We start from the raw sequence: 72,089 nt of genomic DNA on the forward strand, positions 1-72,089 counted from the left end.
TGAACATTCTTTTATACGTTTGCATCTCTGACCATCCAAAATACTAGTGTACAATTTTAGTTCTTGGTTTAACATTGAAAAATTTGAATGTAAATGGCAAAGGCAAAGATTTCAAGCTTAGGATCAATAATAGGACCATCTTGAAATTGTAACCATGAAACAAAACAAGTTACATAAGAAAACAAGTTACACCACATAGAGTTACATCACAATGTCAAGTAACATCACAACACAAGTTACATCAACCACATCCACATCATCACAATCCAAGTACATACAATTACCATGATAACAATTCTAAATTTCCTATTCAATGAAGATATTTCATCACTCAACTGCATAGTTGCATAATTGTTGTTTCCATCATCCAAAACATCGTTATAATCAACTTCACCATTGTAACTAGCACATTTCTTTAATTCACTAATCTCCAACTTTAATTTTTTGTTATTTCACTTCAACTCATTAATAATTGTCTTACTTCTTTGTGATGGTTCTGGATCATGCCATAAGAAAAAGACACATCCTCTTTCCTGAATTTAAAAACAACTTAATCATCACACAATAATTTAAAAACTCACAACATCGTGTTAAGATAGCGAAAACTTACTCTATATTTTGGACATGAAAAAAATCGCCTTCCTGGATTTGATTCGGTCCATGATGTCTGGAGAATAGCTCGTAATCCACAATAACATAATATGTGGGGAGCTTCACATTGCTCGTCATTCATACGCCGTCGAGCGGAAGATGATGATGATGAAGAACCAACTGCCATGAATTTTCTCTAATTATACCTGAACAACACCAATATGCGAAAAGACATAAAATCATGTAAAACCTACTCCATAGACCATAAAGTTATAAATGCTAGAGATATTCAACCTAATTAGATCAAATTAGGTCCCAAGAAACACTTACAAACAAATCGACATATTATACATATTAGTTCTCTCACAATTCAAGAACAGCAAAGAAATTTCACATGTAACAGATTTACATAGTATTATGCCAAACATAATAAAACTAAAATATAGAGTTTATCAATTGCATTAAACTAAAATCAATTGCATAGAGCATTCTCAAACATATTTATCATATGTAACATAAACAAATTTACAACACAAATTATGCCAACAAAATCTCTACAGAAGCAAAATAACACTTCTGTATTTAATGTCACAGAAGCAAAATACACAGAAATTTAAGTCAAACAATCACAGAAACAATAATTTAAATCTCTACAATTAATATAAATTTTTGATTAACACCACAAATATCACAGAAGCAAAATAACAGAAACAATACAAATGTCAAACAATCTACCGCAGGAAGCAGGACAGATTTTTATCAAATTCATAGGTATGTTTAACAGAAATACACAGAAATGTTTAAAATCCCAAACGATTTTGCTTCGGTAAGGTTGATGTATCAAATTCAAATATTGATTGAAATTATAAAAGTATAGCGAATACTTGAACAAATTATACTTGAACAAATTATATTAAGTTTGGAGAATTTTAGGGCAACCTGAGAGGATGTTGCGGTGGGGAGGAGAGTCACGAGTTGTAGCGAGAGAGCTCGACGCGGAGGGAGGCGTTGTGTCGCGGCGAAGGAGCTGCTCGTCGTGAGAGAGGGAGTCGTCGCGGCGAAGGTGGTGCTCGTCGCGAGAGAGGGAGGCGCCGCGGCGAAGGAGGTGGTGCTCGTCGCGAGAGAGGGAGGCGCCGCGGAGAAAGAGCTGTAGCTCGACGAGAGAGGGAGGCGGCGAGAGTGAGGGAGGAGCTTCGGCGGAGAAGGGTGAGCAACGGGAAACCCTAGATCGCGGGAGGAGAGGAACGAGTTTTCTCACCAAGCCATTTTAACGACTTATTTGACGCAGGCGTCCAGGTCAGCGGCGCCGCATCGTTCCGCACCAAACATTCCGTAGGAGATCACTTCTGTATATATATATATATATATATATATATAAAATATATTTATGCTTAAATTTTCATCTCATACGGTGGACTGAAATTTCCTAGGAAAATGCTTAACTTGTATGACATATTGTTATTGAATTAATATTGTTGCTTTACCACGTAACAAACTTAATTAGAATAAAAATGATATATTTATTGTGATCAATATCATGTCTAATAATTTGTCTCCGAATAATGACGCACAATGGCGGATTTCTCAATGGATAATCAAGAAATTTAAGATTTAAATACAGTGCGATGAATTGCACAGAATTTTTTCCTCCGAAGTTATTTAAAATTTATAAGAAATAATTATCCATGAAGAAAGATTGACAACGAAATTACTCTAAATAAAATAAATATAAAAAAATAAAACAGAGGTTGCGTAACGAACCCGCCGTGTTTTCCTACGGGAGCGAAGTTAGTTTAAATTTATAAGAAATAATTATTCTTAATAAAAAAGATTGACAATGAAATTACTCTAAATAAAATAAATATAAAAAAAAATAAAACAGAGGTTGCGTAATGAACGCGCATAGATGGCAATTAGTGGAGGTTAGATCTACTAACAATGAGATCAGGGGATGCTTGATGCATAGACTGCAGTAGTTCTATGTCTCATGTATATTCCTTAATTCACCACAAGTCCGCTCCTTTCTTATCTGCCTACCTAAAATTTCCAACAAGAAACAGGTAAGAATAATGGCCGGAGGAGGCTTCCTGTCTTCCAAGTTCACCACGATGGTAGCCAAGCTGCATAGCTTGGCCTCATCGTCAACGCCATCTTCTTCTTCGTCGCCACACAACAATATTGAACAAGAGATGAGGAAGTTGAGAAAGACGATGAGAAGAATCCAAGCCAAACTTGCTGACTCAGAGGAGGAGAATCAGGTAAAAAGTCACTCGGAGAAGCTTTGGCTTAGCGAGCTCAAAGATGTTGCCTGTGAGGCGGAAGACGTAGTAGAAGAGTACGAGTACGAGGTGATGCGTTCCAGACAACTGCATGAGAGCAACAGTGGGGCACATGAGGTAAGCGATTCTGAAGAGTGATTACTTTTGTAAACACCTCAATTACTTTTGTGATTACTTTTTTGATTTTGTCATTATTTTCAGTTCCATTTTATATGTTGCAAACTGGATGATAACTAGATCCTGTGTGTGAATCTTTTGGAATTCATACTGTAATCTATAATTTCGATGTTTAGATTCATGATTATAAACCCAACAGGATGAACTAGCAAATAAAGCTGCCGAGATAAGGAAAAGCTTTGACGAGATCACCAAAGAGTGGAAACTCCTAACGTTGCCTAAGAACTCTGGAAAGAGAAAGAGAATAGTTGGGAATCGAGAAACAGGCTCTTTAGTGGTTGAATCAGATGTTCTTGGAAGAGAAGAGGAAAAGGATATGCTGGTTAAATGGCTCCTGTCAGAGGATGATACATCAGTGAATAAAGTTTCTGTAATTGCTGTAATTGGGATGGGGGGACTAGGCAAAACAACACTGGCTCAGCTTGTCTATAATGATCAAAGAGTGAAAAGCCATTTTGATTTAACAGGATGGATCTGTGTATCTGAAAATTTTCATGTTGTTAGTTTGACAGAGAAGATCCTGCAATCATTTGCCAAAGTGAAAGTTCATGAAGAACTAGATGAGCTGCAACATACACTACAAGAGAATTTTCCGGGGAAAGGGAAAGTTTCTGAAAAACTTGATGTGCTCCAACATGCACTCCAAGATAATCTGCAGGGGAAAAAGTTTTTGTTGATATTAGATGATGTTTGGAATGAAGAATTCACTCTCTGGGATGAATTAAGAAAGCCCTTAGTCTCAGCTCAAGTGGGTAAAGTTATAGTGACTACTAGGAATCAACCAGTTGCTAAAATTATGGAGACAAGAAGTCCTCTCGACTTGAATTGCTTACCATTTGATGTATGCTGGCAATTGTTCAAGGGAGTCACTTTGGGTGGAGCAGATAAGAGCCTACAACCACATCTTGAATACCTTGGTAGGAAGATAGTAGACAAGTGCAAAGGCTTACCTAGGCTGTGAAGGTGCTTGGAGGTGCTCTCAGAAACAAAGAAGATATAGATTCATGGGAGGAGATACTAGAGAATGAGATGTGGGAATCAGAAGAAACAAATAATGGAGTTTTACCTGCTCTTAAAATATCATATGATTGCATGCCGATCCAACTTAAAAGATGCTTCCAATACCTGTCCTTATTTCCCAAAGACTCAAGTTTACATTCAAGAGATATATGCCTATTATGGATGTCACAAGGTCTTCTTCCTCTTGGTGGAGATAAGAGAGCAGAGGAGATGGGCAGCAATTATATAAAGAGATTGGCTGAGAGATCAATGCTAAATCTTGATGGAGAATATTTTTCGATGCATGATCTTGTTCACAATCTTGCGCAATATATAGCTCAGGATGAATACCTCTATGTGATGGATAACAAATTCGACATAAAGAAATTACAAAAGATTCGACACTTGTCGGTGAGCATAGAAGATCCTCATCTACTAAAACATCTGGATTCTGGAGACAGTAAAAGATCTTCAACAACTAAAACTCATGCGGACACTTTTTATTAGAGTCCTTGACGATGTTTCTATTACAAGCCAAGACACAACTTTTGGAGTCCTTGACGATCTTTTCCAAAAATTGAAATATATACGGGCACTCCATTTAAGCCAGATTTGCATCACAAGGCTACCGGATTCATTGGGCAACATCAAACTACTTCGTTACCTTTCTATAAAAGATCATGAAATACAGAGTCTTCCGGAGTTCGTATGCAGCCTTTATAACTTACAAACTCTGGATCTGACAGATACAAATATTTCTGTACTCCCAAGTCAGATTGGAAATTTGATAAACCTACGTCATCTTTTGGTTCCTTTACCAAGGTCAGTTCTTTTACCAAGGCAGTTTCGAAATTTGATAAACCCACACCCACATTATCTTTCGCTTCCTTCCCAATTAGCCTTTCTTCCACCTGGAATTGGAAAGTTGACCAACTTGCAGACACTGACTCACTTCAACGTCAGTGATGAAAAAGAGCATTGCGACATAGGAGAATTGAATAGTTTGATGAAACTTGGAGGGCATATCCTCATTTATCTTTCAACACATGAGGACAGATTTTCAAACTCAAAACCGCCTCTGAAGACAAAAAAGTTTCTTGATTCTTTGGACTTACATTGGGGTAAGGATGGTTTTGACAGTTTGACAGATAGAAATCAGGCAGAGTGGCAGCTTAAGTACCTCGAACCGCATGTCAATCTCAAGACCCTTAAAATAACCCACTATCCGGGTGTCAGATTTGTTGGATGGGTGGGCGCTTCATCCTTCACTAAGTTGACCCATTTGGTTCTACAAAATTGTTGTTACAAGTGCAATAAACTTCCACCGCTGGGTCAACTTCCTTCTCTGGAAGAGCTTGTGATATCTAGTATGAATGGCATTCGACATGTGGGACGTGAATTTTGCTCCATGTTAATGGCATCTCCATCTTCTTCCCAAAACAAAATTGCATTTCCCTCTCTAAAACGCTTGGTATTTGACAGTATGGAAAATTGGGAATCGTGGGATGGAGTGGAGATTGGAGATTTCCCCGTTCTCCATTTTATCGAAATTTCTAAATGTTCAAAGCTGATCAAGTTTCCTCTTATGTATTATGTGAAAGAAATGAGAATACGTGGCTGTGGTGCACTCGATGTTCCAATTTTGCATTCAGTGACAAATTTACACATTGATGTCAGAACTCAGGAACGTGAGTGGATGTCCAAGTGCCACTTTCCAACTCTCAGACACTTGACACTAAATAGCAAAGTGCAAATTGTTCATCTGTCACAGAAACGACTACCTTCACTCAAGATTTTAAAGATTGGATCATCTATAGAATTGTGGGTTGTTATGGGGTTAAAAAATCTCACATCCTTGAATTCTTTAATTATAGAAGATTGCCCTAATCTTAAGTTCAAGAAGTTACCAGCCACCCTCCAACAACAACAAGTGAAGCTCGACAGGTGTCCTTTATTTGAGAAAGAGTTCAAAGAACAACAGCATATGCCCATCTTGGTATGAAAAACATACGCTCTCTCTCTCTTTTCAATACGCAAATACTTATTTTGGTAAATCATAAAGTTATTCACATGTATCATTGTCTTTCATTTTGTGTGTCGATGATGTCAAGGGAGAGGAAGAGGAAGAGGAAGAGGAATTAAAGCTTCTGGAGCTACGACTTGGGAATTATGGAGAAGAGAAAGGAGAAGGAATTAAAGCTTCTGGAGTCACGACTTTGGAATGATGTAGAGGATGACAACAGCAATGATGATAACATGCATAACTGATTCTTAACATGGAGAAAGGATTCTAATAGTGAGGATCCATCTGTTTATTTTTAATCATTTTTATTTTAATTGAAATATATGATATAATTTTTTTACATTACAGATTCCTCATAATTTTTCGCTTAGTTTTGAAAAGTTTCTATATAAATGTTGATAATATTTTTTCAACATTGTTAAAGCATCAATTTCATTTTTTTTAAATATGAAAAATATATTTGTTGATATATCTTATTAAGAATTTTGATCCTTTTATAATTGATTTTGATGAAGTCTAAAATTAAATTACATTAATATCTTTTTTTTCTTTACATTGAAAATAATTTTAAAGTTTTTTAGTAATTTTCTCTGATTATTATATATAAAAAATATATACTGATATAGTTTTCTTTAGTTTTACATCTTAGGATTGATAACACCCGCGAACGGAGAAATTTTTATGACGACATTAGAAAGCATAATTTTCTCGATTTTTGGCTAAGATATATAAAGTGTGATATTAAATTATTATTTTATGGAAGAGAGTTCGTTACAGTAGCTTCTACTGGGGTTCTCAAGTGTCGCCCTTAAGTTGCACTACTGCATGGGCCTTGTGCACCCTTACCAAATCTAATTTGCGAGCTTGGGGGTACTAATTTACATGTGTTCATGCATTATATTACACATGCAATGCGCATCTACGATGGCTAGTATATATATAGATGATAGGATCTGTACACTTTTACGTGGGCGACGTTCGACATGGGCACCTAACGTGACCAAAATCTAAATTTTTTAATCCCTAGCTTTTTTCATCTGCATGCAACAATTCTTCTCCATTCTTTTATGACAAAAGGTGAATAAGCTCATCCCCGCCAGCCCGCCCCAGGACTAATACGGAGGAGATAAATCACGGTGACTGAGGAGACCATCTTTTCTCTCATATTATTATTTTTTTTATGAAGATCTTTTCTCTCTTTTTTTAAAAAAAATGATTAATCAGGCTGGGTAACGTCGAGCCTGGGGTGATCGGCCCGGTCCCACGGAAGTTTTCCACTGGCCACCAGTGACGACCATCACAGAAGCCCGACATCCTTTGATTACGCCCCTCATTTGGAGGAAAAATTCTTACAAATACGTCGTAGTTCTTTTCTCTCTTCTTTGCTGCAAAAAGGTTGGAACCGCCAACCCAGCGGCCCCCTCAACCCGGCCCCACAAGTATGAGAGGGAGTAAATCAAGGTGAATACGGGGCCGGCTATGACATGGTGGCTTTTCTCTCTTCTTTGATTGCATGCAAGGTGGTGTTGATTTCTATAAACCAACACCAAGTGATGTTGGTTTGTAGAAACCAACACCAAGTGTTCCACCAAGGCTAGTACTAGTGTTGGTTTGTAAAAATCAATACCAAGGTGACCCTAAGCCCTAGAAACTAGCACTATTTGGTGTTGATTTTTACAAAGGTGCACTAAGGTAGTACTGGTTTGTAGAAATCAATATCAAGGTAGTGCTAATTTCTACAGACTAATACCAAGGTAGTATTGGATTGTAAAAATCAGTACCACCTTGGTGCTGGTTTTGACAAACCAGCATCATCTTACATGCAATCAAAGGAGAGAAAAGATAGTTGTTGCTTTAAGATGAGAGAGAGATGAAAAAAAAATTAGATTTTGGCTATGTCAGATCGTCTACGGATGTTGTCCACCGTCATTCACACAAAGGTGTGTAGGGTATATATATATATATATAATTCAATAATGACGTGACACTCTATCAAGAATAAGTTAAAGTCAAAGAGACTGGTCGATGTGGAAGGTAAAGCCAAGCATGGTTCCTAAGGCGGGCCGAGTGGATTAGTGCATTGCTGAGCGGACTTGGGCCGAGTAGACCTGGGCTGAGAGGACCCGTGCATTGCCGAGCAAAACTGGGCCAAGCGAACCAGTGCATGGCAGGGCGAACCAAAGCATGGTCGAGCGGACCAGCGCATTGCCGAGCAAAACTGGGCCTGGCAGACTAGTGCATGGTAGGGCAAACCAGAGCTTGGCCGAGCGGATCCTGCGGGAGCTGAGCATTGTATCTTTTTGGGATTTTGTGTCATTGACACAAAGCGGGTAAATCTTACTTTAGAAGCTTCCAAGCGGTCACATCAGAGAATGGCATGGCCGCTTAAGGAATAGTGTCAGGGAGGGACACTTTATGAGCTGTCCTTTCATAGAACATCTGGGGAAATGCACCTGTGCTTCAAGATACGTGCATAGGCATTACAGTGGCACTATATAAACGAGGTTCCCATCTGTTGGAGGAGGTATGCGCAACCTATTTCTTACACACGCTCTTGATACAGTTTTTTCACTGTTCTTTGCCACCTTGTCGGAAAACTGACTTGAACGTCAGAGGATCAACGTCGGGAACCCCTTCCCGACTCGGCACTGACGTTCCTTGTGGTTACAGGATGTGTGAGAATCTTCATCGAGTCAACTAGACGAGCAAAGAGTCTTCACCGAGTCAATCAATGTCTCGTCACCAGCTTACCATCTCCTCAATTTTTGAACAAGATTAACTTAAAATGTCCATTACAATATTTAAATTTAATTATCTTTTATTCATTTTAGTTAAATTATTTTCTCATTAAATATCATTCAAAATATTAAATAATTATAAATACAAACATAAATAAAGAGATTATAGAGGAGTCTTGCTCTAAGTTATTATAAGCAAACCCAATAATTTTTAAATGACTATAGACGTATTATGTCAAATTAAAACCTTAAACATTTGATAAGAAAATGTAGTACGTATATTCACTATTTTATATTGATTGAGTGAGACTTAATGTCTGATGTAAAAATATATAACGGTCGTTTATTTATCCATGTCTTATATAGTTTACCATGTCTAACATAATCAATGGTGATAAGATTTTGAATGATTGCTTCAACAGATGTTGAGGTTAATTTTTAGTAGGTGTAAAATATTTTATTGGATGTTTTTTCTTTCTAAAGAGTCATTGTATTAGAGTAAAATGCCCTTTTAATTTACTTGCATGTATAAATTATAAATAGATTGCATCTCATTGACTCAAAACTCATTTAATCTAAACTTGATCCTAATCTATTTATAGTAAGCAATTTAAAATCTTCGAATCACACAAACATTTTAATTGAGTTATCTAATTTATGTCTAATTTAATTAAATGGATTAGATGAGTTATAAATGGCTTATGTGACATAATCAAACAAAATTCCACTGTGTAGGTTCATTAAAAAATAAATATTTGTTAAATAACAAATATTTTAATTATTTTAATTATATTAAAATATAATAAAATTTATATTATTTTATATTGTAATAGATATATTATTACATGAAATATTTATAACTTATATATTAGATTATATTATTTTAATTTTACTAGATTAACTATTATAATAATAATTAAATATTAGTATATTTATAAATAAGATAGGTATAGATTGACTTGTATATGATTCAAACTTGTCTGGTTCAAACCAAAACCTTAAAAATGTATGTCAAATTGAGTTATGTAAACATGTACTCCAAATCCATACTTCAAAGGTTTAATTGCTATGGCTTTATGGACTAATACCTCAATTACTTTTTTGATTTTGCCGATGTTTTCAGTTTAATTTTATAGGCTGTAAATTAGATGACAACAAGATCATGTGTATGAATCTTTGGGAATTCATACTGTGATCTATAATTATGAGGTGTAGATTCATGATTATAAACCCAACAGGATGAACTAGCAAATAAAGCTGCGGAGATAAGGAAAAGGTTTGATCAGATCACCGAAGAGTGGAAACTCTTAACGTTGCCTAAGAACGCTGGAAAGAGAAAGAGAAGCCCCTCGTCCATAGATGAGAACCGAGAAACATGCTCTTTAGTGGTTGAATCAGATGTTCTTGGAAGAGTAGAGGAAAAAGATATGCTGGTTGAATGGCTGCTATCAAAGGATGATACAACAAGGAATGGAGTTTCAGTAATGGTTGTTATTGGGATGGGGGGACTGGGTAAAACAACACTCGCTCAGCATCCAAGAGTGAAAAGCTATTTCGATTTAAGAGGATGGGTCTATGTATCTGAAAATTTTCATGACGGAGAAGATCCTACAATCATTTACAAAAGTGAAAGTTCATGAAGAACTAGATTGGCGCCAACATACACTACAAGAGAAACTACAGGGGAAAAAGTTTTTGTTGATATTAGATGATGTTTAGAATGAAGAATTCACTCTCTGGGATGAATAAGAAAACCCTTAGAATCAGCTCAAGTGGGTAAAGTTATAGTGACCACTAGAAATCAACCAGTTGCTAGAATTATGGAGACAAGAAGTCCTCTCGACTTGAATTGCTTGCCATTTGGGGAGGAGCAGACAAGAGCCTACAACCACATCTTGAAGACCTTGGTAGGAAGATAGTAGACAAGTGCAAAGGCTAACCTTTGGCTGTGAAGGTACTAGGAGGTGCTATCAGAAACAAAGAAGATATAGATTCCTGGGAGGACATCTTAGAGAATGAGATGTGGGAATCAGAAGAAACAAATAATGGAGTTTTACCTGCTCTTAAAATATCATATGATTGCTTGCCGATCCAACTTAAAAGATGCTTCCTATACCTGTCCTTATTTCGCAAAGACAAACATTTACATTCAGAAGAAATACTGCAATTATGGATGTCCCAAGGTCTTCTTCCTCTTGATGGAGATATGAGAGCTGAGGGCATAGGCAGAAATTACATAAAAAGATTGTCTGAGAGGTCAATAATATATCTGGAACGGGGCAACTCTTTTTTTATGCATGATCTTGTTCACGATCTTGCACAATATATAGCTCAGGATGAATGCCGGTGTGATGGATAACAAATTCGACACAAAGAAATTACCAAAGATTCGACACTTGTCGGTGAGCATAGAAGATCCTCATCTACTCAAACATCTGGAAACAATAAAAGATCTTCAAGAACTAAAACTCATGCGGACACTTTTTATTAAAGTCCGAGGCAAATCACGAGGGCAACCTTCTATTACAAGACAAGACAAAGTTTTTGGAGTCCTTGACGATCTTTTCCAAAAACTGAAATACATAAGAGCACTCCATTTAAGCCAGATCGGCAACACAGAGTTACCGAATTCATTGGGCAACCTCAAACTACTTCGTTACCTTTCTATAAAAGATACTGATGTAGAGAGTTTCCCAGAGTCCGTATGCAACCTTTACAACTTACAAACTCTGGATATGCAATCCACAAATATTTTTGAACTCCCAAGGCAAATTGGAAACTTGATAAGTCTACGTCATCTTTTCCTTTCCGACAAAGTTGGCTTTCTTCCATTTGGAATTGGAAACTTGGCCAACTTGCAAACACTCACCCAATTCAACGTCAGAGCTAAAAAAGAGAATTGTGACATAGGAGAATTGAGTAGATTTATCGAACTGTTAGAAGTTGAATTAAACTTGTTGAATGCATGAACTATAGTAAATGTTTAATGTACATGTGGTAAAAGACGATTCGCTCGCCCCCAGCACCCCCCGTAAACCGTCCCTAGGCCAACACGGAGGAGATAAATCACGGGTGACTACTAGCCATTAGTGCAAACGGCCAAGACATGGGGGAGGTTATACTTGGTCACGCCGAGTTTCGACCCCAAGACCTCATGTGACAACACCCCATGTCTTAACCATCGCACCGCCCCGAGGGGACAAATGTTTAATGTACATGAACCAAGTGAAAGATGAATTTTATATTTCATTTACTTAGATAGAATAAATTCATGTATTTAATTAATGAAGTATGGTATAAGAGTTTCTATTAAGTAGTATAAATAGTCATGTAATGTAAAGTTGCAAGATAAATTATTTTTACGATACAAATCATGTTACTACAATTCCTCTACTCTTCTTAGAAAGCTATTTGAGAGTCTACCGTCTTCCAACAGAAACATGGAGCAACTATCTCCATTTATATTGAAAATCTGTGAAGAGATTTTCAAATTCAAAACCTCCTCTGAAGACAAAAAAAAAAAAAAAAAAATCTTAATTCTTTGAAGTTAAATTGGCATAAACAAATTGATTATTTTGACAGCTTCAAGGAAGATGAAAAAAGGCATATCAGCAATTTGCATACCTCCAACCACACGTCACCCTCAAGTCCCTTAAAATATATAATTATCTAGGTGTTGTCAAATTTGTTGAATGGGTGAGCGATTCATCTTTCACTAAGTTGATTTGTTTGAGTCTAGTAATTGTAAGAATTGCACTAAACTTCCACCGTTGGGTCAACTTCCTTCTCTGAAAGAGCTTGCTATAAGGCAGATGGATGGCATACAACATGTGGGATTTGAATTTTGCTCCATGCAAATACCATCTCCATCTTCTTCTCAGAACAAAATTTCATTTTTCATCTCTAAGACGGTTGGAATTTAGAAGAATACTAAATTGGGAAGCGTGGGATGGAGTGGAGATTGGTGATTTCCCCAATCTTCATTTTCTTGAAAATTTTCAATGGAATATGCTGATTAAGTTTCCTAGTGGTCATTTATGTCTTCTGTGAAAGAAATGAGATTAGATAGTTGTGGTGAACTTGATGTTCCAAATTTGCATTCACTGACAAATTTAAGCATTTATGTCACAACTCAGGAACATAGTGAGTGGATGTACAAGTGTTACTTTCCAACGCTTAACACTTGACATTTTATAGAAAACTGGAATCTGTTCATCTATTGAAGACTCGACAAGGTCTTCAAGAATAGATGCCTCTTGTGTATGTATGCTTGGTCGTTGGTAAAATCTCGAGTTGCTTGTCATAGTGTATGCTTCCTTGGTTGATGATCAGTCGCTCAGAAGAAAAGAGGTGGTCTTGCTAACACAATATCCAAAGTCCCATGGCTACCTTCAAAAAATACTGCCTTAATTGCAGTAATGTCGGACCAGTAAAACTCAATCTTGCTCTTCAAGCCACCTTCGAGAACTTCCCATACAAGTTTATGTTTGGCGAGGTAACATTTTGCTACTAAATCACCTTCATATCTAGACACACACTCCCATGTCCCAATCCTCAATAATGAGGCAGGAAAATTTGAAGCTTTGATTTTGCTCAATGAGCTCGAAGAAGCTGAGAAGTCTGATTGTTCACCAACTTCCGAGCCCTTCGAGCTAGTGAAGCATAAAGTTTTACCTGTCTTTGATGAGAAAGCATCATCTAAATCATATAAGCTAGAGACTGACTCTTCCTGGGGCGAAGACCCAACGGTCCAGGTTCCCCAAGCACATTGTTGTACAGAGCCTGCTCATACGAAGTGCTCACGTCCCTGGCCCTCTTGTGGAGACGTACGTGCTTCTCGTCCAAGGGTTCCTCCACTTCCAACTTCATTTCCGGAGGAGGGGGAGTCGAGTGCGGGGTGGAATCAGCTCGGCGCTTGCTATAATCCAAAGACCAAACCATTCCGCAGGAAGATATCCAAAGTAGAACCCTAGAACGCCTAGTTCCGCTGCTTCTCCGCAGCTTTTATGCTTCGATCGCGCAGAGATATTTCGTAGAAACATAGGTGGAGGGATCTGTTCGCGAGGAAGGAGGACCAAGACGTCCTTTGCTGTTAATTTTAACGTCGACGTCTTTTACTACCAATTTCGGCACCGACAACCCGGGGTTTCATTGCCGCTACTCTTTATTCTCGCGGGTCTCACCTTGGCCTTATTCCTAGTGGTTTTCGTAGTAAAAAAAAAGTCCAAGATGCCTTTGCTGTCAATTTAACGTCGACGTCTTTTACTACCAATTTTGACACCTACAACCCGGAGTTCCATTGCCGCTACTCTTCATTCTAGTGGCCATGCATGCATCTCTAGATGAAATTGATAAAGAAATAAATTGCACAAGAGTAGGAGACATCAAACCTATAATAGCATTGAGGAGAAGTTGATCCTGGCGGAGCCAGAGAATATGATCAGGATTCGCCTAAGGGAGCGTGGCATCTGTAGACATTATCTGCGTAGGGGGGCAAGGACGTGAGTCATTAATAAAACCCAGTAAGTCATATCCGAATAGAAGAGACGTGAACTGCAAGCGCCAGGCAGAATAATTGGAAGTGGTGAGTCTCAACGGTGCGTGAGCATTGACGTTGAGAACCACAAGAGAGACAGGAGAATCAGGTGATAATTGATTTATGAAGTGGGACCAGGTTCGTAAAAGCCAGAGAAAGTGGTTTTAGAATAATCCTTAATAACATCATTAATATGGCTTTTAGAATCACTTTGATCTTCTAAAACTGAGTACTAAGGATTAAAGTAAGGCGATTCTAATATAAAATCAGGTTGCTAACTAAGTATCTTCAAATGAGGATCACAACCGATCAATTTCTCAAAATTCTTGCTCGACAAGGTCTGGGGACATTGAAGTAGATGCCTCTTGTGTATGTATGCTTGGTCGTTGGTAAAATCTCGAGTTGCTTGCCATTGTGTATGCTTCCTTGGTTGAGGATCAGTCGCTTAGAAGAAAAGAGGTGGTCTTGCTAACACAATATCCAAAGTCCCATGGCTACCTTAAAAAAAAACTGCCTTAATTGCAGTAATGTCGGACCAGTAAAACTCAATCTTGCTCTTCAAGCCACCTTCGAGAACTTCTCATACAAGTTTATGTTTGGCGAGGTAACATTTTGCCACTAAATCACCTTCAAATCTAGACACACACTCCCATGTCCCAATCCTCAATAATGAGGAAGGAAAATTCAAAGCTTTGATTTTGCTCATTGAGCTCGAAGAAGCTGAGAAGTCTGATTGTTCACCAACTTCCGAGCCCTTCGAGCTAGTGAAGTATAAAGTTTTACCTGTCTTTGCCTGTGAAAGCATCATCTAAATCATATCAGCTAGAGACGGACTCTTCCTGGGGCGAAGACCCAACGATCCAGGTTCCCCAAGTACATTGTTGTACAGAGTCTGCTCATACGAAGTGCTCACTTCCCTCACCCTCTTGTGGAGACGAACGTGCTTCTCGTCCAATGGTTCCTCCACTTCCAACTTCATTGCCGGAGGAGGGGGAGCCGAGTGCGGGGTGGAATCAGCTCGGCGCTTGCTGGAATCCAAAGACCAAACCAATCCGCCGGAAGATATCCAAAGTAGGAACCCTAGAACGCCTAGTTCCGCTGCTTCTCCGCAGCTTTTATGCTTCGATTACGTAGAGATATTTCGTAGAAACAGAGGTGGAGGGATCTATTCCCGAGGAAGAAGGACCAAGACGCCCTTTGCTGTTAATTTTAACGTCGACGTCTTTTACTACCAATTTCGGCACGGACAACCCGGGGTTTCATTGCCGCTACTCTTTATTCTCGCGGCTCTCACCTTGGCCTTATTCCTAGCGGTTTTCATAGTAAAAAAAAATTCCAAGATGTCCTTTGCTGTTAATTTAACGTCGACGTCTTTTACTACCAATTTCGACACCTACAACCCGGGGTTCCATTGCCGCTACCCTTCATTCTAGTGGCCATGCATCTCTAGATGAAATTGATAAAGAAATAAATTGCACAAGAGTAGGAGACATTAAACCTATAATAGCAATGATGAGAAGTTAATCCTGGCGGAGCCATAGAATATGATCAGGATTCGCCTGAGGGAGCGTGGCATCTGTAGACATTATCTGCGTTGGATGGCAGGGTCGTGAGTCATTAATAAAACCCAGTAAGTCATATCCAAATAGAAGAGACGTGAACTGCAAGCGCCAGGCAGAATAATTGGAAGTGGTGGGTTTCAACGGTGCCTGAGCATTGACGTTGAGAACCACAAGAGAGACAGGAGAATCAGATGATAATTGATTTATGAAGGGGGACCAGGTTCGTAAAAGTCAGAGAAAGTGGTTTTAGAATGATCCTTAGTAACATCATTAATATGGCTTTTAGAATCACTTAGATTTTCTAAAACAGAGTACTAACGATTAAAGTAAGGCGATTCTAATATAATATCAGGTTGCTAACTAAGTATCTCTAAATGAGGATCACCTCCGATAAATTTCTTAAAATTCTTGCTCGACAAGGTCTTGGGACATTGAAGTAGATGCCTCTTGTGTATGTATGCTTGGTCGTTGGTAAAATCTTGAGTTGCTTGCCATTGTGTATGCTTCCTTGGTTGAGGATCAGTCGCTCAGAAGAAAAGAGGTGGTCTTGCTAACACAATATCCAAAGTCCCATGGCTACCTTCAAAAAATACTGCCATAATTGCAGTAATGTCGGACCAGTAAAACTCAATCTTGCTCTTCAAGCCACCTTCGAGAACTTCCCATACAAGTTTATGTTTGGCGAGGTAACATTTTGCCACCAAATCACCTTCATATCTAGACACACACTCGCATGTCCCAATCCTCAATAATGAGGAAGGAAAATTCAAAGCTTTGATTTTGCTCAATGAGCTCGAAGAAGCTGAGAAGTCTAATTGTTCACAAACTTCCAAGGCCTTCGAGCTAGTGAAGTATAAAGTTTTACCTGTCTTTGCCTGAGAAAGCATCATCTAAATCATATCAGCAAGAGACGGACTCTTCCTGGGGCGAAGACCCAACAGTCCAAGTTCCCCAAGCACATTGTTGTACAGAGCCTGCTCATATGAAGTGCTCACGTCCCTGACACTCTTGTGGAGACGTACGTGTATCTAGTCCAAGGGTTCCTCCACTTCCAACTTCATTGTCGGAGGAGGGGGAGCCGAGTGCGGGGTGGAATCAACTCGGCGCTTGCTGGAATCCAAAGACCAAACCATTCCGCCGGAAGATATCCAAAGTAGGAACCCTAGAACGCCTAGTTCCGCTGCTTCTCCGCAGCTTTTATGCTTCGATCGCGCAAAGATATTTCGTAGAAACATAGGTGGAGGGATCTGTTCGCGAGGAAGGAGGACCAAGACGTCCTTTGCTGTTAATTTTAACGTCGACGTCTTTTACTACCAATTTCGGCACCGACAACCCGGGGTTTCATTGCCGCTACTCTTTATTCTCGCGGCTAGCTCTCACCTTGGCCTTATTCCTAGCAGTTTTCATTGTCTAAAAAAAGTCCAAGATGTCCTTTGCTGTCAATTTAACGTCGAAGTCTTATACTACCAATTTCGACACCTACAACCAGGGGTTCCATTGCCGCTACTCTTCATTCTAGTGGTCATGCATCTCTAGATGAAATTGATAAAGAAATAAATTGCACAAGAGTAGGAGACATAAAATCTAAAATAGCATTGAGGAGAAGTTGATCCTGGCGGAGCCAAAGGATATGATCAGGATTCGCCTGAGGGAGCGTGACATCTGTAGACATTATCTGCGTAGGGGGGGGGGGCAGGGACGTGAGTCATTAAAAAAACCCATTAAGTCATATCGGAATAGAAGTCATGACGTGAACTGCAAGCGACAGGCAGAATAATTAGAAGTGGTGAGTTTCAACGGTGCCTGAGCATTGACGTTGAGAACCACAAGAGAGACAGGAGAATCAGATGATAATTGATTTATGAAGGGGGACCAGGTTCGGAAAGGCAGAGAAAGTGGTTTTAGAATCATCCTTAATAACATCATTAATATGGCTTTTAGAATCACTTTGATCTTCTAAAACTCAGTTCTAAGGATTAAAGTAAGGTGATTCTAATATAATATCAGGTTGCTAACTAAGTATCTTCAAATGAGGATCACAACCGATCAATTTCTCAAAATTCTTGCTCGACAAGGTCTGGGGGCATTGAAGTAGATGCCTCTTGTGTATGTATGTTTGGTCGTTGGTAAAATCTCGAGTTGCTTGCAATAGTGTATGCTTCTTTGGTTGAGGATCAGTCGCTCAGAAGAAAAGAGGTGATCTTGCTAACACAATATCCAAAGTCCCATGGCTACCTTCAAAAAATACTGCCTTAATTGCAGTATTGTCGGAGCAGTAAAACTCAATCTTGCTCTTGAAGCCACCTTCGAGAACTTCCCATACAAGTTTATGTTTGGCGAGGTAACATTTTGCCACTAAATCACCTTCATATCTAGACACACACTCGCATGTCCCAATCCTCAATAATGAGGAAGGAAAATTCAAAGCTTTGATTTTGCTCAATGAGCTCGAAGAAGCTGAGAAGTCTGATTGTTCACCAACTTCTGAGTCCTTCGAGCTAGTGAAGCATAAAGTTTTACCTATCTTTGCCTGAGAAAGCATCATCTAAATCACATCAGCTAGAGACGGACTCTTCTTGGGGCGAATACCCAACGGTCCAGGTTCCCCAAGCACATTGTTGTAAAGAGCCCGCTCATACGAAGTGCTCACGTCCCTAACCCTCTTGTGGAGACGTACGTGCTTCTCGTCCAAGAGTTCCTCCACTTCCAACTTCATTGCCGGAGGAGGGGGAGGCGAGTGCGGGGTGGAATCAGCTCGGCGCTTGCTGGAATCCAAAGACCAAAGCATTCCGCTGGAAGATATCCAAAGTAGGAACCCTAGAACGCCTAGTTCCGCTGCTTCTCGACAGCTTTTATGCTTCGATCGCGTAGAGATATTTTGTAGAAACATAGGTGGAGGGATCTGTTCACGAGGAAGGAGGACCAAGACGTCCTTTGCTGTTAATTTTAACGTCGACGTCTTTTACTACCAATTTCGGCACCGACAACCCGGGGTTTCATTGCCGCTACTCTTTATTCTCGCGGGTCTCACCTTGTCCTTATTCCTAGTGGTTTTCGTAGTAAAAAAAAAATCCAAGATGTCCTTTGCTGTCAATTTAACGTCGACGTCTTATACTACCAATTTCGACACCTACAACCCGGGGTTGCATTGCAGCTACTCTATATTCTAATGGCCATGCATCTCTAGATGAAATTGATAACGAAATAAATTGCACAAGAGTAGGAGACATCAAACCTATAATAGCATTGAGGAGAAGTTGATCCTGGCGGAGCCGACGAATATGATCAGGATTCGTCTTAGGGAGCGTGGCATCTGTAGACATTATCTGCGTAGGGTGGCAGGGACGTGAATCATTAATAAAACGCAGTAAATCATTTCCGAATAGAAGAGACGTGAACTGCAAGCGCCAAGCAGAATAATTGGAAGTGGTGAGTTTCAACGGTGCCTGAGCATTGACGTTGAGAACCACAAGAAAGACATGAGAATCAGATGATAATTGATTTATGAAGGGGGACCAGGTTCGTAAAAGCCAGAGAAAGTGGTTTTAGAATCATCCTTAGTAACATCATTAATATGGCTTTTAGAATCACTTAGATTTTCTAAAACAGAGTACTAACGATTAAAGTAAGGCGATTCTAATATAATATCAGGTTGCTAACTAAGTATCTCTAAATGAGGATCACCTCCGATAAATTTCTTAAAATTCTTGCTCGACAAGGTCTTGGGACATTGAAGTAGATGCCTCTTGTGTATGTATGCTTGGTCGTTGGTAAAATCTCGAGTTGCTTGCCATAGTGTATGCTTCCTTGGTTGAGGATCAGTCGCTCAGAAGAAAAGAGGTGGTCTTGCTAACACAATATCCAAAGTCCCATGGCTACCTTCAAAAAATACTGCCATAATTGCAGTAATGTCGGACCAGTAAAACTCAATCTTGCTCTTCAAGCCACCTTCGAGAACTTCCCATACAAGTTTTTGTTTGGCGAGGTAACATTTGGCCATTAAATCACCTTCATATCTAGACACACACTCGCATGTCCTAATCCTCAATAATGAGGAAGGAAAATTCAAAGCTTTGATTTTGCTCAATGAGCTCGAAGAAGCTGAGAAGTCTGATTGTTCACCAACTTCCGAGCCCTTCGAGCTAGTGAAGCATAAAGTTTTACCTGTCTTTCCCTGAGAAAGCATCATCTAAATCATATCAGCTAGAGACGGACTCTTCCTGGGGCAAATACCCAACGGTCCAGGTTCCCCAAGCACATTATTGTACAGAGCCTGCTCATACGAAGTGCTCACGTCCCTAACCCTCTTGTGGAGATGTACGTGCTTCTCGTCCAAGGGTTCCTCCACTTCCAACTTCATTGCCGGAGGAGGGGGAGCCGAGTGCGGGGTGGAATCAGCTCGGCGCTTGCTGGAATCCAAAGACCAAACCATTACGCCGGAAGATATCCAAAGTAGGAACCCTAGAATGCCTAGTTCCGCTGCTTCTCCGTAGCTTTTATGCTTCGATCACGCAGAGATATTTCGTAGAAACAGAGGTCGAGGGATCTGTTCGCGAGGAAGGAGGACCAAAACGTCCTTTGCTGTTAATTTTAACGTCGACGTCTTTTACTACCAATTTCGGCACCGACAACCCGGGGTTTCATTGCCGCTACTCTTTATTCTCGTGGTCCTCACCTTGGCCTTATTCCTAGAGGTTTTCGTTGTCTAAAAAAAGTCCAAGATGTCCATTGCTGTCAATTTAACGTCGACGTCTTTTACTACCAATTTCGACACCTACAACCCGGGGTTTCATTGCCGCTACTCTTCATTCTAGTGGCCATGCATCTCTAGATGAAATTGATAAAGAAATAAATTGCACAAGAGTAGGAGACATCAAACCTATAATAGCATTGAGGAGAAGTTGATCCTGGCGGAGCCAGAGAATATGATCAGGATTCGCATGAGGGAGCGTGGCAACTGTAGACATTGTCTGCGTAGGGTGGCAGGGACGTGAGTCATTATTAAAACCCTGTAAGTCATATCCGCATAGAAGAGACGTGAACTGCAAGCGCCAAGCAGAATAATTGGAAGTGGTGAGTTTCAACGGTGCCTGAGCATTGACGTTGAGAACCACAAGAGAGACAGGAGAATCAGATGATAATTGATTTATGAAGGGGGACCAGGTTCGTAAAAACCAGAGAAAGTAGTTTTAGAATAATCCTTAATAACATCATTAATATGGCTTTTAGAATCACTTTGATCTTCTAAAACTGAGTACTAAGGATTAAAGTACGGCGATTCTAATATAATATCAGGTTGCTAACTAAGTATCTTCAAATGAGGATCACAACCGATCAATTTCTCAAAATTCTTGCTCGACAAGGTCTGGGGACATTGAAGTAGATGCCTCTTGTGTATGTATGCTTGGTCGTTGGTAAAATCTCGAGTTGCTTGCATTAGTGTATGCTTCCTTGGTTGAGGATCAGTCGCTCAGAAGAAAAGAGGTGGTCTTGCTAACACAATATCCAAAGTTCCATGGCTACCTTCAAAAAATACTGCCTTAATTGCAGTAATGTCGGACCAGTAAAACTCAATCTTGCTCTTGAAGCCACCTTCGAGAACTTCCCATACAAGTTTATGTTTGGCGAGGTAACATTTTGCCACTAAATCACCTTCATATCTAGACACACACTCCCATGTCCCAATCCTCAATAATGAGGAAGGAAAATTCAAAGCTTTGATTTTGCTCAATGAGCTCGAAGAAGCTGAGAAGTCTGATTGTTCACCAACTTCCGAGCCCTTCGAGCTAGTGATGCATAAAGTTTACCTGTCTTTGATGAGAAAACATCATCTAAATCATATAAGCTTGAGACTGACTCTTCCTGGGGCGAAGACCCAACGGTCCAGGTTCCCCAAGCACATTGTTGTACAGAGCCTGCTCATACGAAGTGCTCACGTCCCTGGCCCTCTTGTGGAGACGTACGTTCTTCTCGTCCAAGGGTTCCTCCACTTCCAACTTCATTTCCGGAGAAGGGGGAGTCGAGTGCGGGGTGGAATCAGCTCGGCGCTTGCTAGAATCCAAAGACCAAACCATTCCGCAGGAAGATATCCAAAGTAGAACCCTAGAACGCCTAGTTCCGCTGCTTCTCCGCAGCTTTTATGCTTCGATCGCGCAGAGATATTTCGTAGAAACATAGGTGGAGGGATCTGTTCGCGAGGAAGGAGGACCAAGACGTCCTTTGCTGTTAATTTTAACGTCGACGTCTTTTACTACCAATTTCGGCACCGACTGTAAGACCGATGCGGCCGGCTAGAAGGGGGGGTTGAATAACCCTGAGTAAAACACAACCCTTTCTCGGACAATTATGCTAACACTTGAAAAAAAATAGATTAATCAGAAAATAAAGCATAAAAATGAGGCACCGGTTTTGACTTGGTTACAACCGAGGAGGTTGTTAATCCAAGGAAGATTGTTGCACTAAAAACTCCTTCAGGCGGAGAAGCCTCGTTTACAGCAGTGTAGGCACAAAAAGAAAGAAGCTAATCAAAGCAATGGAAGCACACAAGTGTTGTTACAATTTCTGAACTGATGAAAAGCTTCTGGACCAAGGCTATATTTATAGCCTTGGTCGGGGCGCCTGGAAAGGTTCCGGGCGCCCTGGGGGGGATAAATTTTATCCCCCAACGTTCAGATCGAGATAATTCTCGATCTGGTCAACATTACTGTTCCGGGCGCCCCGGATGGGTCCGGGCGCCCCGGTCAGTTCCGGGCGCCCCGGACCCCGAAAGTCAACATAGTTGACTTTTTCATCCGGGACCGCTTCTCTGGTTCAGTCCCGCTTCGGTCCGGTTCTTCCGCTCCGGATCCGCTCGTTTGGGTGATCTCTGCCTTCCGGAAAAGGGCTCACCCGAACCCAACTTCCGGTCTTCTCGAGCGTGCTTCCCTCCGGCTTCTCGTCCCTCGGAATTGCCGCGTGTTTCCTTCTCGTCCGCCAGCGTACTCATCCGCAGTCTTCGTCCCTCGGTCGTCGACCTTCTCGCTAGCTGCGTCTCTTGCTCCTCGAGCAATCTTCCGCTCCGGCTTTCGTCCCTCGGAACCACCGCGCTCTTCCTTCTCGTCCGCCGGTGTACTCTTCCGCAGCGCCTCGTCCCTCGGACGCACAGCGTGCCGTCCTTCTCGCTAGCTGCGTCTTCCACTCGAGTACCTGTGTTCCTAAGCTCCTGTACACTTAGACACAAGGTTAAATACACAGGACCTAACTTAACTTGTTGATCACACCAAAACAACCTTGGGGTTCCAACAATCTCCCCCTTTTTGGTGTGATGAACCCAAGTTAAGCTAGGGTTAAAATAGACATAAAATTGAATTAAGTAAATTAACTTAAATTACAATTTAAGTGTAAAAAGATAGAAAAAAAATTAAATTCTATCTACCTCCCCCTAGACTTATACTTTCCCTTCTCCCCCTTTGATCACAAAAAAAAAAATGGGGTTCCAAGAAAAATAATCTAAGGGTTAAAGACTTAGAAAAAATATTTCTAAAAAAAATCTAAGTTTTTAAGAAATTTAGAAAATTTTTCTAAGTAATTAAAGCTGAGATTTCTAGTTTCAAGAAAAAAAGTTCTTAACTTAGGAAAAAATAATTTTTGAGAGTATTTCTAAGAATAAAAAAAAAAAAATCTAAGTAGGTAAATTGAAATAAAATGTTTTGAATAACCTTTTTCAAGCACTAATTAATTCTTGTATTAATGCTTCATTAGTAAGTTAATTAAACATTTATTTCAATATTTTGGCTTCCAGGTCTTGGCGAGGCACTAGGCCTTCTTGGTTATTGGAGCAACAACCACTTCCTTAGACAAAGCCTCATAAAGAAATTCTTTATTTAATTTTCTCACTTAAAGCGCTAATTTTACTTTTAAAATTAATTTAAGCATGATTTAGGAACCCAATATAGGTTCCAACCTACTGGATTAACTAAAAAGTTTTTAGGGACATATTTTCTAGAGATATTTTTAATTTGTCCCTGGTGATATCTATAATACCAATTCAAATTATTGAACCTTCTAAAATTGGTTTTAGATGAGCAAGCAGAGTTTTTCAAATTTTCTACTTGAAAAATTAAATTTTGAATTTCTAATTTTAATTTTTCATTTTCTAAATTTGATTTATCTAGCATTTCTAACGGACAAGATGTAGCTAATATTGCTTTTAAATCTTTATTTTCATTTTCTAATTTGCAGCAATCTTTTGTTAAAATTTTAATGAATTTAAACATTTTATTAGGAGGAAGAGATCGTACCTCACTTACCTTGTCGATCTCGTTGTCGGTTTCTCCCCCTGAACTGCTGCTTTCTTCGGACGTGGCTCCCCCTTCATTGATGCTTTCGATGCTCATTTCGGAAGAGCTTGATTCGCAGTCGTCGTCTTGATGACTCGCCATTAACGCGAGCCCGGAGAACTCCTTGACTTCTGATTCTGACGACGTATCGTCCCACGTCGCTTTTAGGGCCTTGCGATTTTGGATAGGCTTCTTACCCTTGTCCTTCCCGTTGTTCTTCAGTTTAGGGCAATTGTCCTTGACGTGCCCTTCTTCATCGCAATGGTAGCAGCGGATGGTTCTTTTCTTTCTTCCCTGCGGATGGTTAGATTTCCTAGATTTACAAATATTTTTAAATCGTCTTACCATCATTACCATTTCCTCGTCGTCGAGAGAAGATTCTGACTCAGGTTCGTCTCTCGAAGCTTTAAGGGCGACATTATTCTTGGGCTCCTTCGGACCTGCACATCTTGACTCATGCACTTCAAAAGTTGAAAAGAATTCATCTAATGAAATTTTTTCTAGATTTTTTGAAATGTAAAAGGCATCTACTAGTGATGCCCATTTTGAGTTTCTAGGAAAGGAATTTAGGGCATACCTTAGCGAATCTCGGTTACTTACCTCTTCTCGGAGATTCGTAAGTCTGGTGATGAGTTCCTGAATCCTCGAGTGTAGATGTGCAATTGTTTCACCTTCTTCAAATCGGAGGTTTGTAAGCTGGTTACGAAGTAAATCCCGTCTTGCAAGTTTGGCTTCGGATGTTCCTTCGTGTAACTCAAGGAATTTATCCCAAAGCTCCTTTACCGAGTTGTAGGTACCGACTCGATTGACTTCTTGTGTTGGAAGTACACTTAGCAGATGAAATTCTGCTTTCTTGTTTGCCACGTGGTCAGCCTGCTCCTTCTTTGACCATTGATTTCTTGCTTTGCCCTCTGGTGCTTCATAGCCAAATTCCATTGTTAGTAATAAATCATAATCTGTTTCAAGAAATACCTCCATTCGCTTTTTCCAGCTAGCGAAGTCCCCTTCGAATTTTGGTGCGTGGATGTTGGATCCGGCCATCTTGTTGCTTCGTTCGGCGGTTAGTCCTCCTGAAGCGCCTCGGCTCTGATACCACTTGTAAGACCGATGCGGCCGGCTAGAAGGGGGGGTTGAATAGCCCTGAGTAAAACACAACCCTTTCTCGGACAATTAAGCTAACACTTGAAAAAAATAGATTAATCAGAAAATAAAGCATAAAAATGAGGCACCGGTTTTGACTTGGTTACAACCGGGGAGGTTGTTAATCCAAGGAAGATTGTTGCACTAAAAACTCCTTCAGGCGGAGAAGCCTCGTTTACAGCAGTGTAGGCACAAAAAGAAAGAAGCTAATCAAAGCAATGGAAGCACACAAGTGTTGTTACAATTTCTGAACTGATGAAAAGCTTCTGGACCAAGGCTATATTTATAGCCTTGGTCGGGGCGCCTGGAAAGGTTCCGGGCGCCCTGGGGGGATAAATTTTATCCCCCAACGTTCAGATCGAGATAATTCTCGATCTGGTCAACATTACTGTTCCGGGCGCCCCGGACCCCGAAAGTCAACACAGTTGACTTTTTCATCCGGGACCGCTTCTCTGGTTCAGTCCCGCTTCGGTCCGGTTCTTCCGCTCCGGATCCGCTCGTTTGGGTGATCTCTGCCTTCCGGAAAAGGGCTCACCCGAACCCAACTTCCGGTCTTCTCGAGCGTGCTTCCCTCCGGCTTCTCGTCCCTCGGAATTGCCGCGTGTTTCCTTCTCGTCCGCCAGCGTACTCATCCGCAGTCTTCGTCCCTCGGTCGTCGACCTTCTCGCTAGCTGCGTCTCTTGCTCCCCGAGCAATCTTCCGCTCCGGCTTTCGTCCCTCGGAACTACCGCGCGCTTCCTTCTCGTCCGCCGGTGTACTCTTCCGCAGCGCCTCGTCCCTCGGACGCACAGCGTGCCGTCCTTCTCGCTAGCTGCGTCTTCCACTCGAGTACCTGTGTTCCTAAGCTCCTGTACACTTAGACACAAGGTTAAATACACAGGACCTAACTTAACTTGTTGATCACACCAAAACAACCTTGGGGTTCCAACATCGACAACCCGGGGTTTCATTGCCGCTACTCTTTATTCTCGCGGGTCTCACCTTGGCCTTAATCCTAGTGGTTTTCGTAGTCAAAAAAAAGTTCAAGATGTCCTTTGCTGTCAATTTAACGTCGACGTCTTTTACTACCAATTTTGACACCTACAACCCGGGGTTCCATTGCCGCTATTCTTCATTCTAGTGGCCATGCATCTCTAGATGAAATTGATAAAGAAATAAATTGCACAAGAGTAGGAGACATCAAACCTATAATAGCATTGAGGAGAAGTTGATCCTGGCGGAGCTAGAGAATATGATCAGGATTCGCCTAAGGGAGCGTGGCATCTGTAGACATTATCTGCGTAGGGGGGCAAGGACGTGAGTCATTAATAAAACCCAGTAAGTCATATCCGAATAAAAGAGACGTGTACTGCAAGCGCCAGGCAGAATAATTGGAAGTGGTTAGTCGCAACGGTGCGTGAGCATTGACGTTGAGAACCACAAGAGAGACAGGAGAATCAGATGATAATTGATTTATGAAGGGGGACTAGGTTCGTAAAAGCCAGAGAAGGTGGTTTTAGAATAATCCTTAATAACATCATTAATATGGCTTTTAGAATCACTTTATATTCTAAACTGAGTACTAAGGATTAAAGTAAGGCGATTCTAATATAATATCAGGTTGCGATCTAAGTATCTTCAAATGAGGATCGCAACCGATCAATTTCTCAAAATTCTTGCTCGACAAGGTCTGGGGACATTGAAGTAGATGCCTCTTGTGTATGTATGCTTGGTCGTTGGTAAAATCTCGAGTTGCTTGCCATAGTGTATGCTTCCTTGGTTGAGGATCAGTCGCTTAGAAGAAAAGAGGTGGTCTTGCTAACACAATATCCAAAGTCCCATGGCTACCTTCAAAAAATACTGCCTTAATTGCAGTAATGTCGGACCAGTAAAACTCAATCTTGCTCTTCAAGCCACCTTCGAGAACTTCTCATACAAGTTTATGTTTGGCGAGGTAACATTTTGCCACTAAATCACCTTCAAATCTAGACACACACTCCCATGTCCCAATCCTCAATAATGAGGAAGGAAAATTCAAAGCTTTGATTTTGCTCAATGAGCTCGAAGAAGCTGAGAAGTCTGATTGTTCACCAACTTCCGAGCCCTTCGAGCTAGTGAAGTATAAAGTTTTACCTGTCTTTGCCTAAGAAAGCATCATCTAAATCATATCAACTAGAGACGGACTCTTCCTGGGGCGAAGACCCAACGATCCAGGTTCCCCAAGCACATTGTTGTACAGAGTCTGCTCATACGAAGTGCTCACTTCCCTCACCCTCTTGTGGAGACGAACGTGCTTCTCGTCCAAAGGTTCCTCCACTTCCAACTTCATTGCCGGAGGAGGGGGAGCCGAGTGCGGGGTGGAATCAGCTCGGCGCTTGCTGGAATCTAAAGACCAAACCATTCCGCCGGAAGATATCCAAAGTAGGAACCCTAGAACGCCTAGTTCCGCTGCTTCTCCGCAGCTTTTATGCTTCGATCGCGTAGAGATATTTCGTAGAAACAGAGGTGGAGAGATCTATTCGCGAGGAAGGAGGACCAAGAGGTCCTTTGCTGTTAATTTTAACGTCGACGTCTTTTACTACAAATTTCGGCACGGACAACCCGGGATTTCATTGCCGCTACTCTTTATTCTCGCGGCTCTCACCTTGGCCTTATTCCTAGTGGTTTTCATAGTAAAAAAAAATTCCAAGATGTCCTTTGCTGTTAATTTAACGTCGACGTCTTTTACTACCAATTTCAACACCTACAACCCGGGGTTCCATTGCCGCTACTCTTCATTCTAGTGGCCATGCATCTCTAGATGAAATTGATAAAGAAATAAATTGCACAAGAGTAGGAGACATTAAACCTATAATAGCAATGATGAGAAGTTAATCCTGGCGGAGCCATAGAATATGATCAGGATTCGCCTGAGGGAGCGTGGCATCTGTAGACATTATCTGCGTAGGGTGGCAGGGACGTGAGTCATTAATAAAACCCAGTAAGTCATATACGAATAGAAGAGACGTGAACTGCAAGCGCCAGGCAGAATAATTGGAAGTGGTGGGTTTCAACGGTGCCTGAGCATTGACGTTGAGAACCACAAGAGAGACAGGAGAATCAGATGATAATTGATTTATGAAGGGGGATCTAGTTCGTAAAAGTCAGAGAAAGTAGTTTTAGAATCATCCTTAATAACATCATTAATATGGCTTTTAGAATCACTTTGATCTTCTAAAACTGAGTACTAAGGATTAAAGTAAGGCGATTCTAATATAATATCAGGTTGCTAACTAAGTATCTTCAAATGAGGATCACAACCGATCAATTTCTCAAAATTCTTGCTCGACAAAGTCTGGGGACATTGAAGTAGATGCCTCTTGTGTATGTATGCTTGGTCGTTGGTAAAATCTCGAGTTGCTTGCCATATTGTATGCTTCCTTGGTTGAGGATCAGTCGCTCAGAACAAAAGAGGTGGTCTTGCTAACACAATATCCAAAGTCCCATGGCTACCTTCAAAAAATATTGCCTTAATTGCAGTAATGTCGGACCAGTAAAACTCAATATTGCTCTTAAAGCCACCTTCAAGAACTTCCCATACAAGTTTATGTTTGGCGAGGTAACATTTTGCCACCAAATCACCTTCATATCTAGACACACACTCGCATGTCCCAATCCTCAATAATGAGGAAGGAAAATTCAAAGCTTTGATTTTGCTCAATGAGCTCGAAGAAGCTGAGAAGTCTGATTGTTCACCAACTTCCGAGCCCTTCAAGCTAGTGAAGTATAAAGTTTTACCTGTCTTTGCCTGAGAAAGCATCATCTAAATCATATCAGCTAGAGACGGACTCTTCCTGGGGCAAAGACCCAACGGTCCAGGTTCCCCAAGCACATTGTTGACAGAGCCTGCTCATACGAAGTGCTCACGTCCCTGACACTCTTGTGGAGACGTACGTGCATCTCGTCCTAGGGTTCCTACACTTCCAACTTCATTGCCGGAGGAGGGGGAGCCGAGTGCGGGGTGGAATCAACTCGGCGCTTGCTGGAATCCAAAGACCAAACCATTCCGCCGGAAGATATCCAAAGTAGGAAGCCTAGAACGCCTAGTTCTGCTGCTTCTCCGCAGCTTTTATGCTTCGATCGCGCAAAGATATTTCGTAGATACATAGGTGGAGGGATCTGTTCGCGAGGAAGGAGGACCAAGACGTCCTTTGCTGTTAATTTTAACGTCGACGTCTTTTACTACCAATTTCGGCACCGACAACCCGGGGTTTCATTGCCACTACTCTTTATTCTCGCGGCTCTCACCTTGGCCTTATTCCGAGCAGTTTTCATTGTCTAAAAAAAGTCCAAGATGTCCTTTGCTGTCAATTTAACGTCAACGTCTTATACTACCAAATTCGACACCTACAATCCGGGGTTCCATTGCCGCTACTCTTCATTCTAGTGGTCATGCATCTCTAGATGAAATTGATAAAGAAATAAATTGCACAAGAGTAGGAGACATAAAATCTATAATAGCATTGAGAAGAAGTTGATCCTGGCAGAGCCAGAGAATATGATCAGGATTCGCCTGAGGGAGCGTGGCATCTGTAGACATTATCTGCGTAGGGGGGGGGGCAGGGACGTGAGTCATTAAAAAAACCTAGTAAGTCATATCGGAATAGAAGTGACGTGAACTGCAAGCGCCAGGCAGAATAATTGGAAGTGGTGAGTTTCAACGGTGCCTGAGCATTGACGTTGAGAACCACAAGAGAGACAGGAGAATCAGATGATAATTGATTTATGAAGGGGGATCAGGTTCGTAAAAGTCAGAGAAAGTGGTTTTAGAATCATCCTTAATAACATCATTAATATGGCTTTTAGAATCACTTTGATCTTCTAAAACTAAGTACTAAGGATTAAAGTAAGGCGATTCTAATATAATATCAGGTTGCTAACTAAGTATCTTCAAATGAGGATCACAACCGATCAATTTCTCAAAATTCTTGCTCGACAAAGTCTGGGGACATTGAAGTAGATGCCTCTTGTGTATGTATGCTTGGTCGTTGGTAAAATCTCGAGTTGCTTGCCATATTGTATGCTTCCTTGGTTGAGGATCAGTCGCTCAGAACAAAAGAGGTGGTCTTGCTAACACAATATCCAAAGTCCCATGGCTACCTTAAAAAAATATTGCCTTAATTGCAGTAATGTCGGACCAGTAAAACTCAATATTGCTCTTAAAGCCACCTTCAAGAACTTCCCATACAAGTTTATGTTTGGCGAGGTACATTTTGTCACTAAATCACCTTCAAATCTAGACACACACTCCCATGTCCCAATCCTCAATAATGAGGAAGGAAAATTCAAAGCTTTGATTTTGCTCAATGAGCTCGAAGAAGCTGAGAAGTCTGATTGTTCACCAACTTCCGAGCCCTTCGAGTTAGTGAAGCATAAAGTTTTACCTGTCTTTGCCTGAGAAAGCATCATCTAAATCACATCAGCTAGAGACGGACTCTTCTTGGGGCGAATACCCAACGGTGCAGGTTCCCCAAGCACATTGTTGTAAAGAGCCCGCTCATACGAAGTGCTCACATCCCTAACCCTCTTGTGGAGACGTACATGCTTCTCGTCCAAGAGTTCCTCCACTTCCAACTTCATTGCCGGAGGAGGGGGAGGCGAGTGCGGGGTGGAATCAGCTCGGCGCTTGCTGGAATCCAAAGACCAAAGCATTCCACTGGAAGATATCCAAAGTAGGAACCCTAGAACGCCTAGTTCCGCTGCTTCTCAGCAGCTTTTATGCTTCGATCGCGTAGAGATATTTCGTAGAAACATAGGTGGAGGGATCTGTTCGCGAGGAAGGGGGACCAAGACGTCCTTTGCTGTTAATTTTAACGTCGACGTCTTTTACTACCAATTTCGGCACCGACAACCCGGGGTTTCATTGCCGCTACTCTTTATTCTTGCGGGTCTCACCTTGGCCTTATTCCTAGTGGTTTTCGTAGTCAAAAAAAAATCCAAGATGCCTTTGCTGTCAATTTAACGTCGACGTCTTATACTACCAATTTCAACACCTACAACCCGGGGTTCCATTGCAGCTACTCTTCATTCTAGTGGCCATGCATCTCTAGATGAAATTGATAAAGAAATAAATTGCACAAGAGTAGGAGACATAACCTATAATAGCATTGAGAAGAAGTTGATCCTGGCGGAGCCAGCGAATATGATCAGGATTCGTGTGAGGGAGCGTGGCATCTTTAGACATTATCTGTGTAGGGTGGCAGGGACGTGAATCATTAATAAAACCCAGTAAGTCATTTCCGAATAGAAGAGACGTGAACTGCAAGCGCCAGGCAGAATAATTGGAAGTGGTGAGTTTCAACGGTGCCTGAGCATTGACGTAGAGAACCACAAGAGAGACAGGAGAATCAGATGATAATTGATTTATGAAGGGGGACCAGGTTCGTAAAAGCCAGAGAAAGTGGTTTTAGAATCATCCTTAGTAACATCATTAATATGGCTTTTAGAATCACTTAGATTTTCTAAAACAGAGTACTAACGATTAAAGTAAGGCGATTCTAATATAATATCAGGTTGCTAACTAAGTATCTCCAAATGAGGATCACAACCGATCAATTTCTTAAAATTCTTGCTCGACAAGGTCTGGGGACATTGAAGTAGATGCCTCTTGTGTATGTATGCTTGGTCGTTGGTAAAATCTCGAGTTGCTTGCCATAGTGTATGCTTCCTTGGTTGAGGATCAGTCACTCAGAAGAAAAGAGGTGGTCTTGCTAACACAATATCCAAAGTCCCATGGCTACCGTCAAAAAATACTGCCTTAATTGCAGTAAGGTCGGAACAGTAAAACTCAATCTTGCTCTTCAAGCCACCTTCGAGAACTTCCCATACAAGTTTATGTTTGGCGAGGTAACATTTTGCCACTAAATCACCTTCATATCTAGACACACACTCGCATGTCCCAATCCTCAATAATGAGGAAGGAAAATTCAAAGCTTTGATTTTGCTCAATGAGCTCGAAGAAGCCGAGAAGTCTGATTGTTCACCAACTTCCGAGCCCTTCAAGCTAGTGAAGCATAAAGTTTTACCTGTCTTTGCCTGAGAAAGCATCATCTAAATCATATCAGCTAGAGACGGACTCTTCCTGGGCAAAGACCCTACGGTCCAGGTTCCCCAAGCACATTGTTGTTCAGAGCCTGTTCATACGAAGTGCTCACGTCCCTAACCCTCTTGTGGAGACGTACGTGCTTCTCATCCAAGGGTTCCTCCACTTTTCCAACTTCATTGCCGGAGGAGGGGGAGCCGAGTGCGGGGTGGAATCAGCTCGGCGCTTGTTGGAATCCAAAGACTAAACCATTCCGTCGGAAGATATCCAAAGTAGGAACCCTAGAACGCCTAGTTCCACTGCTTCTTCGCAGCTTTTATGCTTCGATCGCGCAGAGATATTTCGTAGAAACTGAGGTGTTGGGATCTGTTCGCGAGGAAGGAGGACCAAGATGTCCTTTGCTGTTAATTTTAACGTCGACGTCTTTTACTACCAATTTCGGTACCGACAACCCGGGGTTTCATTGCCGCTACTCTTTATTCTCGCGGCTCTCACCTTGGCCTTATTCCTAGCAGTTTTCATTGTCTAAAAAAAGTCCAAGATGTCCTTTGCTGTCAATTTAACGTGGACGTCTTATACTACCAATTTCGACACCTACAACCCGGGGTTCCATTGCCGCTACTCTTCATTCTAGTGGCCTTGCATCTCTAGATGAAATTGATAAAGAAATAAATTGAACAAGAGTAGGAGACATCAAATCTATAATAGCATTGAGAAGAAGTTGATCCTGGCGGAGCCAGAGAATATGATCAGGATTCGCCTGAGGGAGCGTGACATCTATAGACATTATATGCGTAGGGGGGGCAGGGACGTGAGTCATTAATAAAACCCAGTAAGTCATTTCCGAATAAAAGAGACGTGAACTGCAAGCGCTAGGCAGAATAATTGGAAGTGGTGAGTTTCAACGGTGCCTGAGCATTGACGTTGAGAACCACAAGAGAGACAGGAGAATCAGATGATAATTGATTTATGAAGGGGGACCAGGTTCGTAAAAGCCAGAGAAAGTGGTTTTAGAATCATCCTTAATAACATCATTAATATGGCTTTTAGAATCACTTTGATCTTCTAAAACTGAGTACTAAGGATTAAAATAAGGCGATTCTAATATAATATCAGGTTGCTAACTAAGTATCTTCAAATGAGGATCACAACCGATCAATTTCTCAAAATTCTTGCTCGACAAGGTCTGGGGACATTGAAGTAGATGCCTCTTGTGTATGTATGCTTGGTCGTTGGTAAAATCTCGAGTTGCTTGCCATATTGTATGCTTCCTTGGTTGAGGATCAGTCGCTCAGAACAAAAGAGGTGGTCTTGCTAACACAATATCCAAAGTCCCATGGCTACCTTCAAAAAATATTGCCTTAATTGCAGTAATGTCGGACCAGTAAAACTCAATATTGCTCTTAAAGCCACCTTCGAGAACTTCCCATACAAGTTTATGTTTGGCGAGGTAACATTTTGCCACTAAATCACCTTCATATCTAGACACACACTCGCATGTCCCAATCCTCAATAATGAGGAAGGAAAATTCAAAGCTTTGATTTTGCTCAATGAGCTCGAAGAAGCTGAGAAGTCTGATTGTTCACCAACTTCCGAGCCCTTCGAGCTAGTGAAGCATAAAGTTTTACCTGTCTTTGCCTGAGAAAGCATCATCTATATCATATCAGCTAGTGACGGACTCTTCCTGGGGCGAATACACTACAACAAAATTGCTCATAGACATCAGTGGAACAACAACGGTTTTAGGCTAAAACCGATGTCTTTGAGTATTTTACACCGGTTTTTTTAAAAATCGGTGTCTATGATCGCAGATTTTAGCTCATAGACATCGGTTTTTTAGGCGATGTCTATGAGCGCCCTTTTTTTGGTTAATAGACACCTATTTTAACATCGGTTTTTAAAATCCGATGTTAATGAACCCAAATAATATTTTAATTTTTCCCCACAAGCCAAAATCTGCACACTGTGAATTCCCTCCAAACCTAAATCTTTATCCCGCCCTTCCTCCGCGCGACATCTCTCTCGCGATAACCTAAACCTCCGACCATCCGACCATCCGACCATCCGACCATCTCTCTCAGCCTAAATCTAAACCTCCGACCATCTCTCTCAACCTCATCTCCCTCTTCCCCCCTTCCTAGATCCTCTCCCGATCAGGATCAAGACACGACGAACTTGCTTCTCCGTCCAACCACACCGCATCTCCTCCAACTCCTCCATTTGGTTGAGAAGAGGAGGCCTTGGTAGCGTACAACATTCCCACCCGCGCGTCCAGAGCCACCGGCACCACCTCCTCCGCCACCTCCGCGAACAGCGGGCTGAACCGCAGCAGGTACAGCTCCGAACCGCCATTGTCGAGTAATTGTCACAGAAACAGTCCTCTCTCTCTCTCTCCCTCTCTCCCTAATTATTCCTCTCTCTCTTTCCCTCTCTTTCACGAGTAATTGTCACAGAAACAGTAGGCCAGCCAAAAACAAAAATGAAAGAAGAACAGGGAAGGAACGGGGGAAAAAAAAAGTAAAGAGATAAGGCAGAGTAGAAAAACAAAAAGCTATAAAAGTAGTCTGATGTTGCCAGAAATGGTCATTGTTGCAATCCTCAAGCCTTTTCTCTTCTCTTCTCCTCTTCTTCTTTGTTGTGTCATGGCTGCGTGATCCCGAGTTGCACCTCACCGCCGCGCTCCCCTACCTGTTTTTAAGAAGAGCGACCGGCTCTGTAGCTCCTTCTTGCAGCAAAGGCTCGTCCTTTGTGTGTGTGTGTGTTTTCCTACTTCAAGATCAAATTTTTAGGGTTCTTGCTGGTTCTGTGTTGGAGGTGTTCGCTGACGAACTGAGGACGGCCAGGTCTGGAACAATCTTTCTGTTTTTGGATATTTTTCTATTTATTTTTGGTTCTTGTATAAAAAGGGCAGAAGAATCATTTCCGTTTCGGTTTCTTGCATGATTTTTCTGGTCTTGTTTTTGTTTCAGGAACAAGAGATTATTATGCTGAGGAAGAAATCGAGGCCAGTTGCTAGGAAACAAGGAAGCTTGATGTCTGAGAAGCAATCTTCCTCTTCTTTTTCTGTTAATGGCGGAAGCATCCAAAGCAAGCCCTAGCCTTTGTCCCTCTTCCCTTCTCCGAGGCTCTTCAGGAGCTTCTCCTGCAAGGGATTCTCAGACCACGAGTCCTCCATGAGCCCTACCTCCATTCTCGAGACCAAGCACCTCTGTTCCTTGGGCGCCCTCTCCGTCTCCGACAGGCCTAAGTCCAAGAAGTCGTCTTTCGAAAATGGTGGTTTGGAGCCGACGGGCCTCATGATCAATCATCTAGTTTTTCTAGCTTTGGAATACTGATCTTGATATGCTATCAATTATTTCAGATATCAGATGAAGGGGGTGGCATACCAAGAAGTTGTCTTCCAAAGATTTTCACATATCTCTATAGCACTGCTAAAAATCCACTCGAGGAAAACGATGAAGGAAGCTCAGATGGAGTAATTATGGCTGGTTATGGTTATGGGCTTCCAATTAGTCGTCTCTATGCTCGCTATTTTGGTGGTGATTTACAAATTATCTCTATGGAAGGATATGGTAAATCCAATTCTTTCTTTATGCAATACTTAATCTCAAGTTCAATTTGTCCTGCTTGAATTCCAATATGGCTCATTCATTGCCTATTATGTTGCCAATACTTATTCGTGATTTACAAACTCGTGCTTGCTATGATTTTTTGATACAAACCGGATGCTATGCTTTTGTTACAATGATTTTTTTTATACAAACCGAATGCTATGCTTTTGTTACAAACCATATACTAGTTGGAGACTAAATGATTGCCTAAGAAGAAAGGAATTAGAGATTAGGAGATGCAGTGAGTAGAGTGGCTGGATAAGCTATCTTAAATGGTAACCTTAGGATTAAAGGATTGATACTCGAATTTAACCTAACCTATTAAGATAAATGGGTAATCAATACTAATCCTTATTTTGATTGTTTAAATGTTGGGCTCCTGTTTCATAGCAAAAGGTTCATTTTGTGACTCTAAACTAAGTTTTTTTTTTATTGTTTAAGTGTATTTTCTGAATTTTGAGAACCAATTTTTTTTTGTACATCTACCATCAAGTATGACCCTACTTAACCAGATATACACTTTTAGACCCCCATCTTCATGCACATGGCTAACTGTAACCCACGAGGTCTTCTGACTTTGTGTTTTTCAGTTCAGGGTCTACTAGTTTACTTATCTCTTCTGGGTTTTGAAGATACTTTGTGGCCTGTATAACATAGAAGAACAATGAGCCGTGGATATATAGCATGAATCTACTAATATGAATCACAAACTGTTGGATCAAGAAGGATATATCTTGAGACTAGCGAACCCAAAGGGCAAACAATGTTATGTCTTTTCCAACTAATGAATCTCCAAAGGGAAGATAATGTTGAAAGAAACTTGTGATTTGCAGTGAGGCTATGGTTTCCTCAGTTGGGATGTGATAAGGTAGCTAAATAGAGGTAATACAACCTTTAACTTACCCTGACTATTGTATGAACTGATTAGAGGGCTTGTTGAGAATTAAGCTTCTAAACTACATGGAACAAATGATTATCGGAAGTTTGTAGGAAATAAGAACAAATTTGGGTTTATGCCCTCAGTATCTGTTACAAGAAGCTGATGCTATTTTTGAGTATCAAATATTTTCAAATATGCATCTTACCCAATTTATCAGACACCCTCTTTCCTTGCAATATGGAGGTCTTCCACTGATTATTTCCAGTAAAACTACTCCAAAAGCAAAGATGTTAGCTTGAATTTCCATTTCTTGTTGCTCTCGAGGAACATGGGCGGCCGATTTAACCCTAAGAAAGGCATGGCGTTTGAGGGTTCTATCTTCGACGCCGGGCCGATTTTTGAGTCCTATGGCGTAGCTCACGGATAGACAGGTCGATTGCTCGATTTTTGAGTTGGCCATCATCATCATCTCCCTGTTGCTGGAGAAGGGACTTCATCATGTCCGGGAGGTGAGTCAGAGCTTCACTTTGTCTGATATGTGTTTGGGTATTTTTCTTGACAGGAAAGTTGTCCGGGAGGTGATTCTTTGTTTTTTTGTCCCAGATTTGCATCCTTGGATCCTAGTTTGAGTGGTAAAAGTGCAGAACCAGTATATCGTGATGCAAAAGGTTTGAGTTCTCTGACACAACATTGAATTTGAAATTTTTTCATGTACATTTGGAAGCCCAGATTCTACCGGTTTTGTAGTTTTATATTTGCATGTTTCTGACTGCTGAGTGACTGAATTATTTTCTGCAGGGAAAGGTATTTCAAAGGAAGAGCTACTGAAACCAAAGGAGGAAGAGAAACCAAAGGTATTTTTCACACACTTCATCTTTGATTTGGTGGTCATGTTTACCATACGTGTCAGTTAATTCCCAAGAGCTATATTTTTTTTGTTTCACTTTTATTGTTAGCTATATGAGCACAACATGCTATGCTTTTGATTTATTATTACAGCTATTTATCAGAAAGGAGAATTATTGGTACATTTTTTATTGTTTAATTATAGGCTCTCTTAGTTGGAAGCAAGTGTAGTGCTGATTGTGTAGGAGTGATTTGTAACCCTTATTATTATTTATTAGTTTTTGCACAATTTTTTATGTTGGATCCATTGCTGTCTAGTTGATTTTTATTTGCTCTTTTTGTTTCTTTAAGTTCACTTCCATTTGCAATCTCTTCATATATTAGTGACTAATGGTTGGTTGCTGTTCCTGGATTTGTTATAGCGCTATTGGTTGTTTCTACTAAAGAAAGTTAACTTTTATCAGGAATATTCTTCTGTGATCTTCCTACACAATTGGGAGACTTTGTAAAACCAAAGTAACTAATTTATTAGGTTGAAATGATAGATAGATGAGTGATCTCAGTCTTGGCATGACTAACATTTTTTTTTTTTATGTTCAAAACCTTTCATTTTGTTTTGTATGGTTCTCTCTAAGAGCATGGACCTAGTTATCTTTTGACAGCTGAATATGATTCTTTTACTTCATTTGTAACTGCAAATTCAACTTTCTGATACCTTGTGAATCACTGAAGATCCTTATTGCAAGCATTGAAGTAAGCATTGATGTGGTTGAGATAAATGATGAATAGGTCTCTTTTTAAGCATTCAAATTAGTCATCTTGTTACCTGGTGCTCTTATTACTTTTTCAACTATGATTTTTGGTCTTGATTTACTAATATATTATTTATGTGTTTTTACAGTTTACAAATCTCAAGTACTCCAGAGTTGAAATTGATGAATTGCGGTTCGAGTGGGCTGAATGCATGCAAGATTACATTTGAGACAGTTGTACCTTGATGTGTTAACAGAATGTTATACTTTGATTTTGATATCTATTAGCTAGCTTTTGATGTAAAAAGAATGTTTGGGTATTTTATGGATATTGTTGTAAGAAGATTATTTATATAATTTGTGAATATTTGTGTATTTTATGGATATTATTGAATGAAGAATATTTGTACAATTTGTGAATATTTGTGTATTTGTTTTTGTTATTGTCGGTTTTAAAATCAAATCTGTGCTGTTAAAAAATATACATATTACATCGGTTTTCCACCGATGTAAAACCGGTGTTATAAAGTAATATTACATCGGTCATTTACCGCTGCCAAAACTAGTGTTATTAACATACAATATTACATCGGTTTTACACCGTTGATGAAACGGTGTCGTTAAGTGATACTACACCGGTTAATAACCGATTCGAAGACCGGTGTCGTTAAGTGATACTACACCGGTTTTAACCCGATGTCTAAAATGCCAGACTTTTAACATCGGCTTCATAGACATCGGTCGAAAATCAAATAGACACCGGTGGAAAACCGATGTCTATGAGCGATTTTGTTGTAGTGATACCCAACGGTCCAGGTTCCCCAAGCACATTGTTGTACAGAGCCTGCTCATACGAAGTGCTCACGTCCCTAACCCTCTTGTGGAGATGTACGTGCTTCTCGTCCAAGGGTTCCTCCACTTCCAACTTCATTGCCGGAGGAGGGGGAGACGAGTGCGGGGTGGAATCAGCTCGGCGCTTGCTGGAATCCAAAGACCAAACCATTCCGCCGGAAGATATCCAAAGTAGGAACCCTAGAACGCCTAGTTCCGCTGCTTCTCCTCAGCTTTGATGCTTCGATCACGCAGAGATATTTCGTAGAAACAGAGGTCGAGGGATCTGTTCGCGAAGAAGGAGGACTAAAACGTCCTTTGCTTTTAATTTTAACGTCGACGTCTTTTACTACCAATTTCGGCACCGACAACCCGGGGTTTCATTGCCGCTACTCTTTATTCTCGCGGTCCTCACCTTGGCCTTATTCCTAGCGGTTTTCGTTGTCTAAAAAAAGTCCAAGATGTCCATTGCTGTCAATTTAACGTCGACGTCTTTTACTACCAATTTCGAAACCTACAACCCGGGGTTTCATTGCCGCTACTCTTCATTCTAGTGGCCATGCATCTCTAGATGAAATTGATAAAGAAATAAATTGCACAAGAGTAGGAGACATCAACCTATAAAAGCATTGAGGAGAAGTTGATCCTGGCGGAGCCAGAGAATATGATCAGGATTCGCCTGAGGGAGCGTGGCAACTGTAGACATTGTCTGCGTAGGGTGGCAGGGACGTGAGTCATTATTAAAACCCTGTAAGTCATATCCGAATAGAAGAGACGTGAACTGCAAGCGCCAAGCAGAATAATTGGAAGTGGTGAGTTTCAACGGTGCCTGAGCATTGACGTTGAGAACCACAAGAGAGACATGAGAATCAGATGATAATTGATTTATGAAGGGGGACCAGGTTCGTAAAAACCAGAGAAAGTAGTTTTAGAATAATCCTTAATAACATCATTAATATGGCTTTTAGAATCACTTTGATCTTTTAAAACTGAGTACTAAGGATTAAAGTACGGCGATTCTAATATAATATCAGGTTGCTAACTAAGTATCTTCAAATGAGGATCACAACCGATCAATTTCTCAAAATTCTTGCTCGACAAGGTCTGGGGACATTGAAGTAGATGCCTCTTGTGTATGTATGCTTGGTCGTTGGTAAAATCTCGAGTTGCTTGCATTAGTGTATGCTTCCTTGGTTGAGGATCAGTCGCTCAGAAGAAAAGAGGTGGTCTTGCTAACACAATATGCAAAGTCCCATGGCTACCTTCAAAAAATATTGCCTTAATTGCAGTAATGTCGGACCAGTAAAACTCAATATTGCTCTTAAAGCCACCTTCGAGAACCTCCCATACAAGTTTATATTTGGCGAGGTAACATTTTGCCACTAAATCACCTTCATATCTAGACACACACTCGCATGTCCCAATCCTCAATAATGAGGAAGGAAAATTCAAAGCTTTAATTTTGCTCAATGAGCTCGAAGAAGCTGAGAAGTCTGATTGTTCACCAACTTCCGAGCCCTTCGAGCTAGTGAAGCATAAAGTTTTACCTGTCTTTTCCTGAGAAAGCATCATCTAAATCATATCAGCTAGAGACGGACTCTTCCTGGGGCGAATACCCAACGGTCCAGGTTCCCCAAGCACATTGTTGTACAGAGCCTGCTCATACGAAGTTCTCACGTCCCTAACCCTCTTGTGGAGATGTACGTGCTTCTCGTCCAAGGGTTCCTCCACTTCCAACTTCATTGCCGGAGGAGGGGGAGCCGAGTGCGGGGTGGAATCAGCTCGGCGCTTGCTGGAATCCAAAGACCAAACCATTCCGCCGGAAGATATCCAAAGTAGGAACCCTAGAACGCCTAGTTCCGCTGCTTCTCCTCAGCTTTGATGCTTCGATCACGCAGAGATATTTGGTAGAAACAGAGGTCGAGGGATCTGTTCGCGAAGAAGGAGGACCAAAACATCCTTTGCTTTTAATTTTAACGTCGACGTCTTTTACTACCAATTTCGGCACCGACAACCCGGGGTTTCATTGCCGCTACTCTTTATTCTCGCGGTCCTCACCTTGGCCTTATTCCTAGTGGTTTTCGTTGTCTAAAAAAAGTCCAAGATGTCCATTGCTGTCAATTTAACGTCGACGTCTTTTACTACCAATTTCGACACCTACAACCCGGGGTTCATTGCCGCTACTCTTCATTCTAGTGGCCATGCATCTCTAGATGAAATTGATAAAGAAATAAATTGCACAAGAGTAGGAGACATCAAACCTATAATAGCATTGACGAGAAGTTGATCCTGGCGGAGCCAGAGAATATGATCAGGATTCGCCTGAGGGAGCGTGACAACTGTAGACATTGTCTGTGTAGGGTGGCAGGGACGTGAGTCATTATTAAAATCCTGTAAGTCATATCCGAATAGAAGAGACGTGAACTGCAAGCGCCAAGCAGAATAATTGGAAGTGGTGAGTTTCAACGGTGCCTGAGCATTGACGTTGAGAACCACAAGAGAGACAGGAGAATCAGATGATAATTGGTTTATGAAGGGGGACCAGGTTCGTAAAAACCAGAGAAAGTAGTTTTAGAATAATCCTTAATAACATCATTAATATGGCTTTTAGAATCACTTTGATCTTTTAAAACTGAGTACTAAGGATTAAAGTACGGCGATTCTAATATAATATCAGGTTGCTAACTAAGTATCTTCAAATGAGGATCACAACCGATCAATTTCTCAAAATTCTTGCTCGACAAGGTCTGGGGACATTGAAGTAGATGCCTCTTGTGTATGTATGCTTGGTCGTTGGTAAAATCTCGAGTTGCTTGCATTAGTGTATGCTTCCTTGGTTGAGGATCAGTCGCTCAGAACAAAAGAGGTGGTCTTGCTAACACAATATCCAAAGTCCCATGGCTACCTTCAAAAAATATTGCCTTAATTGCAGTAATGTCGGACCAGTAAAACTCAATATTGCTCTAAAAGCCACCTTCGAGAACTTCCCATACAAGTTTATGTTTGGCGAGGTAACATTTTGCCACTAAATCACCTTCATATCTAGACACACACTCGCATGTCCCAATCCTCAATAATGAGGAATGAAAATTCAAAGCTTTGATTTTGCTCAATGAGCTCGAAGAAGATGAGAAGTCTGATTGTTCACCAACTTCCGAGCCCTTCGAGCTAGTGAAGCATAAAGTTTTACCTGTCTTTGCCTGAGAAAGCATCAACTAAATCATATCAGCTAGAGACGGACTCTTCCTGGGGCGAATACCCAACGGTCCAGGTTCCCCAAGCACATTGTTGTACAGAGCCTGCTCATACGAAGTGCTCACGTCCCTAACCCTCTTGTGGAGATGTACGTGCTTCTCGTCCAAGGGTTCCTCCACTTCCAACTTCATTGCCGGAGGAGGGGGAGCCGAGTGCGGGGTGGAATCAGCTCGGCGCTTGCTGGAATCCAAAGACCAAACCATTCCGCCGGAAGATATCCAAAGTAGGAACCCTAGAACGCCTAGTTCCGCTGCTTCTCCTCAGCTATGATGCTTCGATCACGCAGAGATATTTCATAGAAACAGAGGTCGAGGGATCTGTTCACGAAGAAGGAGGACCAAAACGTCCTTTGCTTTTAATTTTAACGTCGACGTCTTTTACTACCAATTTCGGCACCGACAACCCGGGGTTTCATTGCCGCTACTCTTTATTCTCGCGGTCCTCACCTTGGCCTTATTCCTAGCGGTTTTCGTTGTCTAAAAAAAGTCCAAGATGTCCATTGCTGTCAATTTAACGTCGACGACTTTTACTACCAAATTCGACACCTACAACCCGGGGTTTCATTGCCGCTACTCTTCGTTCTAGTGGCCATGCATCTCTAGATGAAATTGATAAAGAAATAAATTGCACAAGAGTAGGAGACATCAAACCTATAATAGCATTGAGGAGAAGTTGATCCTGGCGGAGCCAGAGAATATGATCAGGATTCGCCTGAGGGAGCGTGGCAACTGTAGACATTGTCTGCGTAGGGTGGCAGGGACGTGAGTCATTATTAAAACACTGTAAGTCATATCCGAATAGAAGAGACGTGAACTGCAAGCGCCAAGCAGAATAATTGGAAGTGGTGAGTTTCAACGGTGCCGGAGAATTGACATTGAGAACCACAAGAGAGACTGGAGAATCAGATGATAATTGATTTATGAAGGGGGACCAGGTTCGTAAAAACCAGAGAAAGTAGTTTTAGAATAATCCTTAATAACATCATTAATATGGCTTTTAGAATCACTTTGATCTTCTAAAACTGAGTACTAAGGATTAAAGTACGGTGATTCTAATATAATATCAAGTTGCTAACTAAGTATCTTCAAATGAGGATCACAACCGATCAATTTCTCAAAATTCTTGCTCGACAAGTTCTGGGGACATTGAAGTAGATGCCTCTTGTGTATGCATGCTTGGTCGTTGGTAAAATCTTGAGTTGCTTGCATTAGTGTATGCTTCCTTGGTTGAGGATCAGTCGCTCAGAAGAAAAGAGGTGGTCTTGCTAACACAATATCCAAAGTTCCATGGCTACCTTCAAAAAATACTGCCTTAATTGCAGTAATGTCAGACCAGTAAAACTCAATCTTGCTCTTCAAGCCACCTTCGAGAACTTCCCATACAAGTATATGTTTGGCGAGGTAACATTTTGCCACTAAATCACCTTCATATGTAGACACACATTCCCATGTCCCAATCCTCAATAATGAGGAAGGAAAATTCAAAGCTTTGATTTTGCTCAATGAGCTCGAAGAAGCTGAGAAGTCTGATTGTTCACCAACTTCCGAGCCCTTCAAGATAGTGAAGCATAAAGTTTTACCTGTCTTTGCCTGAGAAAGCATCATCTAAATCATATCAGCTAGAGACGGACTCTTCCTGGGGCAAAGACCCAACGGTCCAGGTTCCCCAAGCACATTGTTGTACAGAGCCTGCTCATACGAAGTGCTCACGTCCCTAACCCTCTTGTGGAGACGTACGTGCTTCTCATCCAAGGGTTCCTCCACTTTTCCAACTTCATTGCCGGAGGAGGGGGAGCCGAGTGCGGGGTGGAATCAGTTCGGCGCTTGCTGGAATCCAAAGACCAAACCATTCTGCCGGAAGATATCCAAAGTAGGAACCCTAGAACGCCTAGTTCCGCTGCTTCTCTACAGCTTTTATGCTTCGATCGCGCAGAGATATTTTGTAGAAACAGAGGTGGAGGGATCAGTTCGCGAGGAAGGAGGACCAAGACGTCCTTTGATGTTAATTTTAACGTTTACGTCTTTTACTACCAATTTCGGCACCGACAACCAGGGGTTTCATTGCCGCTACTCTTTATTCTTGCGGCTTACACCTTGGCCTTATTCCTAGCGGTTTTCGTTGTCGAAAAAAAGTCCAAGATGTCCTTTGCTGTCAATTTAACGTCGACGTCTTTTACTACCAATTTCGACACCTACAACCCGGGGTTCCATTGCCGCTACTCTTCATTCTAGTGGCCATGCATCTCTAGATGAAATTGATAAAGAAATAAATTGCACAAGAGTAGGAGAGATCAAACCTATAATAGCATTGAGGAGAAGTTGATCCTGGCGGAGCCAGAGAATATGATCAGGATTCGCCTGAGGGAGCGTGACATCTGTAGACATTATCTGCGTAGGGTGGCAGGGACGTGAGTCATTAATAAAACCCAGTAAGTCATTTCCGAATAGAAGAGACGTGAACTGTAAGCGCCAAGCAGAATAATTGGAAGTGGTGAGTTTCAACGGTGCCTGAGCATTGACGTTGAGAACCACAAGAGAGACAGGAGAATCAGATGATAATTGATTTATGAAGGGGGACCAGGTTCGTAAAAACCAGAGAAAGTGGTTTTAGAATAATCCTTAATAACATCATTAATATGGCTTTTAGAATCACTTTGATCTTCTAAAACTGAGTACTAAGGATTAAAGTACGGCGATTCTAATATAATATCAGGTTGCTAACTAAGTATCTTCAAATGAGGATCACAACCGATCAATTTCTCAAAATCCTTGCTCGACAAGGTATGGGGACATTGAAGTAGATGCCTCTTGTGTATGTATGCTTGGTTGTTGGTAAAATCTCGAGTTGCTTGCCATAGTGTATGCTTCCTTGGTTGAGGATCAGTCGCTCAGAAGAAAAGTGGTGGTATTGCTAACACAATATCCAAAGTCCCATGGCTACCTTCAAAAAATAATGCCTTAATTGCAGTAATGTCGGAGCAGTAAAACTCAATCTTGCTCTTGAAGCCACCTTCGAGAACTTCCCATACAAGTTTATGTTTGGCGAGGTAACATTTTGCCACTAAATCACCTTCATATCTAGACACACACTCCCATGTCCCAATCCTCAATAATAAGGAAGGAAAATTCAAAGCTTTGATTTTGCTCAATGAGCTCGAAGAAGCTGAGAAGTCTTATTGTTCACCAACTTCCGAGCCCTTCGAGCTAGTGAAGCATAAAGTTTTACCTGTCTTTGCCTGAGAGAGCATCATCTAAATCATATCAGCTAGAGACGGACTCTTCCTGGGGCGAAGACCCAACGGTCCAGGTTCCCCAAGCACATTGTTGTACAGAGCCTGCTCATACGAAGTGCTCACGTCCCTAACCCTCTTGTGGAGATGTGCGTGCTTCTCGTCCAAGGGTTCCTCCACTTCCAACTTCATTGCCGGAGGAGGGGGAGCCGAGTGCGGGGTGGTATCAGCTCGGCGCTTGCTGGAATCCAAAGACCAAACCATTCCGCCGGATACTATCCAAAGTAGGAACTCTAGAACGCCTAGTTCCGCTGCTTCTCCGCAGCTTTTATGCTTCGATCGCGCAGAGATATTTCGTAGAAACAGAGGTGGAGGGATCTGTTCGCGAGGAAGGAGGGCCAAGACGTCCTTTGTTGTTAATTTTAACGTCGACGTCTTTTACTACCAATTTCGGCACCGACAACCCGGGTTTTCATTGCCGCTACTCTTTATTCTCGCGGCTCTCACCTTGGCCTTATTCCTAGCGGTTTTCATCGTCTAAAAAAAGTCCAAGATGTCCTTTGCTTTCAATTTAACGTCGACGTCTTTTACTACCAATTTCGACACCGACAACTCGGGGTTCCATTGCCGCTACTCTTCATTCTAGTGGCTCTCACCTTGGCCTTATTCTCGGCGAAATACTAGATTTATGAAAGTACAATTTATGAATCTTATTAATATTGCATGAAGTGCATGAAAAATTAGACAAAGTATTCGTAGGAAACGAAAGACCCAAGGATAAAAAAAACGTTGCAAAACATTTAATGGCGGATGACCTAAACGACTATGCCATATGGAAATAGATGACGGGACAGATATAGAAAAGGCAGAAGGCGATGATAGCGTTGACATAAATTTTGGCCAATAATAGACATCATCTCTATGGACCCCACTGACCAGTGTTGCTCCCGTACGACAATCCAACACCTAAAAATAGGAATCAAAGAAAAGAAATGTAACATGATTAGTAGCATAAAGTGCTGCAATAGAAATTAAATTTTTTTACATAGATGGTACAAATAAAACATTGGAGAAAACTAAAGGGAAAGATGGAGTAGAGAAAGAGAAAGAAACAGTGTGTGTAATAAGTAGTCTAGAACCATCTCCAATGACGACGCTATCATTCCCAGAGTAAGGCTCGTGCAACGAAAGAGTAGCGAGATCAGTGGTGACATGATGAGAGGCGCCAGAGTCAACAATCCATTCTCAAGAATCAGACGAATGTGTATAATGAACGGTAGTGTGCGTAAACAGCGCTCTATACGTGGGACGCGGAGCACGCGAAGGAGCCGACGAAAGTAGATCAAGCATTGAGGCACTCATATGACCGCATTGGCGAGCAGAGTGACCTTGGACACCACAAATCTGACAGCGCCCAAGATAACGATTGGGACTGGATATAGCTAGATGTGCAGGAGGACGCGTAGATAGCTCAGGAGTAGACATGCATGACTGATGGGATATAGGCGGAACATGCTAGCAACCACCACGATTATTTCAATACCAATTACGAGAATTCCCTGTTGGAGCCACAAGAGCAGTCATTGGCATCTAAGATGAAGATGGTGTTGAGACTTTTAACTGGGCTTCATAGTTGAGGAGTTGCTCGAATAGCTCATCAAAGGTAATAGGGACATAACGAACTTGCAGAGCATGTTTTTCCATTTGCCATCACCTCCTTCTTGGATTCCACAGTAATAAACACTGACTCTGAGCTCTCTGCTGCACCAGTTCTCTTGTGCGACCCTCCAGCACTGATGCCGCAACCTGCCACTAACCGTAGCCGTCCGCAAATGACTTCTTCACCTCTGTCATCATCGCCGCCATCATCTCTGCCATCATCACCTCTTGTTGTTGGGTCGTCCACGCTGGCTGGTGGCAATCGACCCTCTAGCCCACCGACTCTTTCTCCCTTTCTCGCTTCTCTAAACCAACATCCCATGCAAACTCGCTCCAAAAATGTCATCTACAAACCCAATCCAAAGTATCTTCTTTATACTGGTCTTCCACAAACTTGTGAACCCTCCTCTGTCACGCAGACGCTCAAAGATCCGAATTGGGTACAGGCCATGCATGAAGAGTATAATGCTCTTCTTCGTAATCAGACTTGGACTCTTGTTCCACCTTCGCCAGACCAAAATCTTGTGGGTAATAAGTGTGTGTTTCGCATTAAGCGTAATTCTAATGGTTCAATTGATCTGTATAAGGCTCGCCTTGTTGACAAGAGATTTCATCAGTGCCCTGGTGTTGACTTTTATGATACTTTCAGTCATGTTATTAATCCAGTAACAATGCGCATTGTTCTTAGTTTGGCTGTGAATCGAAGGTGGTGTCTTCACCAACTTAATGTAAACAATGCGTTTCTTAATGGTCATCTTGCAGAGGAGGTTTATATGGAACAACCTTCGGGTATGCGCAGTCCTGAGTTTTAAGATCATGTGCGTGTTGGAGTGTATACTAAAAGCCTAGCTTTTGTTTAAACATTTATAAGAATCACATTGGTCAAGTATCTACATTTATATACCAAATGTAGATGTTCAATTAATTTATATTGTAGATAACATAGTGTGTGGTGTCACACACAAAAGATTGTGTTATCGGTTCTTTATAAATTATAAACAGTAGCTCACGACCAAGATGGAAAGGAACAAACCATTGGAAGGTCGTAGTGTAATTAAGTATTAGTTTATCTTAACTATATAATTACACTAGTACACTTAGAGTGTATTGAGTAGGACCATTAGAGGTCGTTTCTTTTTATACTGACTTTATAAAGGAACAAAGATCTCAGTTATTATGGAAGTGTGTGCTCTTAATCCTAATATAATAACAAGCAAATATATTTAATATTTATTTCTTTGACTTATCAAAGGGTGAGATTTAGTTCGATAAATCAAAATACCCGATAAGTTGGGAAATAATATCACTTATAGTGTGTGTTGTTGATTATAGAAGGAAACTGTGTCCTAGTGATCTAGGTTGAGAATGACCCCAAGAGGAGCTCATAAGGATTGTCATGTTAAATCCTGCAGGTGGACTTAGTCCGACATGACGATAAGGTTGAGTGGTACTACTCTTGTACTAAGATATTAATTAAGTGAGTTGTCAGTAACTCATTTAATTAGTGGACATTCATTATCTTAAACATAGGGAGACTAACACACTCATAATAAGAAGGAGCCCAAAATATAATTTGGGATTAGTGCGATAGTTCAATAATAGTTGTTTAGTGGAATGAATTATTATTGATGAAATTAAGTTATGTGTTCGGGGCGAACACGAGATGCTTAATTTTCATGGCAAAAGAATTAAGGAAATTTTTATTAAAATGTCCTTATTTGCCAAGACCAAGGATTATAAAAGAGGGGGTAGAGGTGCCTTAATGGCTAACGACTCTATTCTTTTCTTCCTCTATTTTCTTCCTTGGTGTGGCCGGCCCTAGGGTCTCCTCTTCTCCTTCTTTTCTCTTCCTCCTTTGTGGCCGGCGGCATCAACTTAAGGGAAGTCCATGGTGGTCGGTTCTAGCTAGGAGAAGAAGGAGAGAAAGAAGACTTCGTTTCTAGCATCCCTTGGAGCTTGGTGGTGGTGGTCGGACCTTTACTTCTCATGGAGAATTAATGGTGGCCGAATCTAGCTTGGAGAAGAAGGAGCTTGGTGGTTCTCGTCTCGGAAGATCGTTTCCCACACAACGTCCGAGATAAGAAGAGGAATACGGTAGAAGATCAAGAGTTAATTTTACTTACAAAGAAAGGTATAACTAGTAATTGTTTTCCGCATCATACTAGTTTTCTTTGTATTGTTATTTTTGGAAATACCAAACACAAGAGGCATATGATTCTAGAGTTTTCAAAATAGTTTTTCGAGTTTGTGTTTTCTTCTTTTTCGAATTTGTGATTCGATTGTTCTTTTTGGTTAACCTAGAGTTATTTAAGGAAATAAATATTAGCTTTCCTTAAAGGCTTTGCCTAGGCGGTGGTGGTTGCTCCCATATCCAAGAAGGCCATGTGTCTCGCCATGCAGTCCTGGAAGCCAATTTTGGAAATTAATATTTATGAAATTAATAATTTAGGTAGATTTGAATCAATAGTGTTAAGTTCCGCTTGCGATTCAAATCTAAACCATTAATAACAGATAAGTTAAATTTGGAATCAATGATGTTAAGTTTCGTCTGCGATTCCTAATTTAACTTCTAAAGAACACAATAGGTTATTTAAGGAAAGGTTCGACACTTGTACAAAAAATTTTTGTACAGTGGAACCGGTACGTTTTTCTAGGACTAACCAACAATTGGTATCAGAGCTAGGGTTTGCCTCTGTGTGTTTGGTTTTCAAATTAGGTTATGCACATGTCATACATAATTTAGGCCGGATAATAGTAGGATGTGCTAACTTTGTGGTTGCAGGCTCCAACTATTATGGCTTATAGATGTTGTATGTGATTGGACCCTTGGACATGTCAAGGGCATTATTTTGTGTGTGCATGATTGTATGTTACTAATATAGCAGGAGCTGTATTAGCCCTAGGATTTCTAGAATTTTATTTTCGATCTAGATTACATGTACATTCCCTCGTGGAATATAGGATCGATATATGTAAAATTCTATTTTTGTCGCGGATCGGATTCTTACGAGGCGTGGTACTTTTGGAGCACAAGAGGCGCAGCGGAATAAGAAGCAAGATGGATGCGACGACTCGACCCAATGGTGGTGGCTAAAGATGGCAGCAGCTAGGGTTGGAGCACACGGAAGACAATGACAGAAACGGCCATAATAGTTGGAAAAATAATTTCCATATTTATTGCTTTTATTTACTGTGATGTGTGTGTGCATGTAATGTATGCTAGCATAGGTTAAAATTCTTCACCATAAAAAACTAGGTGGGAGAGGGATTAGTATATAAATCTCACGGTTTCCATTACTGGTTTGTAAGTGATGCAACAAGCTTGCGTGTTGGCTCTAAGTGCCTCCCTCCACAACGGATGAGTTTGTTTGCGGATCACTAGATCAAATTTCCTTTATGGATGGTTATAGGAAATTATTTAGGATGTGTGTGATCTTCTCCAACTGAAAGGGCACAATTCTATTTAATGGACTAAGTATCAAGTAATGGTATACACTTAGACACATTTAATAGTATCCTAACCAATGGAGTCACTGTTATTACTTGTGTGACCAAAGGGAAACCAACTATTAATTTGTCATAAAACTAGGGTGACAAGATAATAAAATTAATGGATTAAAACCCCTCTTACAAATGATTGATTTTGTATACGTCCACACTAACGTGGCATACAAAATTAACGGTGTTTGAGATAATTTTATTTGTCATAAAGTTAGGTTGACAAGATAGTTAATGGGTAAAACCCTCCGCTTACAAATGTTGATTTTGTATACGTCCTCACTAACGTGGCATGCAAAATTCACGGTGTTTTGAGGTGTTGGTAAATTTAAATAAATATTATTTTAAATTTAGAGTCTTGACCAAATATTTGATCAAAGACAGACCAACTATTTGTCATAGGTTGACAAGATAATAAAAATTAATGGATAAAATCTCCTTTTAGAATTTGTATACGTCCACACTATCGTGGCATACAAAATTCATGGGGATTTTGAGATGTTGGTCTTGACCAAATATTTTTGTGATTCTTAGGTTTTCAATTGTTAGTCAATCCCCTAGTTGTTATACTATAGAATAGACTTAGTTGTCCCAATTATTATGATTAGAAATAAGACTTGGACATTAAGGTAGACTATCCTCTTAGAACTAAGAACAATATAGGTGTATTTGGTTCATTAGTGGTTGAAACATGTTTAGTGGTGTTATCTACCGGTACTTGGTGAGTAGATACGGGAGCCACTATCATGTCTGCAATTCATTGCAAGGGCTCCAGGAAACCCGACAACTATATGAAGAGAAATCACCGTCTATATGGGTACTACTACAAAGTAGCAGCTGTTGCAGTGCGAGATGTTAATCCTATGATAGGAATAAAATTGAATTTTGAGAAATTGTCTATATATACCAAGTTTAGAAAGAATTTAATTTCGGTTTCTAAACTATCAAAGAATAGATATTCTGTTTATTTTGATAACAAACTTGTTATTAAGAAAAATAGGAAAATTATCTGTTCCGGTACATTGGTTGACAATTTATAAATCCAATAACTCCCACGATGCAATAAATAACACATCTTCTAACTTTAAGAGAAAGCAACCTTCAGAAATGAACCAATTATATCTTTGGCATCTAAGGCTAGGTTATATTAACTTGAGTAGGATTCATTGGTAATCAATGAACTCTTGAGTTCATTGGTAGTGGAAATCTTTCTAACCTGAGAGTCTTACTTGGAAGGAAAAATAACCGAGAAACTTTTAGGTCTAAGGGATATGGAGCCAAAGATATAATGGAATTGGTTCATTCTGATTTGTGTGGTCCTATGACTATCCAGACAAGAGGTAGTTTCGAATAGTTTGTCTATTTTATAGACAACTATTCGAGACACAGATAGATTTACTTGATACACCGCAAGTCTAAGTGCTTTGATTAGTTCAAAGAGTACGAGGCTGATGCAGAGAAATGTCAAAGTATAAATATCGAGACACTACGGTGAGATCGTAGTAGCAAATACCTCTTGGGAGAATTTAGGAGTCACTTATCAGAAGTAGGGATTCAATCCCAACTAACTGCACTTGGTACATTCCAACAGAATGGTGTAGTAGAAAGAAGGTATAAGACTCTTATGGAATAATTAGAATGATGATGAGTTATTTAGAAATTTACCAAATTCGTTTTAAGGATATACACTGAAAATGGAAGTGAACATAGTACCTTCTAAGTTAGAACTCTCTACTCCCACAGAATTGCAGAATGGGCGTAAGCCTAGTCTGAAGCATATTCGGATTTGGGTGGTCTAGCACGTGAGATACACTGAAAAGTTGGACATGAGTTCACTTGTTTGTGAGTTATCCTAGAAAAACGAAAAGAGGTTTGTAGTCCTTAAAATCGGAAGGTCATTGTTGGCACCAATGCCCGATTTTAGAAAAGGACTATACTATGAACCATAAGCCCATAAGTAAATTTGTTCTTAAGAAAATAATAAAGGATATGTCTAATCTAGTACCAACTGTACAAGATGAAATATCACAATAAACTGCAACACGTATCACAATTGATACACAAACAGTGCCTCGTCGTAGTGGGAGGGTTGTGAGGCAACTTGAGAGATTCATGTTTTTGGGAGAATCTTCGGACTTGATCCCGAGTAAATATGAACCTGATCCCCAGACATATGACGAATCACTCCAAGATAAAGATGCAACATCTTTGCAAAAAACAATGAATACAGAATTAGAATATATGTATTCTAATAAAGTCTGGGAGCTTGTAGAATCACCAAATGGTGTAAAAGCTATTAAGTGAAAATAAGTCTACAATAGGAAAAGAGGGATAGACAGGAAGGTAGAAACTTTCAAAGCAAGGTTTGTTGGAAAAGGAAACTTTTTACTGGTAGTCATGCTTAAGTTTATCCGGATTCTTGGCAAGTGGATGTCAAGACAGTATTCCTTAATCAAAGTCTTGAAGAAAGCATCCATATAAAGTAACTAGAAGGGTTCATTGCAAAGGGCAAAGAGCATCATGTGTGCAAGTTCAATCAGTCTATGGACTGAAGCAAAGCTTCAAGGTCTTGGAACATCCGGTTTATCAAAGTAATCCAGACCTATGGATTTATTTAGTAACCGGATAAGTCTTGTGTATACAAAAAGAGTGATGGAAACGTGGTGGTATTTCTTGTACTATACGTAGATAACATTTTTGGTAGTTGGAAACAAAATCAAAGTGTTGTCAGAAGTAAGGGTATGGTTGTCCAAACAATTCGATATGAAGGACTTGGGAGAATGTATATATTCTTAGGATCAAAGTAATAAGGGATCGCAAGAAAAGAATATTTTACTTATCCCAAGCTTCATATATCGAAATAATCCTTGCTCGTTTTAAGCATGCAAAACTTCAAGAAAGGTTTATTACCTTTTCAGCATGGAGTAACTTTATCTAAAGGGATGTCTCCGAAGACATCAAAGGAGATAGAAGAAATGAAGGTAGTTCCTTATGCTTCGGCTGTCGGAAGCCTAATGCAATGCTGTGAACGAGACTGGATATCTGTTTTGTCGTGGGCATGGTTAGCAGATATCAAAGTAACCCTGGATAAGGACATTGGTCTACGGTAAAGCATATATTGAAGTACCTTAGAGGCACTAGAGATTATATGCTAGCTTACAAGGTAGGTGATTTGATCCCTGTGGGTAACAAGGATTTTTGACTTCTAATCAGATAGGGACAGTAGTAAGTCAACCTCGGGGTTTTGTGTTTACTTTAGGAGGTAAAGGCATAACTATGGAGGAGTGTTAAGCATAGATGCTTTTCAGATTCCACTATGGAAGTTAAGTATGTGGCAGCCTCAGAGGCAGCCATAGAAGTTGAGTGACTCAGTAACCTCAAGATGGACATAGATATGATTTCTGGTTTATCCAAAGATTATTACAATTTATTATAATAATAATGGTGCAGTAGCAAACTCGAAGAAACCATGAGTCCATAAGGCAAGTAAACACAATAGAGTGCAAGTACCACCCAATACGAGGCATCGTATAAACGAGGAGAAGTTGTTGCCGCCTAGATTGCATCAGGTGATAACCTGTAGATCTTTTCACTAAGGTCCTAAAGGCAAGAGCTTTTAATGGACATGTTGAAGGGTTGAGAATCAGATGTATGACAGCATAGTCTTTTAGTATAAGTGGGAGATTGTTGGAGTGTATATTAAAAGCCTAGCTTTTGTATAAACATTTATAAGAATCACATTGGTCAAGTATCTACATTTATATACCAAATGTAGATGCTCAATTAATTTATATTGTAGATAACATAGTGTGTGGTGTCACACACAAAAGATTGTGTTATCGGTTCTTTATAAATTATAAACAGTAGCTCACGACCAAGATGGAAAGGAACAAACCATTGGAAGGTCGTAGTGTAATTAGGTATTAGTTTATCTTAACTATATAATTACACTAGTACACTTAGAGTGTATTGAATAGGACCATTAGAGGTCGTTTCTTTTTATACTGACTTTATAAAGGAACAAAGATCTCAGTTATTATGGAAGTGTGTGCTCTTAATCCTAATATAATAACAAGCACATATATTTAATATTTATTTCTTTGACTTATTAAAGGGTGAGATTTAGTTCGATAAATCAAAATACCCGATAAGTTGGGAAATAATATCACTTATAGTGTGTGTTGTTGATTATAGAAGGAAACTGTGTCCTAGTGATCTAGGTTGAGAATGACCCCAAGAGGAGCTCATAAGGATTGTCATGTTAAATCCTGCAGGTGGACTTAGTCCGACATGACGATAAGATTGAGTGGTACTACTCTTGGACTAAGATATTAATTAAGTGAGTTGTCAGTAACTCATTTAATTAGTGGACATTTATTATCTTAAACACAGGGAGACTAACACACTCATAATAAGAAGGAGCCCAAAATATAATTTGGGATTAGTGCGATAGTTCAATAATAGTTGTTTAGTGGAATGAATTATTATTGATGAAATTAAGTTATGTGTTCGGAGCGAATACGAGATGCTTAATTTTATCGGGAGACCAAAACCAATTCCTCCTCTCGATCCCTATCGTAACCTCTATATATAAAGTCTTGTATCCATCCAAATCCATCCTCTAGTCCATGTTGTTGGCGTTCCTATCCAAGGGCGTTTCATGTTGCTGTGATCAACGTGAATTTGCTTGCTGTGACATGCCGTGTGCTTAAACAAGAATAACAACTCACGTTGGTGTTCAATTTTGCTTCAATAGAAGCTTGCCAATGCTGAGTTGTCAACATGAGAAGCATGAGAAGCTTTGAGATGTCAACGTGATTTTCTCAAACAAGAAGCTTGCCAATGCTGAGTTGTCAACGTGAGAAGCTTGAAAAGCATTGAGATGTCAACGTGAGATTCTCAACAGACGCATGCTAAGGCTGATCACATGTAATTAAAAGGAGAGGAGTTTTAATTAAAATTTTCTTTTAAAAATCAATCATGAATGGATAAATTGTTAAAGAAATTTTTTATAAATTTTTGGAAGTAAATTAGGAAGTTTTAATTCTTGTGTGAATTAAAATTTCCTTGATTGGGGATTAAAAGTGGCCGGCCATTGTAATTAAGAAAAAGGAAATTATTTTCAATTAAAATAATTTTTATTTTTCATGGCAAAAGAATTAAGGAAATTTTTATTAAAATTTCCTTATTTGCCAAGACCAAGGATTATAAAAGAGGGGGTAGAGATGCCTTAATGGCTAACGACTCTATTCTTTTCTTCCTCTCTTTTCTTCCTTGGTGTGGCCGGCCCTAGGGTCTCCTCTTCTCCTTCTTTTCTCTTCCTCCTTTGTGGCCGGCGGCATCAACTTAAGGGAAGTCCATGGTGGCCGGTTCTAGCTAGGAGAAGAAGGAGAGAAAGAAGACTTCGTTTCTAGCATCCCTTGGAGCTTGGTGGTGGTGGCCGGACCTTTACTTCTCATGGAGAATTAATGGTGGCCGAATCTAGCTTGGAGAAGAAGGAGCTTGGTGGTTCTCGTCTCGGAAGATCGTTTCCCACACAACGTCCGAGATAAGAAGAGGAATACGGTAGAAGATCAAGAGGTTATTTTTACTTACAAAGAAAGATATAACTAGTAATTGTTTTCCGCATCATACTAGTTTTCTTTGTATTGTTATTTTTGGAAATACCAAACACAAGAGGCATATGATTCTAGAGTTTTCAAAATAGTTTTTCGAGTTTGTGTTTTCTTCTTTTTCGAATTTGTGATTCGATTGTTCTTTTTGGTTAACCTAGAGTTATTTAAGGAAATAAATATTAGCTTTCCTTAAAAGGCTTTGCCTAGGCGGTGGTGGTTGCTCCCATATCCAAGAAGGTCATGTGCCTCGCCATGCAGTCCTGGAAGCCAATTTTGGAAATTAATATTTATGAAATTAATAACTTAGGTAGATTTGAATCAATAGTGTTAAGTTCCGCTTGCGATTCAAATCTAAACCATTAATAACAGATAAGTTAAATTTGGAATCAATGATGTTAAGTTTCGTCTGCGATTCCTAATTTAACTTCTAAAGAACACAATAGGTTATTTAAGGAAAGGTTCGACACTTGTACAAAAAATTTTTGTACAGTGGAACCGGTACGTTTTCCTAGGACTAACCAATAGTGCGTCGTTTACATAAGGTGTTTTATGGCTTAAAGCAGGCTCCACGCGCCTGGTATTTGGAGCTTTGCACTTTCTGTTGGTTGCTACTCGGAAAACCTAGAGGTTCCACTGTACAAAAATTTTGTACAAAGATCTGAACCTTTTCCTAGCTACCATGTGTTCTTTTAAATTAAATTTTGGATCGCCTGCGGAACTTAACACGTTTGATCCAAAACTTAATCTATTTGTTCTTTTAGGTTTTGACTTGGATCTCCTGCGAAACTTAACACGTTCGACCCAAATCAACTTAAGTTATTAATTCCATTAAATATTAATTTCCATAATTGGTTCCCAGTACTGACGTGGCGAGGCACACGGCCTTCTTGGATATGGGAGCAACCACCACCGACTAGACAAAACCTTTTATAGAAATCTAATATTTAATTTCCTAAAATAACTTTAGGTTAACCAAAAAGAACAATCAAATCACAAGGAAAAGAAAAAACAAAAAAACACAACATCGAAAAATATATTCAAAATTCTAGAACGTAAGCCTCTTGTATTTGGTATTATTTTCATAAATAACTAGCATGATGCGGAAAGAAAAATTACTAGTTATACCTTGTAGAAAAACCTCTTGATCTTCTATCGTATTCCTCTTCTAACCTCGGACGTTGTGTGGGCAATGATCTTCCGAGATGAGAAACCACCAACCACCTTCTTCTCCTCCTAGCTAGGTTCGGCCACAAAGAAAGAAGCTTCACCAAGGAAGAAAATCAAAACACTAACCAAGCTCCAAGAGATGCTAGCTTCCTCTCCTTCTTCTTCTTCTTCTCCAAGTAGTATCCGGCCACCACAAGAGCTCCAAGCCTTTGAGAGAGGTTCGGCCACCACAAGAGGAAAAGAGGGAGATGATGATGATGGCCGGCCACACCAAGGAACAAAAGAGGGAGAGAAAATAATAGAGGTTGTATATCATGAAGACACCCCTACCCCTTCTTTTATATTCCTTGGTCTAGGCAAATTAGGAAATTTAATTACAATAAAATTTCCTTAATTTCCTTGACATGATTTAATTGAGAAAAATAAAATAAAATTTCCCAAATCAAACTCCAATGGCCGGCCACATCAATGAAGGAAAAAATTAGACAAGTTTTAATCAACAATTAAAACTTCCTAATTTGTTTCCGTGAATTTTAAAAATAAAATTTCTCTTTAAAAATCCCTTCATGGTTGATAAAAGGAAATTTCTATAATTTTAATTTTATCAACATGTGGATAATTTTAAAGAGAAAATAAAATATCTCACCAATCTACAAATAAGGAAAGAGATCTAATCTCTTTCTTTAATCTTTTGTAGATCTTTTATAAGAGAGATATTTTAATTTTACTTCTCTTTAATAAATTATTTCTTCCACATAATAAAAATTAAAATTAAAATCCCTTTTTAATTTAATTTGACCGGCCCCCACTAGCTTGGGTTCAAGCTAGGGCCGGCCACCCAATTTTATACCTAGGCCGGCCCTAGCTTGGTTCCCAAGCTAGCTTGGCCGGCCCCCTATTGGTGGGTATAGAAGGTGGGTATAGGTGGGTATAGAACTCTATAAATAAGAGGCTACGATAGGGACCGAGAGAAGGAATTGGTTTTGGTCTCCCGATAAAATTAAGCATCCCGTGTTCACCCCGAACACACAACTTAATTTTATCAATAATAATTCATTCCACTAGAGAACTATTATTGAACTACCGCACCAATCCCAAATTACATTTTTGGGCTCCTTCTTATTATGAGCGTGTTAGTCTCCCTGTGTTTAAGATATCGAATGTCCACTAATTAAGTGAGTTACTGACAACTCATTTAATTAATATCTAAGTCCAAGAGTAGTACCACTCAACCTTATCGTCATGTCGGACTAAGTCCACCTGCAGGGTTTAACATGACAATCCTTATGAGCTCCTCTTGGGGACATTATCAACCTAGTATCTCTAGGACACAGTTTCCTTCTATAATCAACAACACACACTATAAGTGATATCATTTCCCAACTTATCGGGCTTATTGATTCATCGAAGTAAATCTCACCCATTGATAAATTAAAGAAATAAATATCAAATATATATGCTTGTTATTATATTAGGATTAAGAGCACACACTTCCATAATAACTGAGGTTTTTGTTCCTTTATAAAGTCAGTATAAAAGAAACGATCTCAAATGATCCTACTCAATACACTCTAAGTGTACTAGTGTAATTATACAGTCAAGATAAACTGATACCTAATTACACTACGACCTTCTAATGATTTGTTCATTTCCATTTTGGTTGTGAGCTACTGTTTATAATTTATAAGGTACTGATAACATTATCTTCTGCATGTGACACCACATGCTATGTTATCTACAATATAAATTAATTGAACAAATGTAGATAATTTGACCAAATGTGATTGTTTATTCAAAACAAATGTTTACAAAAGCTTAGGCTTTCAGTATACACTCCAACAATCTCCCACTTATACTAATGACTAAGCTGCCATATCTTCTACCATACATCTGATTCCCATTCCCTCCACATGCCGATCAAAAGCTTTCGCCGGAAGGGCCTTAGTGAAAGGATCTGCCAGGTTATCTGCTGATGCAATCTTGGCGATGACAACTTCTCCTCGCTTCACGATATCTCGTATCAGGTGGTACTTGCGTTCTATATGTTTACTTGCCTTATGAGCTCGTGGTTCCTTCGAGTTTGCAACTGCACCGCTATTATCACAATAAATTGTGATGATTTTGGGCAAACCAGGAATCACATCTAAGTCCGTTAGAAAGTTCCTGAGCCATACTGCTTCTTTAGCTGCCTCAGAGGCTGCTACATACTCAGCTTCCATGGTTGAGTCCGAAACGCATTTCTGCTTAACACTCCTCCATGAAATGGCTCCACCTCCTAAAGTAAACACATAGCCTGATGTAGACTTACTGTTATCCCTATCTGATTGGAAATCTGAATCCGTGTAACCTACAGGGAGTAGATCGTCTGCTTGGTAAACTAGCATATAATCTCTAGTCCTTCTCAGGTACTTTAATATATGCTTTACCGCAGTCCAATGTCCTTGTCTGCTGACCATGCCCACGGCAAAACAGATATCAGGTCTCGTACATAGCATTGCATACATTAGGCTTCCTACAGCCGAAGCATAAGGAACTGCTTTCATGTCCTCTATCTCTTTCGATGTCTTTGGAGACATCTCTTTAGATAGAGCTACTCCATGTCTAAAAGGTAAGAAACCTTTCTTGGAATCCTGCATGCTAAAACGAGCAAGGATTGTATCTATATATGAAGCTTGGGACAGACACAACATTCTTTTCTTACTATCCCTTATAACTTTGATCCCAAGAATGTGTGCACAATCTCCTAAGTCCTTCATATCAAATTGTTTGGACAACCATATCCTTACGTCTGATAATACCTTGACATTGTTGCCAATTAACAAAATATCATCTACGTATAGTACAAGAAATACCACCACGTTTCCGTTACACTTCTTATATACACAAGACTCATCCGGACTTTAAATAAATCCATATGACTGGATTACTTCATTAAACCTGATGTTCCAAGATCTTGAAGCTTGCTTTAGTCCATAAATGGACCGATTGAGCTTGCACACTAGATGCTCTTTGCCTTTTTCAATGAACCCTTCTGGTTGCTTCATATGGATGTTCTCTTCAAGACTTCCATTAAGGAAAGCTGTCTTGACATCTATTTGCCAAATCTCATAATCCATATGAGCAGCAATGGATAAGAGTATCCGGATAGACTTAAGCATGGCCACCGGTGAAAAGGTCTCCTCATAATCGATTCCCTCTTTCTGAGTGTACCCTTTCGCAACAAGCCTAGCTTTGAAGGTTTCTACCTTCCCGTCTGTCCCTCTTTTCCTTTTGTAGATCCACTTGCATCCAACGGCTTTTACACCATCAGGTGGTTCTACAAGCTCCCAGACCTTATTAGAGTACATAGACTCTATTTCAGAATTCATTGCCTTTTGCCAAGATGCTGCATCTATATCTTGGAGTGCTTCGTCATATGTTCGTGGATCAGGTTCATGTTTACCCGGGATCAAGTCCGAAGACTCTCCCAAAAACATGAATCTTTCAGGTTGCCTTACAACCCTCCCACTACGACGAGGCACTGTCTGTGGTTGTGTATCATGTGTGACACGTGTTGCAGTCTCTTGTGGTACTTCATCTTGTACTGTTGGTACTGAAGTAGACGTGTCCTCTCTAAGCTCTTCTAAAACAACTTTGCTACTGGGCTTGTGATCCATTATATAGTCTTCTTCTAAAAACTGGGCATTGGTGCTAACAATGACCTTCTGGTCTTTAGGACTATAAAATAAACCACCTTTCGTTCCGTTGGAATATCCTACAAACACGCGAACTTCTGTACGGGATTCTAACTTATCAGCATCTGATTTCAGCACATGTGCTGGACTACCCCAAATTCGAATATGTCTTAGACTGGGTTTTCGCCCATTCCACAATTCTATGGGAGTAGAAGAAACTGATTTAGAAGGTACTAAGTTCAGAACGTATACTGCTGTTCCAGAGCATATCCCCAAAATGAATTTGGTAATTCTGAACTCATCATCGATCTAACCATCTCCATAAGAGTCCTGTTCCTTCGTTCTGCTACACCATTCTGTTGGGGTTGTCACGCCCCAGAGGAGTCCTTGTCCGAGAAAATTTTGGCAGCATCTCCCCTGTACGGTGGACAATCTGAAATTTTTCTACATCTCACAAATACCTCAGCCACAGGCGGCTGGAATAATAACAACAAAATAAAACATCACCACGCAGTTATATATAATCTATTCAGCCTCTGGCTGTCACAACCACGCAGTTAAGATAATTAAACAGTAAAAAAATAATACTCTGACTCGAAATCCACCCTACTCCACTACACTCGTAAAGCTCAAATCCGACGAACTCACCTCTTCTGCCATCCAGGCAGGCATGTAGTAGAATAAAATCCAAATCCAAATCCATCGCAATAATAAAATCCATACAATATCCATATGTAGAATAATCCAAAACATATCATGTTCAAAACAGTCTAGAACAGAAAAGAAACCAAAGAAAACCAAACATATCCTCGAGGTCTGCAAGGACTAGCACTACGTGCAGTGGGGACTAGCGACTGGAACTCCCTCCGGACAGCATCAACCTAAAAATAACAACAATGGAGGCGGGGTGAGTCCAACACTCAGCAGGTACAGTTGATATGCAAAGTAAAGAAATAACACCTAGCACTAATCATGCGTACAGTCTCCTGATTAAGATAAAGGTAAATGCAAACCGAAGAAGATAGGAGAGAATCTGTACTAACCAGGACCCGGTATAAGGACAAACAGTCTGAAAGGTATAGAAGACCTGTATGCATGTCAAACAAGGTATCCAAGCAATGTGCAGCATATAAGTGCAACAAACACAAACACAAACAATAAATGCATCATGCATATGATGCATATGTCATGGTCACCCCTGACGCCAGTCAGCCGACTCACAACAACAGTGGGACCGAGTGGGTAGGGCTGTGACAACCGTGCACTCAGCAACACTACTCCTGATGAGTGATCGAGTGGACGGGATGCTGTCGGAGTACATACGTACTCCTACCCCAAATCATAAATGGGGGAGCGCAATGCTCTCATCTCCCAGTACACTATGGCGGGGAGGAATCTCTAACGTGCTACACGCTGCGTCACACTACCCATGAGCGGATCAACGGAGCACCGGAAGAGTCAAACTGACGTGCTACCACGCTGTGTCACGCTACCCATGAGTGTCACAACGGAGCACCGAACAGTGATGAAAACTGGCAAAGTGCTCGACAATAATGGAGCAATCTATCGCACAGCATGCGATCATGCAAATGGTGCATGTCACTAAGCATGGTAATATACTAAACCAACCTCTAGGCATATAACAATGGCACCATAGTGGATAGATCAAATCAAGACATACTGATCAAAAAGGTATCAAACCTAGGTCCTGAACATGTGAAACATGGTTATATCACTACCCATAAGCATGATAAATCAGGTACAAGATCAATAAGAGATGCAATCAAACAATCAATCAAACAGGTAACATGTATTGGGCAGTGATTAACCGAAACAAATATGAAACACAATTAATGCAACATATTATTTTCATTACTAAGCATATCAAAGACAATAAGTCAAAAGTACCCGCCTCCGTAAATAGAAAGGTCCAATCTAACTCCGAGATACTCGTCTCGCGTCAAAATCCTGTATCCAATAGATATTCAGATTTAGCTAATTTTCATTATAAACAAAATTAGCTAAACTAAATCCTAATCCGATTAGGAAGCTAGAGTATCAATTCCATTTAAATCTAAGTCTATACTTAAATCAATTCTAGTGGCAATTCAGTCTTCAACTTACCACCAGATAACCCCACCATAAAAAAACAACTAACCACAATATTCAATTTAAACCTTGATCTACAACTAAACACAATTAATCCACTAAATTCCCAATTCATCTTAATTCAATGATTTCACCTAAATTTGCACCTCTTGTTAACATTAACAAATTCCATAACCAACCTATTCATTTACCTCTTTCTCTCCACTGATCCGAGGTGAGGAACAATCTAAAGAAAGAAACCCCAGCGAACAGTGATGGAGTGGCTGAAGTCTAGCAAATCTCCTACCTTCGGACACAAAACTTCCAAATCAACACCACTCTACCAAGATCAAGTTCAAAACCACAGCTAGGTATAATACTTACCTCCAAAATCGCTGCTAGGGTACGGCGTCAGAGCTGGCTAGGGCACAGAGTCGGGAATTAGAGCACGAGAGAACACCAACGTTGCTGGAGTGTGCCTGCTGATCGGCGGCGGCAGTAGCCGTGGCAAGGGGAAAATAACTAGGGCACAGGCTACTCCGGTCCAGAGAGAGAGCAGTGGCGTCGGCAGAGAGGTTCGGCCGTCGGCGGCGGCGGCACCGGAATCTCCACAGCGAGGGAAAAAGAGGAAGAGTCGGCGCTGTCGAAAATGGCTAAAGCACAGCGAAGGACCGGCTGGGGAAACTCGGTGGCTGGCTCAGAGGAATCGGTCACTCGGCGCAAGAGAGGAACGAGAGGAGTGTCGGCTGCCGGTGCTCGGAAGAGGAGAAGGGCCGGCGCTAGGGCACAAGTGACGGCGGCCGGCGCTGAAGTTTGTCTAGGGCAGAGGCTGTCGACGATGGAGGAGGTGAAATGCTCGGTGACCAGGAGGAAAGGCTCGGCTTCACCGAGAAGAAGAGAAGATAAAGGGAGAAACCGCCACAGCCGGCGGTTAGGGCTCGGAGAAGGCGCGGGCGGCGTCAGGGAGAAAAGGGCTCGGGCTCGCAGGTTTTCGGCGAGGAAGAGAAGAAATAAAGAAATAAAAAGAAAAAGAAACGGAAAAAGGAATTATAAATATAAACAATTCCTCACTTAAATGGGTAGCCCAAAACAGGCTTTTCCGGGGCCCACTTTTATCCTCGTAAACTCGTCCGTACGAACTCTGAAAAATTCCCGAAAAATTTCTAAAAATTCCGGAAATTTTCCTTATTAATATTCGCCTATTTCCGGTATTTTACAGGGGTGTTCCAGGTGCAGACAATTGGGATTGAATCCCGGCCTCTGATAAGTAATTCCTAAACTCTCCTAAGAGGTATTCGCCACCAAGATCAGACCGTAGTGTCTTGATACTTTTACCTAGTCGTTTCTCCACATCAGCCTTGTATTCTTTGAACTTATCAAAGCACTCGGACTTGCGGCGCATTAGGTAAATGTATCCGTATCTTGAATAATCGTCTATAAAAGAGACAAAATATTCAAAACCACCTCTTGCTTGGACAGACATAGGACCACACAAATCAGAATGAACCAATTCTAACACTTCTTTGGCTCTATGCTCCTTTGCCTTGAACGGCCTCTTGGTCATTTTACCTTCTAAGCAAGATTCACAAGTTGGAAAATTTTCCAACTCTAATGAACTCAAAAGTCCATCGGCTATAAGCCTCTGAATCCTACTTAAGTTAATATGACCAAGCCTTAGATGCCAAAGATATGCTTGGTTCATTTCCGAAGGTTCTTTTCTCTTATTAGAATTAGAAGATGAGTTATAAATTTCCATGTTTTGCTTTGTGGAAGAAATTGGATTTAAAGTATACAAATTGCCAACTAATGCACCAGAACAGATAATCACTTTATTTCTTTTAATAACTACATCGTTACCAAAGGAAACTGAATATCCATCTAAAAACAGTTTAGAAACTGAAATTAAATTCTTTCTAAAACTAGGTACATAAAGAAAATTTCTTAAAATCAAATTTCTATTTCTACTAAAAGATAAGTAGACGTCTCCCACTGCAACAGCTGCCACCTTAGTAGCATTGCCCATGTAGACGGTAATCTCTCCTTCAGATAGTCGTCGGGTTTCTTGGAACCCCTGCAGAGAATTACAGACATGATCAGTGGCTCCCGTATCTACACACCAGGTGCTGGTAGATAACACCGCTAAATATGTTTCAACAACTAGAGCATGAGATATACCTTTGTTTTGGTTCTTACGAGGACAGTCCGCCTTCCAATGTCCTGCCTGCTTGCAGATGAAGCATTTGCCCTTCGGCTTCTTCACTCCGGCTTTAAATCCCGTACTCTGAGATTTATTCACTTTCTTTCCCCATTTTGTTTCTTCTTCTTCTTTCCTCTCGGTTTAGAAGTAGAACCATTTTCAAAGATAGTGAATTTGAGCATTGTGACGAAATAATCCTTCAGCTGCTTGAAGTTCTCAGTAGTTTCGCTAATGAATAAATCCTCTTATTCATATTATAGTTCAGTGAACCGCTCAAAACTTCTAGGTAGCGTTTGGAGGATCATATCGATCCGGGTTTCCCCATCAATTTCTCCTCCAAGGATCCGTATCTCGTTCGGATAAGCCATCATCTTTAGGATATGATCCTCATAGGAGTACCCTCTTGCATGGTGACTGTCATTATCTTTCTCATGGCTTCTTGCCTAGAAGCCCTATCTGATGACCAAAGAGTTCCTTGAGATTATTCATAAATCGTTGGTAAATCTTGATGTCGATGTTGCAATACATTTGACATTGAAGCCAAAATGTAACACCGCGCCATCTCACGCTTTTACCCATTTCCTATGATATTCAATCTCCTCTTGGGTAGATTCACCAATAGGTGCTTCAGGACAAGGCTCAGTCATAGCTTTCAGCAGTAAGAACAATGTCTAGGTTTCTTTTCCAATATATGTAATTAGGTCCAGTAAGTCTATTCTGTTGAAGTATGATGGACAGTGGGTTGAAAGTCATCCTAAGAATCACAAATAACTTTTAGTCAGAACTCTAAATTTAGAATAATATTGATTCCTCAAACAATACTATTTTAAATTAACCAACACCTCATAACACCGTGAATTTTGTATGCCACGTTAGTGTGGACGTATACAAATTCAACATTTGTAAAAAGGAGGGTTTTAACCCATTAATTTTATTATCTTGTCAACCTAACTTTTTGACAAATAAAATTAATAGTTGGTATCATTTGGTCACACAAATAATAGCAGTGACTCCGATGGGGAGGATACTATTAGATGTGTCTAAGTGTATACCATTACTTGACACTAAGTCTATTAATAAGATTATGCCCCTTCCGTTGGGGAAGATCACACGCTCTTAATTAACTTCCTATAGTCATCCAAAAATGGAAGTCTATTCTAGTGATCCGCAAACAAGCTCATCCGTTATGGAGGAAGGCACTCAGAGCCAACGCGCAAGCTTGTTTGCATCACTTACAAACCAGTAATGGAGACCATGGGATTTATTTAAAAATCCCTCTCCCACTTAGTTATTTATAAATGAGGAATTTTAATTATGCTAGCCTACTAAACTTGTAAACTAACATACACACACAGCACAATATAAAAGCAATAAATATAAAATCTAATTTCAACTATTATGGCTTTTATCTCTAGTTGTCCTCCGTGTGTTGTCATCCCAAGCTGCTGCCATATTTGGCCACCGCCACCGGATCTAGCTGTCGCATCCATCTTGCTCCTAGTTCCGCTGCGCCTCTGGTCCTTAGAAGGTTCCACGCTTTGCAAGATTCGATCCGCGACATAAATAGAATTTTACATTTTTGATCCTATATTCCATAAAAGGAATGTACATGTATCTAGATCAAAAATAAAATCCTAATAAAACTAAATACAGCTCCTGCTGTATTTTAATACAATCATGCACACACATATAAATGCCCTTGACATGTCCAAGGGTCCAATCACACACATAATAACTAAAAGTCATAATAGTTGGATCCTGCATCCACAAAGTTAGCACATCCTACTATTAACCTGCCTAAATTATGTATGACATGTGCATAATTAACCTAATACCAAATACACAGAGGCAAAACCCTAGCTCTGATACCAATTGTTGGTTGCTACTCGGAAAACCTAGAGGTTCCACTGTACAAAAATTTTGTACAAAGATCTGAACCTTTTCCTAGCTACCATGTGTTCTTTTAAATTAAATTTTGGATCGTCTGCGGAACTTAACACGTTTGATCCAAAACTTAATCTATTTGTTCTTTTAGGTTTTGACTTGGATCTCCTGCGGAACTTAACACGTTTGACCCAAATCACCTTAAGTTATTAATTCCATTAAATATTAATTTCCATAATTGGTTCCCAGTACTGACATGGCGAGGCACACGTCCTTCTTGGATATGGGAGCAACCACCACCGACTAGACAAAACCTTTTATAGAAATCTAATATTTAATTTCCTAAAATAACTTTAGGTTAACCAAAAAGAACAATCAAATCACAAGGAAAAGAAAAAACAAAAGAACACAACATCGAAAAACATATTCGAAATTCTAGAACGTAAGCCTCTTGTATTTGGTATTATTTCCATAAATAACTAGCATGATGCGGAAAGAAAAATTACTAGTTATACCTTGTAGAAAAACCTCTTGATCTTCTATCGTATTCCTCTTCTAACCTCGGACGTTGTGTGGGCAACGATCATCCGAGATGAGAAACCACCAACCACCTTCTTCTCCTCCTAGCTAGGTTCGGCCACAAAGAAAGAAGCTTCACCAAGGAAGAAAATTAAAACACTAACCAAGCTCCAAGAGATGCTAGCTTCCTCTCCTTCTTCTTCTTCTTCTCCAAGTAGTATCCGGCCACCACAAGAGCTCCAAGCCTTTGAGAGAGGTTCGGCCACCACAAGAGGAAAAGAGGGAGATGATGATGATGGCCGGCCACACCAAGGAACAAAAGAGGGAGAGAAAATAATAGAGGTTGTATCTCATGAAGGCACCCCTACCCCTTCTTTTATATTCCTTGGCCTAGGCAAATTAGGAAATTTAATTACAATAAAATTTCCTTAATTTCCTTGACATGATTTAATTGAGAAAAATAAAATAAAATTTCCCAAATCAAACTCCAATGGCCGGCCACATCAATGAAGGAAAAAATTAGACAAGTTTTAATCAACAATTAAAACTTCCTAATTTGTTTCCGAAAATTTTAAAAATAAAATTTCTCTTTAAAAATATCTTCATGGTTGATAAAAGGAAATTTCTATAATTTTAATTTTATCAACATGTGGATAATTTTAAAGAGAAAATAAAATATCTCACCAATCTACAAATAAGGAAAGAGATCTAATCTCTTTCTTTAATCTTTTGTAGATCTTTTATAAGAGAGATATTTTAATTTTAATTCTCTTTAATAAATTATTTCTTCCACATAATAAAAATTAAAATTAAAATCCCTTTTTAATTTAATTTGGCCGGCCCCCACTAGCTTGGGTTCAAGCTAGGGTCGGCCACCCAATTTTATACCTAGGCCGGCCCTAGCTTGGTTCCCAAGCTAGCTTGGCCGGCCCCCTATTGGTGGGTATAGAAGGTGGGTATAGGTGGGTATAGAACTCTATAAATAAGAGGCTACGATAGGGACCGAGAGAAGGAATTGGTTTTGGTCTCCCGATAAAATTAAGCATCCCGTGTTCGCCCCGAACACACAACTTAATTTTATCAATAATAATTCATTCCACTAGAGAACTATTATTGAACTACCGCACCAATCCCAAATTACATTTTTGGGCTCCTTCTTATTATGAGCGTGTTAGTCTCCCTGTGTTTAAGATATCGAATATCCACTAATTAAGTGAGTTACTGACAACTCATTTAATTATTATCTAAGTCCAAGAGTAGTACCACTCAACCTTATCATCATGTCGGACTAAGTCCACCTGCAGGGTTTAACATGACAATCCTTATGAGCTCCTCTTGGGGACATTATCAACCTAGTATCTCTAGGACACAGTTTCCTTCTATAATCAACAACACACACTATAAGTGATATCATTTCCCAACTTATCGGGCTTATTGATTCATCGAAGTAAATCTCACCCATTGATAAACTAAAGAAATAAATATCAAATACATATGCTTGTTATTATATTAGGATTAAGAGCACACACTTCCATAATAACTGAGGTTTTTGTTCCTTTATAAAGTCAGTATAAAAGAAACGACCTCAAATGGTCCTACTCAATACACTCTAAGTGTACTAGTGTAATTATACAGTCAAGATAAACTGATACTTAATTACACTACGACCTTCTAATGATTTGTTCCTTTCCATTTTGGTCGTGAGCTACTGTTTATAATTTATAAGGTACTGATAACATTATCTTCTGCATGTGACACCACATGCTATGTTATCTACAATATAAATTAATTGAACAAATGTAGATAATTTGACCAAATGTGATTCTTTATTCAAAACAAATGTTTACAAAAGCTTAGGCTTTCAGTATACACTCCAACACTTTCTTGGTCTCTCTTGGCTTTATCGCATCTCGAGCTGACACCTCCTTATTTGTTTATTCTCGAGACGATACTGTTATCTATTTCCTTGTATATGTTGATGATCTCATCATTACAGGGAATGATGTTTCTTCTATTGACGTTATAATATATAAACATCATGCAAAATTTGTGATAAGGACCTTGGGGCTCTTTCCCTCTTCTACAGTATTAAAGTTCGCCCAACCTCAAATGGTCTTCTCTTGTCTCAGCAAAAGTATGTTAGTGATCTTCTCTCCAAACACAACATGCTTAATTCCAAGTTGGTCTCCACTCCTATTGCTGTTGGCTTTCGTCTTACTTTGCATGATGAGTCTTCATCTTTTCATACGATTAAGTTCTGGCAAGTGGTTGGAGGTGTACAACATATCCGTATGACTCATCCTGATATTTCCTTTGCGATCAACAAGCTTTCACAGTTTATGCATGCTCATTCAGAGACGCATTAGGTTGCTGTGAAGCGTCTACTTCGGTATCTCAATGGTACTAGGGATCTTGGCATTCGTCTTCTTTCGGATACACCTTTTACTCTTCATGGTTTCTTCGATGCAGTCTGGGGCAGGAGATCCAGATGATCGGTGTTCTACGGGTGCATTTATTATTTTTCTAGGTGTTAATCCAGTTTCTTAAAAATCTATCAAACAACGCACGGTTGCACACTCTTCGACTGAGGCTGAATATCATGTTATTGCCTCTGTAGCAACTGAGATCCAATGGATTAAGTCACTTTTGACAGATCTACTTCTTCCGGTTATCACGTCTGCTGTGCTTTTTATTAATAATTTGGGTGTCACGTATCTTTCAGTTAATCCTGTTTTTCAGTCTCGGATGAAGCATCTAGCTATTGACTATTACTTTTTTCGTGATCTGGTGCAGACCCCCGAACTACGAGTTACTCATATTCCTACCGAGGATCAATTGACTGATGCACTTACAAAGTCGCTTTCTCGATCTCGATTATTGGCTATTTGCAGCAAGATTGGTGTTATTTTCGGGACACCATTTTGAGAAGGCGTATTAGGAAATAATTATTATAAGTAAATAGTTATTTGTTTCCTAATTATTAAAAAGTAATTATTATTAGAAAATAGTTATTTGTTTCTTAGTTATTAGAGAATAATTATTATTAGAATCCTTATTATTTTCTAAATTTATGTATTTTTCTATTTTCATTTGTAATGATATTTATACATATCATATGCTATCATTAATAATATGTGAAAATTCTATCGTCAATAAGAGAGCTTATGGAGTTGAGCGATGTCTAGCAAGGACGGATCTGGAATTAGAATTAGGAGCATGAATTAGGAGTATGAAATAAATTATATATTATTATCAAAAAATAAAAACAAACCTATTTGTTATTTGTTAGACTTAGGGTAAAGGACAGAAAGGGTGGATAAAATAAAAGTTGAGGCATCCTGTTCTAGGTGGAGGTGATCTATTTTTCCCACTATTGGTATTTGGTCGAAGACAAGAAATAAGGTAAATCAAAAGATAAACCAAAAAACAAATGTAGAGTTAAGTATAATTGATTTTATAACTGAGGGTAATATAGTAAAATATTAAACTATGTTATTTATTAAAACCTTCAAACAAATAAATTTTTGTTACATTACCTAAATTGAACCAAACAACATTTGGTTATATTTTATTCCCCATAACATTGGCCTAAAAGGTGAAAGGAAAAGTGAATGAAAATCTTAGACCTTTTTCCTATGGTCTTGGCTAACTTCTGGAAAAAAAAAATAAAAAATAAGGATTGCTCTTGTTGAAAAGGAAGGACTATTGCTGTTAATGGGCCGGAAAACAACAAAAGAAAGGAAAGAAGGAGGACTTCTACTCTTGAGAAGAGGAAGAAGAAACAAAGAGAGTACTGGTTGGAGAAGGAGAAGAGAAAAACAACTCAGCTACAATTAAGAAGGAAAAAACAAGAGAAGAAATAGTCAATACGTGGAAGCTTGCGCGTGAGGCTTGGGCAAAGAGGAAAAAAATAAGGATTTTTTCCAACCCTAATTTGATTTTAATTCAACACTTTTACGA

At 40.1% G+C, this 72,089-nt stretch overlaps 3 protein-coding genes and 1 long non-coding RNA gene across 6 annotated transcripts; 2 read left to right on the forward strand and 2 right to left on the reverse strand.

Moving 5' to 3' along the window:
• The first annotated feature begins 2,498 nt into the window (after positions 1–2,498).
• LOC121992594 (disease resistance protein RGA2-like) lies at positions 2,499–6,409 on the forward strand. Of its 3 annotated transcripts, none has more exons than XM_042547080.1 (3): positions 2,499–2,987; positions 3,187–6,042; positions 6,158–6,409. In XM_042547080.1, exons 1-2 carry the CDS (start codon positions 2,661–2,663, stop codon positions 4,006–4,008), a joined length of 1,149 nt encoding a protein of 382 aa, XP_042403014.1. In that variant the 5' UTR covers positions 2,499–2,660; the 3' UTR covers positions 4,009–6,042; positions 6,158–6,409. The 3 variants fall into 3 exon arrangements, with proteins under 3 accessions (XP_042403014.1, XP_042403013.1, XP_042403012.1); XM_042547079.1 differs by having other exon boundaries at positions 2,502–2,987; positions 3,164–6,042; XM_042547078.1 differs by having other exon boundaries at positions 2,502–2,987.
• Positions 6,410–8,094: 1,685 nt separating this feature from the next.
• LOC121991080 (putative disease resistance RPP13-like protein 1) lies at positions 8,095–10,447 on the forward strand. The gene is made up of 2 exons (XM_042545105.1): positions 8,095–8,103; positions 10,046–10,447. Exons 1-2 carry the CDS (start codon positions 8,095–8,097, stop codon positions 10,445–10,447), a joined length of 411 nt encoding a protein of 136 aa, XP_042401039.1.
• Positions 10,448–13,143: 2,696 nt separating this feature from the next.
• Positions 13,144–15,322, reverse strand: LOC121991081. Its single transcript, XM_042545106.1, has 4 exons — positions 15,178–15,322; positions 15,127–15,136; positions 13,532–13,725; positions 13,144–13,481 (listed from the first exon to the last, which is right to left on the reverse strand). The coding sequence occupies exons 1-4, from the start codon at positions 15,320–15,322 to the stop codon at positions 13,144–13,146; spliced, it is 687 nt and encodes a 228-aa protein (XP_042401040.1).
• Positions 15,323–36,632: 21,310 nt separating this feature from the next.
• LOC121992598 lies at positions 36,633–37,245 on the reverse strand. The gene is made up of 2 exons (XR_006114958.1): positions 37,121–37,245; positions 36,633–36,679 (listed from the first exon to the last, which is right to left on the reverse strand). It is a non-coding gene; the product is annotated as an uncharacterized LOC121992598 (long non-coding RNA).
• Positions 37,246–72,089: the final 34,844 nt, after the last annotated feature.

Source organism: Zingiber officinale, chromosome 6B (genome assembly GCF_018446385.1).
Source record: "Zingiber officinale cultivar Zhangliang chromosome 6B, Zo_v1.1, whole genome shotgun sequence".
NCBI classification, from domain to species: domain Eukaryota; kingdom Viridiplantae; phylum Streptophyta; class Magnoliopsida; order Zingiberales; family Zingiberaceae; genus Zingiber; species Zingiber officinale.

Excerpts from the sequence above, each read along its gene's own strand:
- LOC121991081 (XM_042545106.1), bottom strand. The coding sequence starts at position 15,322 with ATGAAGTTGGAAGTGGAGGAACCATTGGACGAGAAGCACGTTCGTCTC. Across the intron at positions 13,482-13,531 it reads GGGTCTTCGCCCCAGGAAGA|GTAAAACTTTATGCTTCACT; the intron begins GTCAGTCTCTAG and ends CATCAAAGACAG.
- LOC121992594 (XM_042547079.1), top strand. The coding sequence starts at position 4,534 with ATGCGGACACTTTTTATTAGAGTCCTTGACGATGTTTCTATTACAAGC. Across the intron at positions 6,043-6,157 it reads AACAGCATATGCCCATCTTG|GGAGAGGAAGAGGAAGAGGA; the intron begins GTATGAAAAACA and ends GATGATGTCAAG.